The 64,882-nt window shown below is 34.0% G+C and overlaps 1 non-coding gene and 1 pseudogene across 1 annotated transcript; both read left to right on the plus strand.

The window, feature by feature from the left end:
• The first annotated feature begins 22,254 nt into the window (after positions 1–22,254).
• Positions 22,255–22,328, plus strand: TRNAI-UAU. Its single transcript has one exon. It is a non-coding gene; the product is annotated as a tRNA-Ile (tRNA).
• Positions 22,329–28,000: 5,672 nt separating this feature from the next.
• On the plus strand, positions 28,001–45,314 carry LOC114078029 (annotated as a pseudogene).
• The last annotated feature ends 19,568 nt before the right edge of the window (positions 45,315–64,882 follow it).

Below are 64,882 nucleotides of genomic sequence, written 5' to 3' on the forward strand. Positions count from 1 at the left end.
AGAGACGACTTAGTGTGTGTCTAACTCTCAAATGGTACCACTAGTGACTAGAATAAGTCTTACTAATATATGAGATTTACCCCAACTAATAGAGGTGTACAAAATTGAATCGAAAATTGAATCAAATTATAAATCGAGTCAAATTGAAAAAAAATTCGACTAGTAATTTGGTTTGACTTGATTTGGTGTTGAAAAAAAATCCGACTATATTTTGGTTGGTTTGGTTTCAACTGAAAAAAATCATCCCGAGACCAAACCAACCCGACATTATATATATAATTTTGAAATTTTATTTTGTACGAAAAAATGCTTACTTTGATATAATTTTTAAATATCTCTTATACTATTTCATAGTTTTTGTCTTTTAATATATTTATTTCATGTTTGGAAGTTAAAATTCTTACTGATCTAATAAAGATTATAGTTCATACATGTTGGTAATTATAATAAAGTTTAAATAAAAATCAAATTAATACAAATGCAAAAAGAAAATCAATTCAACACTAATAATGACAATAATATTGAATATTGTTTTTTAGTTACATAGATTTAGACAATTAAAATACATGATCTAATTTTACTTTCTTTTAATATTTAGTCTTGTAACTAATACTTACTAAACTTATTTTAGGATCAATTTCATTATGACTTACTACTTTGCAAAATTTGTTTTACACAATTTTATTATTTATTATTTTGTTGGATATTTTAGTGTCATTAGTCATATCATATTTTGTGTTATTTTCTTGAGAAATAACTTAGATAGTTGCATTTTGGTAGCATTTTGGTAGGAGTAAAGAAATATTTGAAGTACAAGTAAATTATATGTTTGTAAGAATACTTTACCGAAAAAACCCAAAAAACTCGAAGAAACCCGAAAAACCCGAAGTTGAAAAACCCGAGTTTTATTGGTTTGGTGTGGTTTGTAAATACAAAAATCCGACACAAATGGTTTGGTTTGATATTTGAAAAACCCAAACCAGTCCGGTCATGTACACCCCTACCAACTAATGTTAATTGGCATAATCCATAATATGTCTTTTAATTTGGCCTAAACTCACATTTATTTTTTTTAGTTCTGGGTGTGTATAAGTAGACACTTAAACTTATATAAAGTTGAACAAGAGAAACATGCGTCCTACGTGACATCCTAGATAATAATTTTCATCCTATACGTGGTATCCTATGTGTATTATGTCATGCATAACTCATGTGTCTACTTGTTCAACTTTATACAAGTTAAAGTGCCTATTGTGCATGACCAAAGTTGGAAGACATAAATATAAAATGAAGTCAAGTTAAAAAGGCGACTCTGCACTCAAGGAAACCCAAACTTGAGATATCTGATTAACGATAAAAAAGTACTTACCACTTTACGACAACCCTAATTGATTGATCTTAATTTTAATTAACGTGCGTGCATGCTAACATAACCATAACTGAAATATTCTTTATTCCTTAATCCTTGTCTTTCTCTTTTCACTTTTGACTATTGAGTTTATCCGTTTTGCCGATTGATTGCTGGCCAGAACTAGCTAGTACAACAGCCAAATATACTCTAAAATGAGAGAATTAATTAGTTAGTTGATTCATTTTTCTCTCTCATATAACAATTGACACTGTAAAACTTCATATTATACCAACAAATATATAATATATCTAATGTAATGTCATGAGTAGAGTCGGATGGAGTGGGGAATTATATACGGATCTAACTGGTACCTCATAGAGCTAGACAATCTCACCTCAAGTAACATATATTAACATAATATATGATTTATCTACCTCAAATATATCCCAATATGTTACACTAGTGATTCAATTCATGGGCGAAGGTACCCTTGATATCCCTTTGTTGGAAAATTACATTATATAATTTTGATTTTATTGATATGTATATTGCAGTTGACACTCTTTAATACATAATGAAGAGTTAGCCCGCAAAATTTCCCCTTAATATTTGGCCTAAACATATCATGGGTTCGAACCTGTCTGGGTTTTATTCCTTTTTAGCTTTTTTAATTAAAACTTAGACTTCAAGAAGCTCTTCTGCATTTAAATTTTAGAAAACTGAAGCGTTTTCTTTTCACCAATTTTTAAGTGATTAACTTAAATAAAGTCTACCTTAATATTTTATTTTAAAAAGAACAAAAATGTAGTTTAGGTATTAATCAAATCCCTAATTTTAAAATTAAAGGGTTTGAGAAGGAAGAGCCCAAAAAAGTCATTTTTGTTTGACGTTGAGTCGTTGCCTCCGCTGTGACTCTTCCTCGGGTGTTGCCAAATCATTGTGATAATAAGATTTAATTTTTGCTTTTATTAGTAAAGTTTATTTTGTTGATTTTTATGTATACTTACTATTTTGTATTTTAACATCCCTCAATGTAAATTTTAACTCCGTCAAATTTGTGTATCAAATCATTTATATATGTTGGAGCTAGTGTCCTCACAACCCCTCTAATCTCCCCTTAATTCATGAGGAAATTAAGGTCACGGTGAAATGCATGTACATTACCACCTTGATCATATATACAATTAGGAGAGAGTAAACAAGGTTTAAAACACGATAAAGAGCTTTTCAATATTGATATACAAATTACTCCTCCTTTCACTTACTTGTTCACTGTATTATAAATAAATATTCACTTTTATTTGTTCAATTTTATCACGATTCAACCCATCGGGGCGCAAGGACATCTATCCTAATGTCTAAATAGGAGAACCCTCATATCCCAATAGTTAAAACATGAGGAAAATTAACAAAAAGTGGAGATAAATAAAATCTTACTGTTTTTATACATGAAAACCTTCTTCAACAATTTCAGGTTAAAACTTGTAAAGTAATTAACACCCCAAAGATCTAGTCTAAACAGGTACAAGAGCTACTAAGAGTTAAAACATGACATAATAAATTAAAAACACATCTCCCACCATGCGGATAGAAAAATAGAAGTTGTTGGAGATTTCTTCGTCTTCGCTAAATGAAACATCACTAACCTGCATCCAGGCTATGACAAAAAGGCATAGCAAGAGTAATATCATTACAAAACCACACATACTGATAGGAATCATCGGTCAACCCGATGCCCAACGCATAACATAAGAAATCATCTATCAAGAACATACAATAAACCACTCGTTTTTCCACCTTTAACCTCTCTGGAATACTTCATAATTAAACTAGTACCCTTATTACTAACCACCTTCTCATCAACCTAGTTACTAGGTTCTTGATCATAGCCTAACCCTCCAAACGCATAGAAGATTCCACGTATAAAACTACAAGCATTCCAACTAACCACCACAACATACCCTTACTTTCTCTTCACCATACCGAGCCTTTGCCACATGGTACATTACATCAAGTTTTTTAACTACTATCCACAAATCCCTTTTTCCAAGGTGAAATCCACCTAAGCATTTACATCACGTGCACTACCCCCACTTCTCTCTCTTGCCACACACGTACAATCCTTTCTCTCAACTACTACGATCCTTGAACCCTTGGCCTTCCCGATTTGTTCAACAACGAGATACGTAACATGATTACTCAACATAGAAGAAAATATTTGGATATATGTCATCATAACCATTAAACAATTCCGGGGGATACAATATCAAATATCACTTACGAATAACGTACAACTTCACAATCTGAAATACACAATTATAACAAGTCATTGGTTTTCTCATGCAATCCAAACCCAAAATATCAGCATATCAGAACGTGGTACTTGATCCAATATTTACGTCGAAACGTGGCAACCAATCCCATATTTATATCAAAATGTAGCAACAGATTCAAGTTAGTGTGTCCAAATGCAACACCCGATCCATTCAACAAGCCACAATCACATTAACAGTATATGTTCAAATCATACAATCAAGTCATGGCATTTATCCTTCATCTATCTCTTTCACAACTAGATTGATCACTTATGCAACATTTGCATACATACACGTATTACAATGAAGCAAGAACAACCATATATCACACAATCATGAAATCACAATCATCATCTAGCCCTAGTTCATCGTCTAAGGCTTCATCCTAGGATTTACTTATCTCTTATTCGGCGCACGAAGGCCTACAAATAAATCCTACCATTGATTTGCATTATATTACACAGTGAGCACAAATTTATAGCTACACAATTAATCAAACTTAGCTTACCTGGGCGCCAAGCAGTTGTACGGGGTTTTGGCTTGATTCTTGTTTCCGGACATCGTGACAGCGATCTTGACCTAAAATCCACAATCCATCGATCTTCTTAAGCTAGAAATCTTCTTCTCCTTCCTTCCCAAGCTTAGAGCAGCTTTTGAGGTTTTCCAGGGTGGTTTACACCTATAGTAGGTATTTTAGGAAGAAGGAGAAAATAAGAATTCGCGTTATTTACATTCCGTCTCTCTTATTCCGCTTTGGTGTCAACTTACCCCATCATGCCCCCCTTTGCGACATTGCCATTGCCCATAAATTTTCTGAATTTTCGCTTTTCTTAAATAACGATGATTAGCGTCGTTATAAATTTAAAAATTAATCCATAATTTATCTCTTAATTAGATCATTATCTATCCTTTGTTATATACTCATTATCAAAATGTTGAATTTATAATATTCAAAAGGTGATAAATAAGGGAAAATTACGTGTATAAACAAACATATACTAGTTAATTACTTAATATAGCTATAGTTTGTCTTAATTACAATTTGCGACCTACTTTTAGCTATAATTACGCGGCTCAGCTTGTCCAATTCACATGTTCGTATAATTTAGAATTTGTATAATATAATTTGTACAACTTTTGTATAATTCAGAATTTGTATGATTGTTTACACTTCTGATGTTTGTAATTGTATACAATTCGCAAATTATACAATGAGACAACTTAAACTGTAGCTACAACCCGTAAACTATAACTACGAAGCATAATTAAGTTTATTATAGTGACTATTGTGAAAGTTACTCGTATATAATAAAGTTGTCATTTATTTGTTGCTCTTTAAATGGTACATAAAATCGATATTGAGCAAGTAATAAGAAACGGAGGGGCCAATATTAAACTAACTTGCTATTAATACGTACTAGACAAGGCCATATTTCTATTAGCTCTTTATTTCTTCCAAGGAAAATCACACCCTTTCTCAACATATTAAGCGCTCATGCATGCATATATTCTATTAAATTTTGGTAACAAAACTAGTAATAATGTCAATGAGGTAACCACCACACCTAAACTAAATTATAAGATCAATTTCTCAGTATTTGCTAACTATTACATACACCATGAATTTGAATCACTTGTCAAGTAGAAATTTTTTTTTTAAAAAAAAAATAAATTAAACTATACATAAAATATTTTTCCCCTCCATACCGAAAATACCCTTCTTTATTTATCCTTTAACTTGTTAATTCCCCTATGGCTCATCCCAACAACAGGAGTATATTGGAAGATGTTTACATTATAGTTATTTAACTTGTGATTGAAAGCTTGTGATAGAACAGTGGGTTTGAGAGTAAAATGTCAATCTTCATATGTGATGAATATTTGTGTGAATTAGTGAACAAGCTAAACCAGAATCCAATTTTATCATAGAATAAGAGAACTTTCAACCGTGATATATTCCAATTTCGAGCCACTCATCAAAGTGATGGCAGAGGAATATCATTGCCTAGGAACCGTCTGATTTTTATCTTTTGATGGTGTCTGTACAACCTATTGCATCAAGATAAATTTCGATATTAAACACCCAAAAGGTAGCCCTTTTGTGTTACATATCGGGGCAACAAATTCACGTTTAGAAAAAAATATCATAATTGAGTATATATATATATATATATACTTAAATGAATTGACTTTCTATTTATTAAAGAAAAAGAAGTTGCTATACAAACTTGCAAATTTATCTGATTAATTGGTGTTAGGTTGACAATTTAATTAGTAATTGTTTGTTGTCTTTCTCGTTTTCACATTTCAATGTTCACAAGAGCCATCAATCATCAATAACCTATAAATATGTCTCTCTTCAACACAATAAATATGCCATGATGTTCTATCTCTTTAGTATGTTTCTATATACCAAATTAAAGATAGTGACCACAATGCAAGAAAGTGAAATAGAGCTCTTGTTTATGTCTATTCTCCTTCTACTAACTCTCTTTCTCTTTGCACCTACTCTCTCCTACCACTAAAACATCCAATGGACGAACAAATACTCGTTGATCGATTATGATTTAAATACCAAATAACGATCGAACAAAAATTCGGTTGAATAATTTCATGTTTTTGTGAGCGACAAGTGCTCACATACCGAATAAAAACGAAAAAGAGAGCATGTGAGAAATGAATTATGTATGTTATTTTCATTTGAAGAGTTCCATCATGCATGTGTATTGACATTGGATTGAAATCTTATTACTAAAATGAATGTGTTTAGTTGTCGTGTATATATATATATGAGAAAATTCTATATAATAGCAAATTATTAATTCAAATTAAATATTATAATCATCGTTTGATTTAATTGTAATCCGTAGCAATCAGTTGTCATTTGCCTCTCTCCCTTGGTTTCTCACTCGCCACTCTCTCCATCGCCTCTCTCGCTTTTATACAAACACAAATGTATAAAATGTGTTTATTTTGTATAAAGCGAGAAAAAATTGTATATACAAATACGAATACATATATTTTCATCTTATACACTTATAATTGTACAAATAAGAACCTTTTCCTGTCCAATTTTCTTTTGTTTTTCCCTCTTTCTCTCTTTATACAAAAACAAATTATACAAATTGCAATGTATAATTTGTTCTCTATAAAGCGAGAGAGATTTGATATACAAATATTTTATTTCGATTCAATTGTATACAAATTTAAATTTTATTCAGATATACAAACTTATAAAATTGTGTTAAGAGGTTCTCAACTATTTATACAAACGAGAGGCTGCCCACGATTTATATAAATGGTCTGCCAGCAAAATTATACAAATCTTAAGCTGCAAGTGAGTTATTCAATCTGATGCTCTATAGACAGCATAAAGTTTGCGATGGAGCACAATTATACAAACTAGAGTTATAANTTGATATATATGTATATTTATATATATATATATATATATATATATATATATATATATATAATAACTTTCACATATAGCAAACATAAAATATCAGAAAGTAATGCTCGTGCGATGCACGGGCCCTAAGCACAACAATTTGATATAAAAAGTATTCAAATTATGCAACTTTTATTATTAAAAAAAAAATAGACCAAAAGATATATATTACCTTAAATTTTTCGTCATTAAAGATTATATTAGCATCAAATTAATAATGCATTACTACCATAATAAGATATAGTTGGTGCATAATTACGTTCATATGTCAACCAAAATAACTACATCAAAATGTTTCAACAATTGATACAACACATTAATTTAATAAAAAATTACCACATGGGAAGGAATCATCAACAATTGTAATTTTGAGAATCAACCAAAAGAAAAATCTTTGCCATCAGACAAGATTGTAATTTCACACAATTTTTAGTTGAGAATTACATTACTAACAATGGTAAGAATATTAATGATAGATTAGAAAAAGTTTATCTTGATCTGCAACTGTTGACAACAATCTAGCTTTCATTTTTTCAAGCAGATTTTTTCTCAATTAGATGTTGATGCTTCTTCAGCGGTACATTTGTACCTTTCAGAAAAAGTAAAATAAAATAGGATTCATGAGAAAAGTTTTCGTCTAAACCCATTAAAAGAAAGTGACTCTGATGTAATAATTAAATGGGAAACTTTCACATATAGCCACTTAAAAAATAATTAATTACTCTTCATAGCTATAGTTTGATTATTACAATTTGTAGCTTCATGTTATATGGAGGAGAGAGGCGAGCGAGACTGGGAGAGAGAGGAGAGAGGCGAGAGAGAGGGGGAAAAGAGTGGGAGAAAGGTGAATTGAATGTGTATATTGGTTAGATAATTGTATATTATACATATGTATTTGTATATATTGCAAGAGCGATTGGGAGAGGGAGGAGAGAGGCGAGCAAGAGAGGGCAGAGAGTGGGAGAGAGGTGAATTGTATATGTATATAAGTGTATATAACCGTATATTATACATATAAATTCGTATAAATGACAAGCGGGATTGGGAGAGGGAGGAGAGAGACGAGCGAGATCGAGAGAGGGAGGAGAAAGGCGAGCGAGAGAGGGCAGAGAGTGAGAGAGAGGCGAATTGTATATGTATATAGGTTAAAAAAATTATATATTATACATATGTATTTGTATATCCTGGTGAATTATACATATACAAACATAACTAATTATACAAACTCGAAGTCAGCCTACGTAATTAATGTATAATGTCAGTCGCGAGTGGTAATTATAGTAAACTATAACTATAATAAGTAATTAAATAGTATAAGTTTGCTTAGCCGCGTAATTTTCCCTAATTAAATTTCACTCTAGCTTTTTCAATTTTCTTTCTCCACTTATATTTGATTTTAAACATATTAACCTGAAGAATGAACTAACGTAAGTTTGATTTAAATTTAAAGTTGATGGGGTCAAAATTTGATATTCTTCTATTATATAAAAATATGAAGTTGTAGACAATCAAGGATAATATGGTCATTTCATATATATTTCATTTTAAAATTCTATAAATTCTATTTTTAAATTTGTCAAAATATTTTTTCAAGTGGCTAAATTTCCTACATAAGTTACATGATGATTCTAGAAATTATAAATTATAAGATTTTTCTAGAACTAAGTTCATGACTCAAGTAAATAGACACTAACACATTCTTCATTTCATTCACTCCTCAATTCTCTCCCCTCTCATGTCATATACCACTAAATTTGTCACCCTTTATTTGTACATGATGACCCTACTTTTGTAAAACAATTATAAGACAAGTAAAATTCACTATTTCTTAGTGTGAACATTTTTTAGACTTGTCCAAATAACAAATTTTGAACAAAATTCATTTGATCCACATTTTTCAAACATTTTTGTGAATATGATAATGAACCAGTTAACATGTTAAATCCAATATCAATCAAAATTGCAATTCTCAAAAGGCCTAATTCATAAGGAATGTATCCAGTGAGCAAGCTCTTCAAAAATAAAATTTTTCAAAATTTTCAGAGCAGGTTATGACCTTTCCTTTTGTTCTCTTTAGACTTTTAAATTTCATGCCGTCCCTTTTGTTTTTGGATTGTAAAATTAATTTTTGAAGTATCTAACTTATTTGATGTCTCTTTTTATGTATAATTCCAAAACTTATATGTCATTATCTAATTAATTGAGAAACATGTATTTATTTTTTACTATTATTTTATCATCAGTTAAAATCATTTTAAGCAAGTTATATAAATTATTAGTTTAACTATCTAATGTTAAATTATTGCAGTATATATGATAACTTTTGTTAATATTTTTAAATTCTCACTATTTGAGATAAAACATTCATTCATCAAGTATATAAATTAGTTTTAGAAAAATCCTTTTCTTACTATACTAAATTGTTCTCCTAATTTTAATGAATATAAAGACAAAATGTAAAGTCGTAATTTTTTCTTAATCTTTTTACCATTTTGAAAAGAATGAGATGATTCATTCTAATTTTAATCAAGTAGGTCATTGTTTCTGTTTGTTAAAAACCTATCAAACAAATTTATAAGTGTACTCAAAATTAATCTACAGATGGATCATTTCTAAAATTTTTAATATATTGAGACTCATAATTTTAATCTATTTTCTTGAATGATTTTCAAATAAAATAGAAAAAGAATATCATTAAATTAATTATTTTATTTGAATATATATGTTTGACATGATGTAAAATAATCACTAGACATCTGATATTTTATTGTTATTACATTTATTTGAATATGTCAAAAATAATTTTATATTTGATTTTTTGAGAAAAAATTAAATTTTTGTTGTATCCTTAGATTGTAGAAACAACTTTTGGCCTTTATTAACTTTGTGCCCTCCTTGACCCCTCTCTAAAGGAGTATAACTTGAAGAGTTGAAGTCTTGACTATTGAGTATAGTACTCATAAGTAGTTTTTTCTTACTATTCCTTGATTTAATCGAATACGTTGTCTTGCTTTCTCTCTCACACACATGTTCTCTATAGTAATTTATTAAATGTGGCTATGGATTTTTATTGGTGTAGCTCTTTATATTTCAAAATGTTTAATCTCTTTTTTCTTTTTGGAATAGGAAGCAACTCATTGAAAAGTATAAAACAGCGAAATATTTTGGCCATGAACAACATTTTTCATATTTTTATGTAAAAATATGTGTTCATGGTGCAAACTTCGAAGTACCAACACCGGTAGAAAAGTGATACTTGTGTTAATAATTTAGCATAGGATGGTGGATAGTGTAATGAGCCAATGACACACACTTGGATTTGATTTAGCAAGTGTATTAAAGGAAGTAATAGGTAAGTGTGATATATATGATAGTATGTAGGGGTGTAAAAAGAATATCAAAGATCTCCCGAACCAATCGAATAGAATAGTATTGAATTGTTATATTATTATTAAATAAATATTTATTAAATTGTGGGTTATTGTTTAAGTGTATACCATGCCAAAAAAGTAGGATGACTTTTTCATTTTGTATAAGAAAATCAAAAAAATTCCGAATCGAACAATCTTATCTTACATGTGTGCCAATATATTTATATATAAATATAAACAATTATATTTTAATATATATATTTTCTAACATTTTTCAAATATAAATACAACTTAGTTCTTAGATCACTGATGACAATTCAAATTAGACATCATAATTTACGTTGTTGGGCCCGTGAGTATCTTACATCGTGATTGACACCCACACTAACCCTACGATGGGAGAACTGTTACTACAACCCAACTAACCAAATTAATGAAAAATAAAGCATTTAAAGATATAGAAGCAGGTTTAAATGCCTAAAGAAAAAATAAGGAGTTCCCATAAACTCTGAATGTCTAACAAACAACTGCGAAAGTAATGCCTAGAAATTGAAATTTAATGTACCAAAACTTCTACTAATGACAATTTTAAGAAAATGGGTGCAACCCCAAAGTAAACATAAGAATATTTAAATACTAGTTAAGCCCGAATAGAAATGGACTAAACATAGTGAGAACTCATGACAGCCTACCTCACCCTTAAATTCGATCTCGATCACTGGTTTCCTAAACGAGGTTTGCCAATAGCCGTCTTAAGATGTCTTGTACTCAACAATGAAAGAGCAAGTGCAATATCAGCACACAACTGCAGTGTACTGGTAGTATCACACGTCTATTTCAGTAAGTGAAACATAAATAAGTAATCATAACATAATAAAATAGGCATATACCGAACATATACAATATCAATCATCATTTCAAGATCAATGTACAATTTCACATTCTCAATAATAAATCTATATCACAAGTCAATGGTCCTCTCATGGAACTCATATCCAAACTGTTAAAATGCCGTATCATGACACCCATTCCAAGTTATTGTGTTGGATCATGACACTCATTCCAATATGTATGTCGATACGTGACTTTCTATTCCAATTAGTGTGGTTGGAACGTAATACCTGATCCTTTCAACAAGTCACAATCACAATCACAATGTACATTCTCAAAATCATACAATCAAGTATTAATTCAAGACATACAATCACTCATTCATACTCATTTGCCTTAGGTGTGATTAGTAGTGCAACATTCATATACATACATACATTACAATAAAGCAATTTCTATCATACATCACACAAAACAAGAATCACAACCATCACCTACCTCGAACAAAGCTTGAAACCTCCTACGAAACTTAATTCTTCCCTTTACGGATTCTTTTCGCTTGTTCTAGGTCTACAAACAAATAATTCAATACGGGGATCAATAATTAAGATCTAATTTATCCAGATTATGACAAATCCAATAACCCAAGACCCATATTATGATCCTAAGAAGCAGTTAGGGCTTTTTTATACTATCCAATTCAGTCAAAAACCCTTCCCCAACAATATTTAACCAAGAATCTAAGTTCTACGGATCAAAAAATGAATTAGAGAATAAATCGTTATATTTAACACCTAATTTAGTGGAAAATTTTGGCTCTAAATAGTTGATATTGATGGAATGGTCTTAAAGATGATCTCACTTACACAGATGAACATTGACTGGTAGGCCAAACATAGACTTTTGGCTACGTTGGTTATTCTTTTTTCTTCTTCCTTATGTTTGAGGATGAACATGATTTTTAGTGGTGGATAATGTAATGATCCAAAAAAATTATTTTTGAAAACTTCTATGAAATTATCGTTTCACCCCTCTCGATAGTTATCTAAGTTATTTCTAATTAGGGGGAAATTGGTTTGAATATTTTAAAACTATTTGATAACTTTAGATATTTTTTAGTGGTATTTATTAAATAATAATTTTTTTAGTAGATGTTTAATGTCTCAAGTCCTAATTTATTTAATACCCTAAGTTTAAATTTTTTTATTAGAATAAGTTAATAAGGTTTAATATTTTAGTCCACAATTTGAGAGAGAGGTAGAGAGGCATAACTTGGCGCCACAAGAAAAGAACTTCACGCTTCAGGTACAAACCTTTTGATTCTGCATATATAATAGTAGTTATTAGGATGTGCAATACACATGATTATATTAATAAGTTAGGAAACAATGAAAAGTGGTTCCCTAAAAACCTAGGGAAGAGAATAGTAGTGGGTAATTTTAACATAATTGTTGACAAGGAAATTGAAAGTTAATGATTATGTAATAATGACAAGACTTTGGATAAATCAGATGATGAAGCGTTATGAATTATAAATGTCTAGTGATACATATTCTTAAGTTTTTTTCTTCTTTTCCTCCTGCGCTATGATTTCTGGTGGCAGACCAATGACTTTCAGTTTGAATATTATAATTTTTTTTATCATATTCTGAATTAAGTGTTTATATATTGAGATAAGTAATTAAATATTAGATTGTAATTTTTGGATAAACTATAATTTAACTCTAGACTTGAAATTTAGGAAATATGAGATTTGACCTATTGGTTTTAATCAATATTTCGAAACTTAATTATAACCTGAGTGAGTTTTTTGGTATAGGCTAGACCTATAGTAATATGAGTGTTGTTAATTTCAAAATCTTATTGTGATTATTGATGTGTGAAGGAATATTGATTGTATTGAAGTGTTAACCTAATAAGGGAATACATGAGAGATATATATAGGAGATATAGGAAGGAGTACTAATCCTAATAGGACTAGGATTAAGGAGTACTAATCCTAATAGGACTAGGATTAGTACACAGTAAATACTAATATTATTTAATACTATTTATTTAATACTATCTGTTATTATCCCCCCTCAAGCTGAGCTGAGCGGAAGCGAACGGAAGCTTGGAACTGAGGTAATCGTGCTGTCGGCTCGGGAGAGGCTTGGTGAGAATATCAGCCGGTTGTTCTTCAGTGGGTACATACTGCACAGTCATGGTGCCGGCCTGAACTTCATCGCGAACAAAGAGACAATCGGTATCAACATGCTTCATTCTGGTGTGTAGGACGGAATTCTTGGCCACACAGATGGTTGATTTGTTGTCACAATAGAGAGCAGGAACAGTGTGAGTGGCGCGGAGTTCGCGAAGAATATATGTGACCCACATGGTCTCAGCAGCAAGAAGAGCAAGGGCGCGGTATTCAGCTTCAGTCGAGGACCGAGAGACCTTGGGTTGTTTTTTTGTACACCAGGAGATCAGGTTCGGTCCCAAAAAAACGAGAAACCCCGATGTAGATTTTCTGTCATTTTTATCATTCGCCCAATCTGAATCTGAGAAACCCCGAAGCTCCAAGTCCCCGGGTCGAATGAGTAAACCACGACCAAGAGTGCCAAAAATGTACCTGAGAATGCGTTTTAGACAATGGTAATCATGTTCACTTGGTTGATGCATGCGCTGAGCAACTCGGTTGACAGCAAACTGGATGTCAGGACGGGTAATGGCCAGATACTGTAGAGCCCCAATGAGGCTGCGGAAGTGGGTGATATCGGCAAAGGGGGTGTCGGCTCCATTCGTAGACGAAGAGACTGCCATCGGTGTTGGTTGACTGGTGCATTTTTCCAGTCCAGCTTTCTGCAACAGATCTCGAGCATATTTTGACTGATGAAGAAACAAGCCGCTGCCTGTCCGAGAAACCTCCATTCCCAGAAAATAATGTAACGGGCCAAGGTCCTTCATTTTGAAGGTAGTATGCATAGCTCGAGTGACATCCTGAATGAGAGCTGCAGTAGAGCCTGTAATAATGATATCATCTACATAGACAAGAAGAATGACTGTACCGTGTGCTGAATGTCGAGTAAACAGACTCGTGTCGTGTACGCAACACGTGAAGCCGAGTCCCTGGAGGAACGTTTTCAGACGTGTGTACCAAGCACGGGGGGCTTGCTTGAGCCCATACAGAGACTTCTGGAGTTTGCAAACATGTTGAGGGAAGCGGGGATCAACATAGCCCGGTGGTTGCGTCATGTAGATAGTTTCATCAAGCATGCCATGAAGAAAAGCATTGGAAACATCCAACTGATTGATGAGCCAATTGTTGCGCACGGCGAGTGACAGTACCAGGCGAATGGTTTCCTGCCGAATAACAGGACTGAATGTCTCGGAGTAATCAAGCCCATACTCCTGATTGTAGCCTTTAGCAACCAAACGAGCCTTGTACCTGGAAATACTGCCATCCGCATTGTGTTTAATTTTGTACACCCATTTACAGCCCACTGGGTGCCGCCCATGGGGCTTAGGTACAAGAACCCAAGTTTTCTGATCAGTCAAAGCCTTAAACTCGTCATCCATAGCATGACGCCAATAAGCATTTTTTGAGGCAACAGAGTAGGTTGTTGGTTCACTATCGGGAAGGGGTGTATTTGGTAGTATGGTAGCCTGAAAGGTTTTGGGTTTAAAGATACCGGCTTTGCCACGGGTTAACATGGGATGAGTATTGGGGGGTGGCACGGGCGGTGGTGATTCGGGGGTGGCCGGGAAGGACCCAAAACGGATCGGGCTGGAGATGTTGTGGGTATGGGGTGGTTCGGGTTGGTTGTGAGTGTGGGTGGTGGTTGCGGGTGTATTGTGGGTGACGGTCGAAGGGGTGATGAGGGGTGGTTGGGTAGTGGGTGGAGGTGTGGGGGAAGGTGGTGAGGGACCCTGTGAGTATGTTGGAAAAAGGGGAAGGACGCCAATGAATGATGTATTTGTGGAGGAGGAAATAGACTCGTAGGGAAACTCATTTTCGACAAATTTGACATGACGAGATATGTAGACTTTATGAGTTTGTGGGTCAAGACAGCGATAACCCTTGGAGGTAGGATGATAGCCCAAAAAAATACAAGGACGGGATCGGGGTTGTAATTTGTGAGTAATATGAGGGCGTAGCCAAGGGTAGGCAAGACACCCAAAGACGCGGAGGTTGGTATAATTGGGAAGTTCTTGGTAAAGGAGTTGATAGGGTGATTTGTTGGAGAGAGTGTGACTGGGCATTCTGTTAATGAGGTAGTTTGCGGTGGCTAGAGCTTCTACCCAAAAGGAGACAGGGAGATGAGATTGATGTAGAAGAGTAACCACCGTTTCAATGAGATGGCGATGCTTACGCTCAGCCACCCCATTCTGTTCGGGAGTGTATGGACAGGAGGTTTGATGTATAATTCCCAGGGATTGCAGAAACTGGCCAAAGATGTTATTGACATATTCCTTTCCATTGTCACTTCGAAAAAGTTTAACATGAGAATTGAATTGTGTTTTGACCATTTTTTCAAAAGTGACAAAGGTGGTGTATGCCTGTGATTTGTGTTTTAGTGGGTACAACCAAGTGTATTTTGTAAAATCATCCACAAAACAAATATAATAGCGAAAACCAGCAAATGAAGGAACAGCAGTAGGACCCCATAGGTCAGAATGAATAAGTTGAAAAGGTGCAGTTGTACGCTTCTCAGATAAAGTAAAAGGTAATTTATGAGATTTAGCAATTGAACAGGAGTCACAATTGTTTACATGAATGGAAGAAAAACCTAATTGAGACATTAAAGAATTTATTATTTGAGTAGACGGGTGACCCAGACGACTGTGCCACAACAGACTGTGGCCATCAGCCGAAAGAGCCACCGGAGCCACAGGAACGCTTTCTGAAACTGGGTGGGCAGACGAACTTGTGCCAGGAAGAACGTACAGACCATGCTCACAGGGGCCCTGAAAAATCACCCTCTTGGTAGTATTGTCTAGGATCTGAAAATCATTAGAGGTGAACAAGAGTGAGCAATTATTGTCTTTTGTGAATTGGTGAACTGAAAGGAGATTGGATTTAATAGAAGGGACGTGGGTAAGGTTACCTAGGTGAAAGATAGCGGTGGGGGTTTTAATGGTACCCGTGCCAGTGTGAGAAATATTAAGGGACTCACCGTTGCCAACAGTAATACCATTGGAGCCATGATATGGATTTGGAGCGTTAAGCTTGGATAGATCAGAAGTAACGTGCATGTTGGCCCCAGTATCCAACAGCCATTCAGAGGAAGGGCCGGCTTGAGATGCATAATTGGCACGGTTATCACTATTTCGGCTCTCCTCATACCGAAACCAGCAACGAACAGCGGTGTGTCCTGTTTTCTGACAGATTTGACAAGTTGGACGATCCCGCTCGTAAGTGCCCTGCCCGCCGCTGGAAGATGACTGCCCGCCGCTGCCGAAGGAGTGCAGGCTGTTGTTGCTGCCGTGCTGCTGACCGTCGTACGGCGGACGACTGCCCTGCCGACCGCCGCGCCCGCGGCCTCCGCTGTTTCTGCCGTAGCCATGGCGGCTCCCCTGCCGGCCGCCACCACGCCCCCCGCGATAGTTCTGGCTTGCGGTGAGGGCGGTGGCCGGCTCCATAACAGCGGCTTCTCGGAGAAGAAGTTTGCTCTCCAGATCCACGTTGATTTCTTCACTTTTTAGCCACGAGGAGAGAGTAGCCAGGTCAACGGGCGTTGGACTGATGCGAACCGCCTGTTTAATGGAGGAGTAAGCTGATGGGAGCCCCCGAACGACGCACATGACGAGATCTTTTTCGGGAATGATTTCGTTCACGGTGTCGAGGGCTGTGATGATGGTGGAGACCTCGTCTAAATACTCCGCCATAGTTTTCGTGCCTTTGGTAATTGTGTGGAGACGATCACGCAATTGAAAAATATGAGAGTGGGAAATTGATGCATAGCGTGTTGCGAGGGCCGTCCACAGGGCTGAAGCAGTTGTGTAGGATCGGACGTGTTTCTGTAATGTAGGAGAGATGACCGCAATCAAACATGATCGGATCTGGCCATCCACGACTTTCCAGGCGGCATGGGCCGGATTGGTTTTTTCTGATTTGTCCGTGGCGGTGATGACTGCCGGCGGCGGTTCTGTGCTTCCATCGACGCATTTGAGAAGGTAATTGGCCTCAAGGGCTGTAAGAACGGTGATTTTCCATGTAGGGTAATTTATGTCTGATAATTTTTCGGGAATTAGGGCATGAAGATGCCTGAGAAGGAGTTTAACGCCAGAAGGAAGTGAATCGAGAGGATCCACCTCGGTTGTCATGGCTGCCGCCGCCCAAGAGAAGAGAGGGAACGATCGGTTCCCTAAAGAGAGAAAAAAAACCTAGAGAAAAGAAGATCTAGGTTTTCTGGCTCCTGATACCATAAAGGAATATTGATTGTATTGAAGTGTTAACCTAATAAGGGAATACATGGGAGATATATATAGGAGATATAGGAAGGAGTACTAATCCTAATAGGACTAGGATTAAGGAGTACTAATCCTAATAGGACTAGGATTAGTACACAGTAAATACTAATATTATTTAATACTATTTATTTAATACTATCTGTTATTAATGTGAATAGATTGCTTTGAGTTGGAACTACCACGAAAAGAAAAGGATCAAGTCCCAGAGTAATTATTCGACTATTTGAGGCAAGTGAATCTCTAAACCCTTGTTAAGTGTATGAAATTCGTGTATTTATGAGTCTTGGTCATGGGTTGAATTTTTCATGTTGATTAATTCTAATGATGAAAAAGGGGTAGTAAAAAGATTGGGGTGTGATGCGTTGAGATGGTTTGAAAAGCTAGTTGAATCATTGTGTTGTTGTGAATTGTGCGTTATTATGAAAATGGTCATCTCCTCATTATTTATGTGAACATTTCTTTTGTATTGTTCTTAGACATGGTTGTGACAATTTTTATGTCCATTGAGAGAGAATAAGAAATTAATGAGTATGTATTATTTCAATGGACGTATCGCACGCTGCGATGGATACTATATTTTGAGAGATGTTTTACGCGCCATATGGTTACTATTATCCAGGGTCATATCGCTCGCGATGGATGCATGGACATATATGTCCCTCATGGGTCCCGGACTGAGGACAGTGAGTGTGTATCACTAGGTCATACATGCATCACTATACTTGACATTGTATTACAAATATTTATGAAGTTGATATTGTGTTTTATTGATCTTGTGAGTACCTTTCTGTGAAACTTTGATTGATGAATATTGAGCTTATTGTTGAGGATAGTAATTATTAAAGTGTTGTTGTTGACCTGTGTGCTATGTGAATTGTGAACTGTTAGGTTGGACGGATTTTATGAAGGTTGTAGTTATGGATGTTGTGATTGATGGATATTGAGCTTGTTGTTGAGAATATCTGATTGTTAGAATGCTATTCTTGAGACATGTGCTTGTAAATTGTGAAATGTTATGTTGGACGGGCTTTATGAAGGTTATAGTTGTGGAGCTTACGATTAATGAATATGGAGCTTGTTTTTGAGAATATGTGATTGTTAGAATATTGTTGTTGAGACATGTGCTTGTAAATTTTGAAAATGTTAGGTTGGTTGGTTTTATGCAAGTTGTAGTTGTGGAAGTTCGGTTGGGGTTTTAACGAGTATCCGTATTCTATCTCCCATTAGGCCAGGCGAGTCCAACGGGCCTAGCCCATATTGACAGCTCTAGGTATAGGGTATTAACTAAATATTTGGACTTGCCCCATTAACCACCAACTAAATTAATAATTTAAAATTACTTATTAATTAAAGGGAAAAGGGTCTGATATACCCCTCAACTTTGTCATTTGGAGCTGATATATCCCTCGTTATAAAAGTGGCTTATATATGCCCTTACCGTTATACAAACGGCTCACATATACCCCTGTCGTTACAAAATGGCTCACATATACCCTTCATTTAATGAAAATTAAAAAATTACTTTTAAATTTATATTTATTACTTCTAATTTTTTTTTAAAAATTATTTAGGGGTATATATGATTCTTCTATCAAAGTTCAAGGTATATTTTAATTCTTTTCATACATAAATTATTTTTTGACTTCTTTTATTATAATTATTTGAATTTCTTATTCTTATTTTGTTTTTTTCTTTCATTCCTTAGTCTAAAGAATAAAAAATTAAACTATTTTTTTTGTGTGTATTGTAATTTAATTTCGTATTCGAAGAACAAATTTGGTCATCTACAATAAGTTTTACAAGAATATTAGTGAAACATAAATAAATTTGATTATCAAAATAATAATTATAAATTGGTCATTTAAACAAAAAAAAGTAAAAAAAAAAATATGTTTGACGAGGATTAAATTTACTCATATGAGATTATATTTTTTAGAAAAAAATAATAAAAATTTAGATTACATTTTTTTTTCATTTCCGTTAGAGGAAAAGGGTATATGTGAGCCATTTGTTTACAAGTGGGGGTACATATGAACCACTTTCATAACAAGGGGTATATCAGCTCTAAATGACAAAGTTGAGGGGTATCAGACCCTTTTCCCTTAATTAAATAAGCGTAGTTAATGAATAGTTTAAAGAATTCCAAAAATGACCTCCGAGTCATTACGGTAAGTGTGAGAAAACCCTCTATTTATAGCAACCAAATAGTAGTGTGAATAGATGTAATTATGTCTTATCCGAATAGTCACAACCTTTTGAAAACGTCATTGCTTGATTATTGGAAAAGTCATAACCCTTTGAAAAAGGCACAACTCATTAGAATAGGCACACCCCTTTATAAAAGTCACAACCCTTTGAAAAGTTCAAAAAAGTCACACCTCATTGAAAAAGTCATAACCCTTTGTAAAAGTCGCAACTCATTGAAAAAGTCACAACCCTTTGAAAAAGTCGCAACTCATTGAAAAAGTCACAATCCTTTAATTTGAAAGTTATCTACTTTCAATATAATAAAATTAATTTAATTTATAAATAAAATAAGTTGACTATTTTTGAAAGAGATATTATAATAATTAAATATTCAAGTTGAAAGCTCATGCTTTTAAAATAGTGAATATATATATATATATATATATATATAGTAATAACAGATAGTATTAAATAAATAGTATTAAATAATATTAGTATTTACTGTGTACTAATCCTAGTCCTATTAGGATTAGTACTCCTTAATCCTAGTCCTATTAGGATTAGTACTCCTTCCTATATCTCCTATATATATCTCCCATGTATTCCCTTATTAGGTTAACACTTCAATACAATCAATATTCCTTCATGGTATCAAGAGCCAGAAAACCTAGATCTTCTTTTCTCTAGGTTTTTTTTTTCTCTCTTTAGGGCACCGATCGTTCCCTCTCTTCTCTTGGGCGGCGGCAGCCATGACAACCGAGGTGGATCCTCTCGATTCACTTCCTTCTGGCGTTAAACTCCTTCTCAGGCATCTTCATGCCCTGATTCCCGAAAAATTATCAGACATAAATTACCCTACATGGAAAATCACCGTTCTTACAGCCCTTGAGGCCAATTACCTTCTCAAATACGTCGATGGAAGCACAGAACCGCCGCCGGCAGTCATCACCGCCACGGACAAATCAGAAAAAACCAATCCGGCCCATGCCGCCTGGAAAGCCGTGGATGGCCAGATCCGATCATGTTTGATTGCGGTCATCTCTCCCACGGTTCAGAAACACGTCCGATCCTACACAACTGCTTCAGCCCTGTGGACGGCCCTCGCAACACGCTATGCATCAATTTCCCACTCTCATATTTTTCAATTGCGTGATCGTCTCCACACAATTACCAAAGGCACGAAAACTATGGCGGAGTATTTAGACGAGGTCTCCACCATCATCACAGCCCTCGACACCGTGAACGAAATCATTCCCGAAAAAGATCTCGTCATGTGCGTCGTTCGGGGGCTCCCATCAGCTTACTCCTCCATTAAACAGGCGGTTCGCATCAGTCCAACGCCCGTTGACCTGGCTACTCTCTCCTCGTGGCTAAAAAGTGAAGAAATCAACGTGGATTTGGAGAGCAAACTTCTTCTCCGAGAAGCCGCTGTTATGGAGCCGGCCACCGCCCTCACCGCAAGCCAGAACTATCGCGGGGGGCGTGGTGGCGGCCGGCAGGGGAGCCGCGGCGGCTACGGCAGAAACAGCGGAGGCCGCGGGCGCGGCGGTCGGCAGGGCAGTCGTCCGCCGTACGACGGTCAGCAGCACGGCAGCAACAACAGCCTGCATTCCTTCGGCTGCGGCGGGCAGTCATCTTCCAGCGGCGGGCAGGGAACTTATGAGCGGGATCGTCCAACTTGTCAAATCTGTCAGAAAACAGGACACACCGCTGTTCGTTGCTGGTTTCGGTATGAGGAGAGCCGAAATAGTGATAACCGTGCCAATTATGTTGAATATCTAGGTAAGAACCCTAGAGAATTCATAGAGAGACGTAAAGAAGATGATGAAACCAAATTGTAAAGTTTTCAATCTTTGTAGTAAAGGTGTATAATGGGATAGCTTGGTAGCTGATTAGAGTTATGTAAAGTTATGTAACTATTAGTAGCATCTAACGTTTAGTTATGAGTGAATATATGTATCATTTTATGAAGGTATTAGTCATGTAGAGATTAAATAATTTTATTCTTATGAAAACAGATCGAGAAACAAAATACAAATTATAAGTACAAAGATATAACAATAACTCTAGAAATCTTAATAGCTTAATTCATTTATTGTTTGAACTTTCACCATATTGGTGTGGTTTAGTTCCCACTTTGTAATTCCCTTCTCATTTATCCCCTATCATATAATAATATTTTAAAAGAAAGAAAAAACAAATATAAATCACAGAAAAAAAAAATGAAAAAGGCACGCAGAAGGAGTATACGAAGAATGTAATTATTTTTGTAATTACATCAAAATATAAACAGATGGTCCCGTAGCTCAGTTGGTTAGAGCGTTGGTCTTATGAGCCGAAGGTCGCGGGTTCGAGCCCCGCCGGGACCAATTTCCTTTGCTTAATTCTAAGTTGCCTTTAATTTTTCCACTTCCTTACGGTGGCGGTTTGTAAGGAAGAGGTATTGTCAACTTATTTAATTTGTGTTTCACTACTTTATATTTATTTCCATCATTTTTTTTAAAAAAATATCCGTTAGTTTTTTCCACTTTCGTAGGATGGCGGGTCAGTAGGTTTGTTTAATTTAAAAAAAATAGCTATTCAAAATTTGTTTAAGTTTTCAAAGATCATATTAATTGTAGGGATAAAATAAGCAAAAATAATTAATTCTCTCTTGATTAATTTAGTAAGTGATGAAGTACTCCCTCCTTTCCGATTTGCATATCAGATGTTCCTTTATATTTGTCATTTCACAAAATCAATGCATGAATAACATAACTCTTTCTATTTTACTCTTTGAAAATTATTAGTCTTGGTAGTATACATACATTTTGATCAATATAGAAAAACTAAGTAATCCTTTTATATATATATATATATAGGTCAAATTAGTTAACCAAATTAGTAAATTAATTCATATTCATTTATTGAAAACTTGACTTCACGAGAACATTAAATAAGGATACAATAATATACTTATTTAGTTTTTTAAGAAACGTGAAATCTAAAATGGTGACAACTAAGTAGGAACCACTACAAGAAAAATGTGAATTACATGGGGATTTTTTTGGGATTAGTATGAAAATTGTTTCCTGCGAATTTTCATAATAATCCCCAGAAAAATCCCCATATAATTTACACTTTTTTTTCCCAGTAATAATACAGGACAAACAAGTTTAGTAAAATGCCATCTAATATGGGATAGAGGGAGTAGTCAATTTTTTTAATTAAAGAAACTGAACTTCACACGCTAGCTAGAATAATGTTATGTAAATTATTTAATGTGTGAATTAATAATATAATGCAGCTATATTGGAACTCAAATACAACTTACAGAAATCCAGAATATTTTCGAGAGCCTCTAAATTTTGATCCATCAAGATTTGAAGGATCAGGACCAGCCCCATACACATTTGTGCCATTTGGAGGAGGTCCTAGGATGTGTCCTGGAAAAGAGTACGCAAGATTAGAACTACTTGTATTCATGCACCATCTTGTCAAAAGGTTCAAGTGGAACAAACTTATTCATGATGAGAACATTGTTATTGATCCAATGCCTGTTCCTGCCAAGGGTCTTCCAATTAAACTCTACCCTAATCAACTACATTAATAATTATGACCTAGTCATTGTGTGATATTATTGATGGTTACACATATGGATGTTGCTTCAATTTAATGTCATTTTCCCCTTTGTATTATTATTATTTTTTCAATAGCAACCTAAGTTTGTGTGATACTGATAGCCCCTTATTTGTTTTGTGTGTTGAAAGTCTTTACCGACATTAGTTAAGTGTCATTAGATCCAATATCGCTAAAGCTTTTAGTGACACATACAAAAAATGCTAATTGCCACTAAAAATACATGTTTAGCATCACAGTTTCACCCATGATGAAGTGAAAACCATCGACAACTGCTCTTTTTGTGTATGTACATTAGTATTTTTTATGAATTCTCCTATAAAATTTCACCTTTTTTTATTTACATTGCGCTTGACATTAGATATATTACTGAAATGCTTCTTAAATTGTCTATATGCGTATTTTATATCTGGTGTCTGTCTTCCAATCTTAAGTTGTCAAAAAATCATTGTTTATGTAGGGGTACAATGCATAATTATTAAATAGAGCAACTTTCACATATAACAAATACAAAATTCATATTTGTATGCTGTAGCAAAGTTTGCATAATTGCGCTCCATAGCAAATATAAATATGTATAATGCGCTATACATATACAAAGAAACCAATTGTATAATTCGTTATACATATATAAAAGAAAGCAGTTGTATATAAATCAATTGTATAATTTGTGTATGTATAAAACGAGAAAGAGAGAAAGACAAAAAAAATTGGGCAGGGAAAATATTTGTATTATATAATTATAAGTGTATAGGACGAACATATATGTATTTGCAAGTGTATATACAATTTTCTTTCACTTTATACAACACAGAAAAATAATTTATACATTTCGTTTCTGTTTGTATAAGCGATAGAGGCGAGGTGGGGAGCGAGATCTGGAAGAGTGGCGAGGGAGAGGGGAGAGAGGGGAACGAAAATATATGTATATATACAATTTTTTCTCGTTTTATACAAACAAAAACACATTTTATACACTTGCTTTTGTATAAAAGTGAGAGGAAGCGAGCGAGAGATGGAGCGAGAGAGGGAGAGTGGCTAGCGAGAGTTTGAGGGAGAGATGTACTAGATACTTTCTCTGGTGGAACAAAGTAAGTTAATAGTTAGTAATATACATGATCATATTGCTGATATAGTAAAGTTGAAATATCTTCTTCTTTTTTTCTAGTACTATTGTTGGACACACGTGTTGCACGTGTATCCCATGCTAATTTATATAAAATCATTAGAATTAATGATAAATGTATTTTCTGATAGAACAAAGTTTTATTATAATAATTAATATAAATGATAACATTTTTCTAGCCTGAAGTTTTAGTTAGAGAACTGATCGGTTAAAGGCTAAAGGTGACAAAAAAAATTAGAAATAAAATATGCTAAGAAATCATGTGAAGATCCAACGAAATACATGTAACAAGGAACAAAAGTAGCAAAATATAAAGATAATAAAAGTGTCCTTCATACTTGTTAACAATCCATATGTTCTTTGTAGAAAAAAAAAGATAAAATAAAAAATTAGAAATAATTGAGTTAGTCAAAATTCTTACTGCTACAACAATCTCTTCTTCTGGTATCCAAATATCCACCTTAAAAAATTAATTAATACACGTTGAGTTTTGGATTGAAACCCCATCACAAATCCATATATATGAGTTCTTTTCATGAGTTTGCGTTAATAGTATACAATAAATATATCAAGTCAGTTTAATTGGACTAGCTTTTCAGTTTCTCAAAAAAATGTTACACATCCAAAAAAATGTTCATGTGCACAAGTATTTACGATAAATCATTTAATGAAGATAAATTAAATATTGTAAAATAGCAAGGAATGTGGAAGGTTGTGAAAACAATTAATAGGTGAGAAGAAGAAAAATTTAAAATAATTAGTAGTAATAATTGAGGTAATTCATATCGTTATTTTAGAGGCAACACATATGTGTAAGTTACATTACATATGCTCATAATAGGTGACAATGTACAACTTCTCATTTGTGTAAGAAATTACTTACAAAATTACGTAATGGGCAAATAAATTAGTTTCACCCATTTAGGGAGAATTGTATGTGGAGGGTTAAATTTGATTGTTGAGTTTTCTGGTTACTCACTATTTATGTTATTTAAACATTACTATTTAATTTGATTTTAATTCAATGAAGGGCCACAATTTTTGTGAACTTGCATTCAACCTTCAAATAATTAAAATATGCTTGTATGATATATAATTAAATGTTTTATGATATTTTGATTTATCGCAATGGTGAACTTGTAATTTCGATGTTGATGGTGTTTTTGAAGCACATAATTTTCAAAAAATTATTGCTAAAACGTAACAAAAAAGAAAGAGTTGCTGATCTTGTGCCCTCAAAAAAGATGTAAGTTCTGTATTGCACTAGTTCTGTGTGCTTCAATTCGAAAAAGGTATCTTCTTACTTGTTACTTCTTTTCAGGTTCAAGTTACAAGGAGGAGAGACTCTTTGGATATTGGTGAATATGAAACCTACAAGACATTGTTCCGTAGATGTCGAGAACAATTGGATAGGTATGCTATCTCTCTATGATATTTCATTCTTTTTCTTCACATAAAATTCTCATTAATTTGTGTCATTACCAAGTGGAAAAAGTAAGAAGAAAGCAAGGATATTTTTATTACAAACTGTATCCTCATTTCGTAATTGGTGTAGTGTCCAGGATGGAACTCTGCTGAAAAACTATTTTTGCATATTTCCTATGAGGAGAATGGCATGCCCTTCATGTACCGAAGGCCCTCACATTTGACTTCACTGCAAATAATGATAACGGAGATTCTAATTCTGAACCTACTGTCAAGGGGTTTAGATCCTCCAGCATATTGAACAAAATTCATCGAAATGAATTCGAGTCGAGCACTAAATTAGAAGCTTTGGTATGCAATTGCATTCTACAACTCTGTCAGTGTGTGTGCTGAATCTTTTTATCAATGATATATAAATTCACCCACGTAACTATAACCAGCTATGTACCAAACGACTTGCAAACAAAACAATACTAATCGAGCTTTCAGCTCATTTGCCATGTCAGCAAGTACGTGAAGTTAGATCAGTACATGTCATTATAATATCAACGGAAAAGGGTCAAAATTGTCCCTTAATTATGCGAAATAAACTACTTATACCCTCCATTGCATTTTGGGATCAAAAATATCCCCGCCGTTATCTCAAATTTTTAGTGACGTGGCAAGCCACATGGGACTAATCCCTCCACCTAAGCGTTACTAACTAAGATTTACTACAAATGAACTTGACCTTAAGTGTCAACAAAGTCGCCACAAAATCATAAAATATTGTCACTAAAGGTTATGAGTGATTTTTAGTGGCGACTAAAAGTTCCAACAACCATTCGCTAGCAAAACCTATTTTTTCAACAAAAAAATATGATAATTAATTTTCGATTGCAACCTAATTTTCTGAAATAAATAACTTGCAATATCAATATTAAAAATATCCAATATTATTAGGAAAAATCATCAAAATTACTTTTCGATTCAAATATCCTACTATATAATGCATCATTGAACATTTTATAATTTATATATGACATAAAAATAAAGCATACAACGTCTTCAAATCCCTACTTAATCGATATAATTTTTGTTTTTTAAAAAACAATGAAGAAAAAAACACAGTTAGAATTTAAATGTTAAAATATTTTAGTGACAATTTTTTGGGCTTTTGTGGCAACTATTGTCGCCACTAAAGGTCTAGTTCTTTTGTAGTGAATCCTAGTTGGCAACACTTAGGTGGAAGGATTAGTCCGACGTGGATTGTCACGGCAATAAAAAATTTGGGGTGTTAACTCTTGAGGGCATTTGTGGTCTGTTAGGATAACAACAGGGACATCTTTGATCTCAAAATATAATGAAGGATATAAGTGGTCTATTTTACATAGTTTAGGGACAATTTTGACCCTTTTCCGTAACATCAAAATAGTTTTGTTAGTTGAGATTTTATGGCGGTAAACTGTAATATGTAGGTTGGCAAACAACTTTTCCATGTGAATGTTTAGTTGAAAATAACATAAACTGATTTTCTTTGTGAGGAAATGAACACTAACTGATTTTTTTAAAAACTAAATTTCAAAATTATATTTTAAAGAAAATGACTATAAAAAGGTATTATAATTTTTTTTTTAAAAATCAAGGTTCTTTGTAGTTTCATTTAAGTTAGCTCTTAATTTCATTTGTGCGTAAAGCCCTGATTTCTCTCTGTTTTCTGGGAAAATGAATCCTTCAGGATCTTCTTTTTCTTCTCTTTCAAAAATCTTGAATTTCTTGAATCATTTTGAAAGTTTACATTTTCTAATTTGTTTGTAATTTGATAATTGTTTTCATGTATCTCAAGTTGCATTCAACTCAGACAAAAGAAATTATCATCGATTGAAGAAAAGGATGGATAGAAGGAAATTCTATTCAAAGAGGAAACAAAAGGAAAGAAGAAATATTTTGATATGGAGTTAGTGGAACAAACAATGGATGAACTCTTCTTAACAAATATTCACAAGATCTAGACTTGGATAATCAGAACGCGGAATCACCTTCTGAAACTGTTGAGCCACCATCAAATTTTATCTTGCCGTTATTGAGGTACCAAAAAGAGTGGTTAGCTTGGTCAACTAAAAAAACAAAAGTCTCGAATCAAAGGGGGTATTCTTGCTGATGAAATTGAAAGAGTTTAATCCCCTTCCTATTTCATTAATATCAAATGGTTTATATACAGTCAATACAAGACTATAATTAAGGAAACTAAATATACACCTAGCTATAAGTAGGAACTAAATATATGCTTAACAAAGGTAATAAATCAGAATATATTCATCATTTATCCTAACACACCCCCTCAGTCAAAGAAGGAGGTCGCCGAATGTTAAGACTGTCCCGAAAGTCCTCAAATAACACCAAAGGAAGACCCTTGGTGAATATGTCTGCAATCTGATAACCCGAGGGGACATGTAACACGCGAACTTGGCCGCGAGCCACCTTTTCCTGGACAAAATGTATATCCATTTCAATGTGCTTAGTACGTTGATGCTAAACCGGATAACCTGCAAGATATATGGCACTCACATTATCACAATACACCAATGTAGCCTGTTGTATAGGACAATGAAGTTTCAACAACAAATTTCGCAACCAACATGATTCTGAAACCACATTGGCTACCCTTCAATATTCTTCCTCTACAATAGAACGGGATAAGGTAGCCTGACGTTTAGCGGACCAAGAGATCAAGTTATCACCCAAAAAGACACAGTAACCCAACGTTGAACATCGTGTGTCCGGGCATCCACCCCAATCAACATCAGTATACGAAATAAGGGTTGAGGTGGAGGACGGAAACATGTGAAGACTAAAATCCATAGTACCCTGTATGTAGCGCAAAATGCGCTTAAGTGCGTGCATGTGTTCCTTCCTCGGGTCATGCATGAATAAGCATACTTGTTGTACGGCATTAGTAATATCGGGTCTTGTGAACATAAGGTACTGAAGTTCGCTGGCAAGACTTCTATAAAGAGAGGGATTCTCAAATGATTTGCTCGTAGTAGTACTGAGCTTCGGATTTGTATCCACCGGAGTAGAAGATGCCTTACACGATGACATTCCTGCTCGTTCAATGATCTCTGTAGCATATTTCTTTTGTGAAAAAAATAAACCACCGGCATGACGAGTAACTGCAATGCCAAGAAAATAGCTCAAATGTCCCAAGTCTTTCATAGCAAATTCCGAGCTAAGACGAGAGATGATCAACTGACGTAGCTTATCCGAGGATACAGTCAAGATTATATCATCGACATACAATAAGAGGTACGCCATAAAATCACCTCGACGATTAATAAACAACGAATGATCCGAAGTACTTTGATAAAAACAAAGAGTACGGACAAAGTCAGCAAACCTCTTATACCCAGCCCTTGGAGCCTGTTTGAGCCCATATAGAGATTTCTTCAGCAAACACATATGATTAGGATGATTCGGATCCCGATACCCCAAAGGTTGATACATGTAAACTGTCTCCTTGAGTTCCCCATGTAGGAAGGCATTTTTGACATCAACTTGATGGATCTGCCAGGCCTTAGAGAGAGCCAAACTGAGAACCGTGTGAATAGTCGCTGGTTTGGCGACCGGACTAAACGTCTCACCACAATCCACAGCAACCTGTTGAGTTTTACCATCACCTACATGACGGGCTTTATGCCTCTCAAATGAACCATCAGATCTTTCTTTATGAGCAAAAATCCACATAGACCAAATTACATTAACATTTGAAGGATGGGGCACTAACTCCCACGTCTTATTTTCAATAAGAGCATTATATTCTTCATCCATAGCCATTTTTTAATTCAGGTCATGAAGAGCAGATACAGGGGTACGAGGTAGGGGGGATTTAGATGTTGATGTAAGAAGGTTAACGGACTTCTTAGTCTTTGAAATCCCATGTTGGCTCCGAGTAACAGGACCCGTGGGGTGACGTGAGGGAGAGATCGGAGTGGGGCTAGGAAGAGAGTTGGATGGAGAGTGGAAGGAGTAGATGGAATCGGTACAGTCGACTGGGGAAGACCAGGAGTCGACTGGGGATGGGTGTGCCGGTCATCTGGAACGTCGGAATCACTTTCTGGAATAGGTGTAACTTGTGGGTTAGGAGAGGTAGTGAAATGATGTACCAGGTAAGAAGATGGTCCATTGTCTCGAAACTCATAAGATTGAGTTTGAGGAGTACTAGTTTTTGCAACGGGAAAGTGTGTCTCATCAAATATTACGGAATGGCTAATGATGATTTTTCTAGATGACAACTCAAAGCATTTATACCCATGCTGATTTGAAAGATACCCTAAAAACACACAAGGAGTCGACCGGGGTTGAAGTTTGTTTATGGTTGTAGAGGGAATAAGAGGATAACATAAACATCCAAAACACCCTAAGATGAGAATAACACGGATCTTTTTGATACAAAACTCGAATAGAAGATTGATAATTTAAAAGCTTATGAGGAAGAATGTTGAGAAGAAAAGTCGTCTTTTGCAAAGCATGATGCCAAAGGGAAGGAGGAACGGAAGCATGGGCCAATAATGTACGATAATGTTGTTGATCATACAAATTTAACTTCGGCTTTCCCATTTTGAGGGGATGTAGAGGACTAGAAAGACGAAACGAGAGACCATTTGTTTTACAAAAATCTCAAAAGGGGCCATTATCAAATTCCCTGCCATTATTGCATTGTATATTTTTTATGTCTCGCTCAAATTAGGTTCCTATAAATTTCTTGAAACTCAAAAATGTGGAAAATGTTTGTGATTTGTGTGATAAAGGAAATGTCCACAAAAATTTAGAATAATCATCCACAAGCAAGACATAATATCGATGAGCTCCAAATACGCGATGTCCAAAGATCACTATGGATAATATCAAATGGCATATAAGTGTGAGAACTGGATTGATAAAAACGCAACTTAACATGTTTTCCCAGAGGACAAGAATGACAAATATGAGAGTTTTAACTTGATTACATTTAATCAATTTATTTTTCCTAAGAGAGTTCAAAACAGATGTGTTAACATTCCAGAAAATTACATGCCTAGTGAAGAGTCCAATAGGTCTTTAGAATGCGTATCGGAGGTACATAGGCATCCCAATGCCTAATATTGAGAAATATTGGGCATGGTATATAAAATTGGCTAAGGGGTATTAGCCAATTTCTATATAATACCCAAATAAGCAAAATATTGAGCATATTAGAAAATATTGGCTTAAAGGGTGTTAGCTAATTTTCTAACATTAATGAGCTTGTTTAAGAAATGTACCTGCAATGAAGACCCTAAGCTAAAAACATATATTTTCTAGTATTTGCACACAAAGTACTAGGCATCCAAATGTCAAGCCTAGTACCATAGCACATGATCATTTAAAATGATTATGTAGATTAAACAGTGCCCAAGGACATAATGAGGATCCTTGGGACAATAAGTAAACATTCCCAAATAAACCATAAACAATAGTTAGTTAGGAAAGTTCAACCAACCCATGTGCAAGCACATGAGTAAGACATGTGAAGAAGCTGCCAAAGGACGGGACCACCCTAACTGAATTCGGTTAGGGTAGTTAGGGGGAAAAACGTGCACACGGAACTACTCCATGTGGGTCCTAACCTCCCTACCAATTCTAGACTCTAAATTACTGCCCTAAATAACTAAATAAACTAGGACTGACCAAATTGGATCCATTAGTTCACCCGACAACCTAAGATCAAATTTGGGTTGACACTAACCTAGTACTAGTTAAAGAGACAACCCAGTACCTAACCTAGGATGGTTCAAAGGATTAGCTATGGTTATAACGACTTAAGGGTAATTCACTAATTACCCTAGTTCACTTAATTAATTAAATTATCCACTCAATTAATTAAATTAAAGGGGTCAAACCGATATTTTTACACTAACCTAGTACAACTTAAGAAACATCCTAGTACTTAACCTAGGATGGTCCAAAAGGGTTAATTTTTGTTCCAATGATTTAGGGGAACTTTAATAGTTACCCTAGGTACATTAATTAATTAATTATCCATTTAATTAATTAATTTAAATGGACAAAACGAAATTCTTAGGAAAAATTTCAGATTTGACCATGTATTGTGTTTTTCTAGTTCTAGTCAATATAGGAGGGGCTTTTTAGTAATTAGTTAATTACTTTATTTAATTAACTTATTAAAACCTAATTTGAATGAGTCAATATCAGTTATTAAACCCAAAAATCACGTTCAAACTCGTAGACAAAAAGGACGCAAAAACAGTAAGCAACGAACGCAAGAAAAAGGCAAAAAATTTATCGATTTCTGTAGGGCGATTTCAAGGTTTCGTTCAAGGTGGTCTTCATAGATTAAGTTCTACATAAGGCATGGGTTTATCTCCTGGACTTATTTCTCCAAGAGAACTTTCTTTCAACGATTCAAAGATCTTGAAAACTAGGGTTGTTCCCGTGTTCTCGTCGAACTCCTTTGTCCCTAGTATCCTTTTCAATTCCATGTTGAATAGGTTAGAGATCATGTTGTGGGTATGTGGTGCTGGATGATCTTATGTGTAATGTTCTTGAATTATTAATGTTGATTAAACTATGAGGTTATGATCATATAAAGTTAAGTGCTTAAAACGTGAATCATGAATCGACGATGTGTTAGTTACACCTATAATTGTTTTAAGTGTTGATGTGTTTGTCCGAATGTTGCATTGCTGTTATTGTGACGTTATGAAGGTGTTAAATTCATCAAATATTAATATTATGCTGTCTAATATGTCTTAAAAACGTTACACTAAAGTCATGAACCAAGATTGATTAAGAGAATGATACTATGTTAAGATGTGTCCGAAACTGTTATGTATGAAGATGATACGATTTGTTGTGCATACCTACTGTAAATGTGACTTGTTGATGATGTTGTGTTCGTTAAATTATCATATTGTGCTGTTCAAGATGTTTAAAAAAGTTATGCCTATGGTTATGTTATAAGGTTGGCTAAAAAGATCTCCAATGAAATCATAATTTGAGTGATTGTTTGGCTTACGCCAATAAAATGGCTAACAATACATTGTTCAAAAGGGATGCATGCAAATGGCTATAACATTATGTTAAATAATTAAAAGATTGGCTAATGAACAATATACATATCCAACCAAGCATGAAAAAATGTAAAATTGGCCTATGCCAGCAAAGATGGTTATGTAATCTATACCCAAATGTTTATGCCAATACTAATCATATACCAATATTGTATAGTAAGAGTATCAAATATATTATAAGCACTTCTAAACTAATTCAATGAATCCATAACCAAGGGCATGCCATCCATTGGGACAACTCCCAACATGCTCTAAAAGAATGACCTATGAACATATGTAACTCATTGAAAGAAGTGCTCATTGTCCATAAATGATGAAATAAAGCTACTACACTAAAGTAAAGAAGTAACGTGAGTTATAACATAATTAAAGGGGTCTAAATTAAGTAAGTGACCAGAATGGGGTGTTAAAGGAAGTGAGACAAGTCTTACTTACACCTAAGCTACTATGTTAAAAGAATACTCACGAATGGAGGTGTTAGAATGTGTGAGACTAGTCACATTAACACCTAAGGATGATATGTAAGGACAATTCACATTTCATCAATGTAAAGTAAGGATGTTATGTAAGGACAATTCACATTTCACCAATGTAAAGTAAGGATGGCAAGTCATCAAAAGAGTAAGTAAATCTCAATCAAGAAGCAAGCCTCCATAATGCTTGAGTCAACACTAGAAGATAAAGAATAAATGAACATTCACGTAATGAGGTGAGTAATTATGTTAATCTATGATGATAATGAAAAATGATAAGAGGCTAATGTGAAAGATGAGAGCAATCTCAAATGAGCCTAAGTAAATATTACCAAAACGTACTCACTATGAGAGTGTAAAGTTAATGAAGAGACCAGTCTCTATGAACACTTAATGAAAGTATTGAAGTTAATGCACACTTAATACTAATGATGAGATAAGAAATCATCTAATGAGCTATGATGTCCTCATACTAGAAGCTAGCTTCCATGATGCTAAGTTGAATGTAATGGAACTTTATACTGAGCACCGATAGGCTAGCTATGAGCACTGATGCCTTCTTTCGGGAAGGGCGGAGGTTCACGTAACTCTCATGAGATGAGACTGTCCGGCATGACGAGTATGTGTCTCCTTATATATCCTAGTCTTTGAACCTATACTGCTAATATAGGGATATAGCAGGGTTCGACTCCCTATATACGCTAGCATGTTCGGGTCACTTTGGCCGGTGATTCCACCTCTTTTCTGTGTGGAAAAGACACTGGATATGATGCTCACATGATCTATGTCAGTTAAGGTTAAAGTTCCCAAATAAAGAATGAGGCCAGCCTCAAAGTATGAAAGATAATGAAATGAACGATACCGAAGGTGTTTGTGCAAGACAATCAGGAGGTGAAATCGAATTCAAGTAATGACATTAGGTCATTCTTGGTCATTGCACTTCATGATCCCTATGAGAGTCTTAAACTTATCCTAGGTATAGCTGTTGTTTACATCAGCCTACGAATGAATGAAATGAATAATGTGAAGTACGACTGAACGAATGAAACAAACTCTATGTTTGCTAAAGAAGGCCCTCGGGGCCCTCACTTGAGATGTATTATGCTACATCAACGATTCCAAAGTCTCGTCTATATGAAATGCATAATATATAAAACATAAAAGTAATGAAATCAATGGCATGATCAATAGATAATTGCTTATGAAAGGTAATGAATATATAATGTAAAGAATGACTCACTATAAGGTAGGGAAATCATTCCATAGTCCTTGTATTACTTACATCGATTCATTGTGGGTATGGGACTACAATGAATCATTGCACTTGTAAATAAAACATACGATCAAAAGAATTATTGAACTACACAATAAGAAGAAGAAAAAGACTGAAAAATAATATAAGTGCACAAAGAGGAGCTCTCGGCCTAAGAGAATCAAAAATCTCAAATCTTAGCCCGAGTTGTTCTAAAATTATGTTGATGATACTAATGTATTGTAATATAGAAAATGAGTTGTGCGCTTTGAATGAATTAAAATACATCATATTCATACCACAATTCACAACTAACGATTTTGGGAAGTCTATTGACTAGGCTTTCCAGAAACAGCATGTTGTTTAGGAAGAGCTTTCTTTGATCATGCATAGCCTTATGTGTATGTGTGCATACTCCCATAATTAGTACAAGTGGTGTACTAACCCCTACTAGTTACTATTTTTATAGGTGTAGGTCAGAGGACAGGTTGATGAAACTTGCAGCGGTTTAGACTTCAGCGTTTCTCTAAACCATTTGGTAGGTCCTCATGATTTCGAGGATGCTACAGATTTAGTCTAGCCTTAGTTTTAGAAAAATCTAGTGGATGTTGTCCCTACCGTTTCTTTCGTACTTTCATTTCGAAGCTTTTGTAATAAGGTCGTGTTTGGCAAACGTATTTATGATTATTCTTATTCTATTTCAAATCGATTCTTATGATAGATGGTTGTTATATTTATGTTGAGCTTAGTATATGATGAATTCATGAAATAACTATGAAGTCTATGTATATATCATATGTTTAAAAGTTTTCAATTTTTCGCTAAAAATAACCATATGAATGTGATGAATGCAAGAGGAGGCTTGTCTGTGACCTCTGAGAGGTCAACGACGCCAGTTGCGATCCGCATTCCATAATCCAGGTCGTGACAAGATGCTCCTGGGTGACCCAAATGATCATGCCCAAGGGATGGTGCCAATACGACAAAAGCAGATGAAGAAGTGACTGAAGAAGTGATGTGATAAAGCTCTCCCCGACTTTCACACCTCATTACCGGTCTCCCCGTCCGAAAATCCTTCACAGTAAATCCACACGGATCAAATTTAACAGACAGAGTTATCGTTTGTAAATTTTCTAACCGACACCAAATTTTTAACAAGGTGGCTATAAGTAGGAAATAAATATACACTTAATAAAGGTAATAAATTGGAATATATTCGTCATATATTCTAATAGAAATGGGGATCGGGAAGACTATTCAAGGCATCGCTCTTGTGCTTGTTCAACGCGAATTACAAAAAAATTCCTTGTCATCTTCACTTGAGAAACTACTCCCAGCAGTAAAAGGAACTCTTGTTGTATGTCCTGTAATTGCAGAAATTTAATGGTTTCGTGAGATTGAACGCTACACCACTAGAGGAAGCAATAAAACTTTTGTTTATCATGGTGCCGGAATGGAGAAATGTATGTACAAACTGGAGGAATATAATTTTGTCATTACTACGTACCCCACTATCGAGGAAGACTATATTCCAAAACAGTCAAAGAAGGGCAGCAAGAACTCATAAAATCGCAGTAGGAACTCAAAACCTGCTGCTCATATTGTGTCCACGTTGAAGTCAGTTCTGCATTCGGTGAAGTGGAATCGTATAATATTGGATGAGGCAAGTCATATGTTATGTCGTTGTATTCTTCAATTGGCGTTCTCTATCTGTACTTGGTGTTCAATTTCTTGTTTATGCAATTTTTTTCTTTAATTCTTCACATTGATCATGTGATTGGAGTCGTAAATATGAAGATTAGTATGGTGATTATGAAGAAACCTATACCGTTAACTGCTGAATGATATGCTATTAGACTGTGAAGAATCTTATAAAACATGTACTGTTAAATGCTGAATAATCTTTAGTGGTAACACATGAACTCCTAAAGTTCGTATGCAACGAGATATGTTAGCTGCAATTTTCTTAACTGATTGAACTTCTGTGGCATAGGCGCATTATATCCAATCTGTAGACAGCAACGCCGCAAAAGCGGTTCTTGCTTTAGAATCTAAATATAATGTAAGAATTAGTGTTTCAATTAATTTTGAAACAAAATTCATCCGTTAAAAGTTTTGAAAATAACGAAATAATGAATGTGAGTTGTAACATTCTTCTTTGTTTTAATTCTACGTTATAGGATTTTGTAAGAGGCTCTACGTTATGAATTTTGAAAGATAACTTTTATTTTAAATTCATGAACCTATAATAAATTCTATTAATTAAAAGTCTTTTTCTTGTAAAACCTTTATCCTATAAATTGAGTTTCTTTTGGTTGAAAAACATAAGCCTTCAAACAAAAGTACTTTCCCTTGAAAACACTTGTGAGGCATTAATCAAAAGGTGAAATCACCAATTCAAGAATAGAAGAGCAACATTCTTGAATGCTACTTGTTTTGTGGCTTAGTTGAATCCCGAAGATAGAGTTGTTATTTATTCTTCCGATTGCTCGTGGGAGAGACTCCAACTATCTTCAAGAAACGTATTAACGTGTCTCCAAGCCAAGCAAGTTTTATTTTGTATTCCTTGTAATTTTTATCATTCTTGTTCATTTGTTCTAACAATTTTAAGATAGTTGTCTCTATGGCATCCACATCAATAACGAAAAGTGTTCCATCTTTGCCTAATCCTAATTTTTAAATATTTGATGGCAAAGACTTTCCTAGATGGCGTGGAAAGATGAAATTCTTTTTAAAAACGATTAAAGTTTGCATATGTTCTTGAGAAACCTTGTCCTGAGGCTCCTAGTTCTGAGGTAGCAACGGAGGAGGCTACTTTAATTAAAGAACAAGTTGCCAAATGGCAAGATGATAATTACTTATGCAAGAATTATATTCTTGGAGGAGTGTCCAACAAATATTATGATTGATATTATATTAAATGCAAATTTTCTAAGGAGATTTGGGATACTCTTAAAGCTATCCATTTAGCAAAAGCGGCGAGTTCAAAGAAATTTCTTGTTTCAAATTATATGGAGTTCAAAATGGTTGATGACAAGTCAATCACTGAACAAGTACAAGAATTTCAACTTATATCTAATAAAATTGTTATATCTAGAATTGCTCTTGATGAAAACTTTCATGTTGGTGCTATTGTCTCAAAACTTCTTCCATCTTGGAAAGAGTACAGAATCAAACTCTTACACAAGAAGGAAGATTTGACTCTTGAACAATTATTGCAGCACTTGCAAATTGAACAAGAGACGATACTGTGACAATAACCTCTTGAAGGAGCCCATCATGAAAGCTCATGTTGTTGAAGAAAAGATCAAGAAGGAACCTGCAAATAATAAATTTTTGAAGGAAAAGACGAGTAAAAATTTCAAGCGTACTAATTGTGGCAATGGTCACAAAAGCATTTGTAGCGGGAGATCAAGTAGAATGGTGGATAGACACTAATGCAACTCGTCATATATCAAGTAATCGAAATTCTTTCACAACCTATGAATTAGTGGGGGCAATAAAGTTTTGCATATGGAAAATTCATCCTCTTCTAAGGTTGTGGGAAAAGGAACTGTTGAACTAAAATTTACTGCTGGAAAGATGGTCACATTGATAGACGTATTGCATGTTCCTGATATTCGAAAGAACTTGGTGTAAGGTACGCTTCTTTCAAAGCATGGCTTTAAAATGATTTTGAGGCAAATAAATTTATTTTATCTAAACAAGGCATGTTTGTTGGAAAAGGTTATGCTACAAATGACATGTTCAAACTCAATATTGAAAATGAAAATATTTCTGCTTATGTTATGGAGTCTTTAGATTTATAGCATGAACGTCTTGGTCATGTGAATTTTAGATCCATCAACTTGTGATGAAAAATGGATTAATTAAAGACTGTAGAATGGATCATGTTGCTAAGTGTATTACTTGTAGTAAATGTAAAATAACAAAGAAACCTTTTAAGTATGTTGAAAGGATATCCACACTTTTGGAAATAATCCACACAGATATTTGTGAGATGGATTGTTTATCACGTTACGGAATGAGATATTTTATCACTTTCATTGATGATTACTCAAGGTATACATATGTCTTTCCATTAAAAACAAAAGATAAGACATTTGAGACTTTTAAAACATATAAAGCAGAAGTTAAAAATAAATTGAGTTTGAAGATTAAATCAATTAGATCTGATAGAGGTGGAGAATATTTAAAATCAGATTTTATTGATTTTTGTGAAAAAGAAGGCATTGAGTAACAATTGACTATGTCGTATACACCACAACAAAATGGTGTAGCAGAAAGGAAAAATAGAACTCTTATTGAAATGGTTAACTCTATGCTTTATGGATCTGGTATCAATGCAAATTTGTGGACTGAAACCTTATTTTCTGCATGTCATATTTTGAATCGAATTCATTCCAAGAAACATGATTCATCTCCGTATGAACTTTGGAAGAATCAAAATCCAAATATAAATTATTTTAAAGTATGGGGTTGTTTGGCTCATATTAGATTACCAGATCAACAATTGACTAAGATTGGTATAAAGGAGTAGATTGTGTATTTATTGGTTATTCACAAACCAATAGGCTCATAGATTTTGAATCTTGAGACTCCAAGCCCTCACACCATTATTGAATCGTTGCATGATAACTTTTTTGAGCATATATTTCCTAAGATAAAAGAGTCTTTGGAACAAAATACAACTTCTTCTATATATACTCTTAAAAGAAAAATAGTTGAACCTTTGGAAGAAAGTCAACCAAGACGTAGTGCAAGATCAGCCAAACCAAGAGACTTTGGACCAAATTTTCAAGTCTATTTAGTTGAAAGGAATCCTGAAAATTGTGTTGATGCAATGACTTCACATGATGCTACATTCTGGCATGAAGCTATTGATGATGAAATGCACTCTAGTATGTCAAACAATACATGGATTTTATCAGACCTCCCTCCTGGATGTAAGTCTATTGGTTGTAGATGCATCTTTAGAAAGAAATTAAAATCTGATGAAACCTTAGATAAGTACAAAGATTGCTTGGTGGCAAAAGATTTTACTCAATTGAAAGATATTGATTAATTTGATACTTTTGCACCTGTAGCTCGAATGACTTCTATTCGACTCTTGATTGCTTTAGCCGCAATTAATAGTCTGGTAATACATCAAATGGATGTGAAGACTGCATTTCTAAATGGAGACCTAGATGAAGAGGTTTACATGAAACAACCAGAATGATTTGTTGTTCCTGGTCAAGAACACAAAGTTTATAAGCTTCTTAAATCTCTTTATGGATTAAAACAAGCTCCAAAACAATGGAATGAGAAATTTAGAAGAGTAATGATTTCTAATTTCTACTCAATCAATGGTGGTAATATTTGTATATTTAGAAATTTTCAAAAAAAATCTGTTGTTATAATATCTCTTTATGTAGATGATATGTTGTTCTTTTGGAACTGATATTGAAAGAGTCAAAGAAACAAAATCTTTTCTAGCTTCTCAAGTTGAAATGAAAGATCTTGGAGAAGCTGATGTAATTTTAGGTATTATAATTATAAGATCAGCGAATGGCTTGACTCTTACTGAATCAAGTTATATTGAGAAAGTTCTAAAGAGGTTTGGTCACTTTGACGACAAACCTGCTCGTACACCATTTGATCCTAGCATCAAACTATTGCGGAACTCTAGTGATGTTCTCAATCAGCTGGCATATTCTCAAATTGTTGGGAGTCTTATGTATGCCATGCATTGTACCAGGCCGGATATTGGTTACGCAGTAGGAACTTTGAGCAAGTTTACTCGTAATCCCGGAGTTGAACATTGGAATGCCTTAATTCGTGTTTTAAGATACCTGAAGGGTACGATAAATGTTGGCCTACATTATTCTATATTTCCAGCTATTCTTGAAGGCTATAATGATGCTACTTGGAATTCTGATCCGCATGACTCTAAATCTATTACTGCTTGGATTTTCATTTTGGTTGGAGGAGTGATCTCTTGGAAATCAAAAAAGCAGACACGTATTACTCATTCAACCATGGAATCAGAATTTATAGCTATGTCTTCTGCCAGAGAGGAAGTTGATTGGCTTCGATCTATGTTGATAGATATTCCTTTGTGGAGTAAGCCAGTACCACCTTTAACTATCTATTGTGATAATCAAGCTGCTATATTCCGGGCTTCAAGTGATTGCTACAATCGCAAGTCAAGACAAGTTCATCTCAAACATAATCATGTGAGGAGATTATTGGAGGAAGGCGTGATATCGCTTCAATATGTGAAGTCTAGATTTAATTTAGCGGATCCTTTGTCTAAAGGGTTAGGCAAAGAGTTAGTGGTGGAAACCTGTAATGGTATGGGAATAAAGCATGTTGTAAATTAATTGTACTTTATGGTAACCCTACCTAATGATGTAATCTTGGTTCAAAGGGAAAAACAAATAAGTTACAATTGTGAAGCACATCAATAAAATTTCCATTTTCAAAATAAAATGAAATAAGTAGATGTGCATGATTGAGATTCTTTTCTCTTAATAAATTTATAAGACCGATCTCGGTTGGGTTAGTAAGAAAACTTTTGATAAATTTTAATGATATTTCTACTGAAGAGAAGGATGAAATTATATTCTCTTAGTAAGTCTATAAATCGATTTCAATTGGAGTGTGTAGGAATACTTTGATAGATTTACCGATACTTTGTTGTAAAGGAGGATGCGATTAATTTTCTCTTAATGAAGTTCATAGACTATTTGGTCGGAGTATGCAAAGTTACTCTTGATGAATTCACCGCACTAAGTGTGAAGTGCAGGCCTCTTCAATAAGATTTTTAACAGGAAAATCTTAAAGCACTTGGCTAAAAGGATTCTGGACACATGGCCGTAAGGTGTCAAAGGATTTCAATTTTCACCGGAACGTAGTGATATGCGTGGAGTATTTTTTTTTCTAACTTCATTCAGTGAACCACTTAGTTCATGATTTGTTCACTAAGTAGTCAATGATTTAGAAAACCTTCAATAGCTAATGGTTCAAGTCCAAAAGACACCATTATTGATGCATGTCACTAGATTAATGTCTAAAAATATTTTTTAGATTTTTCAAAGATAAAATTTCTTGAAACCAGTGGGGGATTGTAAGAATTAGTATTTCAATTAAATTTGAAACAAAATCCATCCGTTGAAAGTTTTGAAAATAACAAAATAATGAATGTGGGTTGTAACATTATTTTTTGTTTTAATTCTATGTTATAGGATTTTGTAAGACGCTCTACGTTATGAATTTTGAAAGATAAATTTTATTTTAAATGCATGAACCTATAATAAATTCTATTAATTAAAAATCTTTTTCTTGCAAAACCTTTATCCTATAAATTGAGTTTCTTTTGGTTGAAAAAGATAAGCATTCAAACAAAAGCACTTTCCCTTGGAAACACTTGTGAGACATTAATCAAAAGGTGAAATCACCAATTCAAGAATAGAAGAGCAACATTCTTGAATGCTACTTGTTTTGTGGCTTAGTTTAATCCCGAAGATAGAGTTGTTATCTATTCTTCCGATTGCTCGTGGGAGAGACTCCAACTATCTTCAAGAAACGTATTAACGTGCCTCTAAGCCAAGCAAGTTTTATTTTTTATTCCTTGTAATGTTATCATTCTTGTTCATTTGTTCTAACATATTTGTGGGCCTTAACTGGTGCACACCTGCAAATCGAAGTATTGTACTCATTAGTAAGTTAACTTCTGCAAGTTTAACTACATTTTCTTTACTTCCTATATTTGTGAGGTTAATCAAATTTTTTACTTCTATACAGGTCCGTTTCTTAAGAGTTGATCCTTATGCTTATTACTTTTGCGAAGTTTGTGATGGAAAAGGACTTGATTTTAGATAGACATAAAGTTTATATTGTTATCCTTTTGCTTCTCAAACAATGTTACATCTGAAATATCTTGTGTTGTCTGTTCTTTCATAAATTCTCTACTGATTATTGCCCTTACGGATGTGCTAAATACTTTCACTGGTAGAAAAAAGTAAGTTAACATACATGAGCTTCAACATCATATTGCTGATATAGTAAAATTGAAGCATCTTTTTCTTTTTTTTCTAGTATATTGAAATACCTGTAAAGCCGATATATGATGAGAAGCGTAGAGATGCAATGGTGTTGTTGAATCACAAAATTCTGAAAAATATAATGCTAGAACGTACCAAAGAAGAAAAAGTTGTTGATCTTGCACTTCCAACAAAGACTATAAGTTCTGTATTGCAGTAATGTTGTGTGCTTGAATTTGAAAAAAATCTTCTTACTGGTTACCTTTTTGGGGTTTAGGTTAAGACAATGAAAGTTTCTTTGGATACTGATGAATACATAACCTACAAGTCATTGCTTCGTAGAAGACGACAACAATTCTATAAGTATACATTTCATTTTCAAATTCGTCCGCTTCATCCTTCAAGTCAACTTTACTTGTCTCTGATAAAAGTCTATTTTCATATTTGGTGCAGTGTCCATACTAGAACTCTGATGAAAAACTATTTTCCCATGTTTGCTACAACTGTACGCCTGCGGCAAGTACCAAGCTAATGCTTCATAAATGCTTGTCAAATTATTTTTTCATGTCAAAGCTACTATTTTGTGCTAGTCTTTTTTTCATAAACTTAATTTTTAAGTGACTGCTTTTAGTTAATATGAACTCAAATACAGACACCGACTTTTCTTTGCTTTTGTCTGAACATGCCTCTCATAAATGTATTTGTCTTACTACAGGTCATTAACAAAATTTAACCAATGTCTTTCTTTAATCGGTAGTTAGTTGATCATCATTACTACGGGTCATTAACAGAATTGGCCAGTGGCAATAAAGAGGCTGGAGATGTTGAACAAGCATGTAACTTATGTCACGATGCAGTGGAAGATCCAGTAGTGAGTTTGTGCACCTCTACCCACTGCCGATTAGTCATTCAGCTGAAGTTAAATTTGAAAGCTCTCTTCTTTTGGCAATTACTAAATTATGTTGTCCATTCAAGGTACCATTCAATTTCTCATTGTCAGCCTATATATTGTATGTTGAACTTTCAAATGCCATTTACTTGTATTAAACGGTTTTAAATACTTGTAGTACAAAGTCTTTATCTTTTTTGAACTGTTAATCTCTTTTGATTGTTTCAGGTTACATCTTGCAGACACGTATTTTTGCAAGGCATGTTTGATAGATTTTGTTGAAAGTAAGGAGAAGATGGCATGCCCTTTATGTACCAAACCCCTTACATTTGCGTTCACTGTGAATAATGATAAGGGGGATTCTACTTCTGAACCTACTGGCAAAGGGTTTAGCTCCTCAAGTATATGGGGAAAAAATCAGCTAAGTAATTCAAGACAAGTACTAAATTAGACGATTTGGTATGCAATTGCATTCTCTTCACTTTGTTTATCTGGTATTGCTATATATTTCTATTTTATAGTATGAAACTCCATCTTCAATTTCAAAGTGAGGGGGTCTGCTAAGTACATGCTTGATGCTCATTTTTTACTTTTATTGAATGTAGAAGAGATAAATTAGCATCATGGTTGAAAGGGACGTTTCTGCAAAAGGAGTAGTTTTTAGCCAGTTCACATCATTTTTGAATCTAATACAACGTTCTCTTGATGTAAGACATAATGTTACTTTCTCCCTTCCTACTTCCCCTTTCAGACTAACAATTAAGGGAACTTGCATTGTCTGTATTCAGCTACTGGGCGTCAATTGTGTTCAATTAGTTGGATCCATGTCTATTACTGCAAGAGATGGTGCAGTTGACAAATTCACTAAGGATTCAGATTGCAGGATACTGCTTATGAGCTTGAAAGATGGAGGCATTGCCCTCGATATTAAAGTTTCATCACATGTGAGGATTCATTTTATTACTTGTATTTATCTGTTGAATAAGCACATCATGCATGTCATATTAGGTGGCTCATCTCTTCATCTTTACTAGATTTTCATAATGGATACTTGGTGGAATCCTGTGGTGGAGCAGCAAGCCCTAGATAGAATTCGTCGAATAGATCTACATAAACCAGTCAAGTATGTTTCGTATTTCATGCACTTTAGATGCCGTTGAATGGAGCGAGCTTATTGGTGTTCCCAAATTTGCAGCATTGTGAGATTTGTGACTAAAAATACAATTGAAGAGAAAATCTTAGAGTTACAAGAGGAGAAGAAATTACGTTTTGAAAGGTAAGTGTCTTTTTTTTTTTACAGTTGTCTAGATATATAGTTACATATGTGTTCGTACAGAAAGATAGTTACCATACTGAACGTCAAAGTTTCTGATTGCAGGACAGTTGGTGGTTCTTCAAAGGCCTTAGTAAAGCTAAAAAGGAAGGACTTGAAAGCCCTGCTTTATCATCACTTTTGATATGTTCTATCTCTTCAATTTGACAAACTAATTTTGTACAAAGTGTTGCGACATTTGCTCTTAGGCTGTATGTATTTCGATCTGTCGAAAGACTTTTTATGTTGCTTCTGCATCACCTTTAACACTCATTTGCTTCTTCAATAGTTAAATTGTTCGTATTGTTCCCTTTTCATTTAACTTCAATAAACTTCACCAAATGACCAGAAGTGAATGTCATTGTCGATTAGTTGTCATTGAACAAGGCATAAATTGTACTATATATGGGTAAGCTTGAAGATTGTCGTATCATAAACTATGGCTTCTATGATTCAGCGTTTGCATCAAGTCGAGTCATTGCTAGGTAGAAGATTCAAGTCTGATGAGTCTTTATGATGGTGAAATTTTGTATTTGTTAGCATAGAAATAAGTATTTATAAGTATTTCCTACTTAGAATAGGAATATGAATCCTAGTTAGAAAAGGATTCCAATGTAGTGTCTATAAATAGGGTCTCAATGTAACAATTAATATACACAATTCAATAATATTCTTCCAATATATTTCTCACATGGTATCAGAGCATTGATTAGAATTTCAAGTCACCGGTGTCAAATTTCGGTGAAGATAGTAGGGCTGACTTATGTCATCTTTCATTCTGAAAGTGTTGTGCAAAAGACAACACCGTCACGAGGCTTGAGAAGCTTAGGCGACCAAACCCCAGCCAAACCCACCGGAAAATACCCTCGCCCCCACGCGCCGATCGGACGTGGGAATTTTTCGGCGAGATCTGCTAACGCGCCGTCGCGTGAATGCTGCTCCGGTCATTTTTTTTCGAGCAATTTTCTTCCGTTGGGTCGCCGAGTATTTCCAACAAAATCCTGGGCAGTTTTCTCCATATCCAATCATCGGAGTTAGGGTTCCAGTGATTTTCAGGCAGTTTTCGACGAAATTAGAACTTTTAGGCTACTGTATGTAGATTCCGGCAGTTTTCAGCAAGTTTCTTACTCTTTTCAAGCAAAAAAGATATGTCTTTATGGTGTGATGCTTTTAGCTCCAAAAATACGGGGATTGGAAGTTCAAGCCTTTTTATCACTTCAGAACCATTAATATGAAGTTCAAACTATTTAGTTTGGGCTTCTTCAATTGAGTTGTGGTGCAAGGGTCAAGGTGTTCAAGATCACTTAACAAACAATGCTTGTGTTGTATATGAAACGACAAAGTCTAGTGACGATAGTGCAAAAGCTAAAGCACAATGGGAGAAAGTGGATGCCCAATTATGTGGTCTCCTTTGGCGCTCTAGTGATTCTAAGTTGATGTCCATGTTTCGCCCATTCCAGACATGTTATTTAGTTTGGGAAAAGACGCGTGCTTTATACACTAATGACATATCTCGATTCTATGATGTAATATCTCGGATGACCAACTTAAAGAAACAAGAATCTGATATGTCCACTAACTTGGGACAAGTACAGGCAATCATGGAGGAATTTGAAACATTGATGTCTATCACTACAAAGGTGTAAAAGCAACAAGAGCAAAGGTAGACATTGTTTCTAGTTCTTACACTTGCTGGACCTCCTACTGACCATAACTAAGTACATGACCAGATTCTAGCTAGTCCTACTGTTCCCTCAATTGATGAATTATTCTATAGTCTGCTTCATCTTGCTGCACCTCCCAGTAACAAAGAAGTTTCATCACCCATTGTTGACTCCTCTATTCTCGCATCTCAAACCACTGGAAAAGGGTACATACCAGTCTATGGATAATCATCGAGGGGGAGGGCATTTTGGGAAACCTTGATCCAAGTGTAGTCATTGTCATAAACCTGGACACACTCGTGACATATGTTATATTTTGCATGGTCCACCACCCAATTATGATCCTATTGTTCTAAAGGAATATAATGAGTTCCTTTGAAATCCGCAAGTAAACAGACATCTTCACCAGTAGCATATGGTGCTCAACCTAATCGACCATCCAATAATGCTCATATTGCTCAGGAAGAATATGATGAGTTCCTTCAGTATCGTGCAAATAAGCAAACGTCTCCACAAGTAGTTTCGGTTGCATAACCTGATGTGTCTGTTTTGGGTAATTCTTTTGCTTGTGTGTCGCAATCTAGTACTCTTGGAACATGGGTCATGGACTCTGGGGCTTCTGATCATATCTCTGGTAATAAATCACTTTTACCTAATATTGTTTATTCACAATCTCTTCCATCTATTACTTTAGCCAATGGGATCCAGACAAAACCAAAAGGGGTTGGAAAATCCACACCCCTATATTCTGTCACCCTAGACTCTGTTCTTTATGTCCATCGTTCTCCTTTTAATATAGCATCTGTTAGTCGTTTGACGAAAGCCTTAAATTGTAGCATAACCTTTTTCGATGATTCTTTTCTCATGCAGGACCGCAGTACGGGACGGATGATTGGAACAAGACATGAATCACAAGGCCTTTACTATCTTACCTCTTTAAATTCCTTAACAGCATGCTCCGTTACAGATCCCCCAGATCTAATTCACAAATGTTTGGGACATCCGAGTCTATCCAAGCTGCAAAAGATGGTGCCTAGTTTGTCTAGTTTATCTACATTAGATTGTGAGTCATGTCAACTTGGGAAACACACTGATGCTACATTTTCTCTTAGTATTGAGGGTCGTTCAGGGTCTATTTTTTCATTAGTTCATTCTAATATTTGGGTACCTAGTAGAGTTAGTTCCACCTTAGGATTTCGTTATTTTATTAGTTTCATTGATGATAATTCAAGATGTACTTGGGTATTTTTAGTGAAAGATCGTTCTGAGTTATTTTCTATTTTCAAAAGTTTCTTTGCTGAAATACAAAATCAATTTGGGGTTTCTATTTGTACTTTTCATAGTGATAATGCCTTAGAATACTTATCCTCTCAGTTTCGGGAGTTTATGACTCACTAAGGTGTTATTCACCAAACTACTTTCCCATACACCCCTTAACAAAATGGTTTAGGTGAAAGAAAAAATCGGCATCTTATTGAGAACGCTCATACTCTTCTCCTTGAATCCAATGTTCCGCTGCATTTTTTGGGAGATGCAGTTTTTACGTCTTGTTATTTATAAATAGAATGCCTTCTTCTTTTATTTAGATCAGGTTTCACATTCCATACTGTTTCCTCAGTCACATCTCTATCCTATCCTCCCTCGTGTCTTTGGAAGCACATGTTTTGTTCATAACATAGCCCCAGGAAAAGATAAATTAGCTCCTCGTTCCCTCAAATGTGTATTTCTTGGTTACTCTCTAGTCCGAAAAGGGTATCAATGTTATTGACATGATCTTCATCGATACCTTATGTCCACTAATGTTACATTTTTTGAGTCTGTATCTATGGTCTTACCCATAACTCAAGTTTTACCTATGCCAACCTTTGAGTAATCTACAGTTACTTCTACATCTTCACTTGTTGCACCGTCCACGTCCAACCCTAGTCCCAGATGATTCATGTTATGCGCCAGACCTTGCTCCTACTGCGGACTTGCCTGCACTTAGCCCACAGCTTGCACTTCAAAAAGGTATACGATCCACTCAATATACTAACCAACATTATACATTTTAAGTTATCATCGTCTATCATCACCCCGTTAAGCCTTTGTGTCGTCGTTGTCCTCTATTTCCATTCCTAGGACTACAAATGAAATACTTTCTCATTCTGGATGGAGGCAGGCTATGGTTGATGAGATACCTTCTTTACATAAGAGTGGTACTTAGGAGCTTGTCCCCCTTTCTGCAGGTAAATCTACTGTTGGTTGTCGTTGGGTTTATGCAGTCAAAATTGGTCCTGACAGTCAGGTTGATCGACTTAAGGCTCGCCTTTTTTCCAAAGGGTATACTCAGATATTTGGGCTAGATTATAGTGAAACTTTTGCTCCTGTGGCTAAAAGAGCATTTGTTCGTCTTTTTCTATCTATGGTTGTCGTTCATTATTGGCTTCTTTATCAGTTAGACATTAAGAATGCTTTTCTGCATAATGATCTTGAAGAAGAAGTCTATATGGAGCAACCACCTGGTTTTGTTGTTATGGGGGAGTCTAGCAGTCTTGTATGTCGATTGAGTAGGTCACTCTATGGTCTGAAACAGTCTCCTCGAGCTTGGTTTGGGACGTTCAACACAGTAATTCAAGAGTTTGGCATGACTCATAGTGGAGCTGATCACTCTATGTTTTATCGACATTCTGTACCAAGTCGATGTATCTATTTGGTTGTTTACGTTGATGATACTGTTATCACTGGTAATGATCAAGATGGTATCACCGATTTAAAGCAACATCTTTTTAAGCGCTTTCAGACTAAAGACATTGGCAGATTGAAGTATTTTCTAGGTATTGAGGTTGCTCGGTCTATATCAGGTATTGTTATTTCTCAATGCAAGTATGCCTTAGACATTCTTGAGGAGACAAGATTGATGGGATGTAGACCTATTGACACTCCTATGGATCCGAATGTTAAACTTCTTCCGGGACAAGGGAGCCACTTAATAATTTTGAAAGGTATAGACGGCTTGTTGGAAAGTTGAATTATCTCACAGTGACTAGACCTGCATCTCTTTTCCCGTGTGTTGTAAGTCATTTTATGACTTCTCCTTGTGATAGTCATTGGGAAGCAGTTGTTCGTATTCTGCGATATATAAAGTCAGCTTCCGATAAAGGACTACTCTTTGAGGATCAAGGCCATGAACATATCATCGGATATACAGACACTACGCTGATTGGGCAGTATCACCCTGTGACAGACATTCGACATCCAGATATTGTGTTTTAGTTGGAGGTAATTTGGTGTTGTGGAAGAGTAAAAACAGAATGTGTTTGCTCGATCTAATGCAAAATCACAATATCGAGCAATGGCGACAGCAACTTGTGAGGTAGTTTGGCTCAAAGAGTTGCTGGGAGAACTAAAATTTAGCAAAATTGATCAGATGGAACTTGTGTGTGATAATCAAGCGGCTTTTCATATCGCATTAAATCCAGTATTTCATGAAAGGACTAAGCACATTGAGATTGACTGTCACTTTGTCAGAGAAAAGATACACTCGGGAGATATTGTTACAAAAATTTTGAAGTCAAATGATCAACTTGCATATATGTTCACCAAGTCTCTCACATGTCCTCGTATTAATTACATCTGTTACAAGCTAGGTACATATGATTTGTATGCACCAGTTTGAGGGGGAGTGTTAGAATAGAAATTAGTATTTATAAGTATTTTCTACTTAGAATATGAATAGGAATAGGAATCCTAGTCGGAAAAGGGTTCCAATGTAGTGTCTATAAATAGGGTCTCAATGTAACAATTAATATACACAATTCAATAATATATTTCTCACAGTATTGTTTGAGAACAAACAATAGTTTAAGTTAGGGGGTTTTGATAAGTCTCTGATTTACCTACTTATCTGATTACTCTATAGTCTATTATGCATATAATGTGAACCCTCTTTCCTATATGCTCCGTCATGAACTCAACATTTAATCAGCATAATCTGATAAAATTGCTGTTGAGATTTTTTCTTATGCAGTCTGGTTGAGTGTATTAAAAACAACATATATTGTATAATTTTAAATTAAAAATTATTTGTTTATAAAAATACCTTCCACAAATATAGTAAAAAGGATGTGAAAAAAGATTTGAGAATTGTTGTGTCTTTAATCATACAAATACAGGCGTTAAAACGTTGTGCATTAATAATAATATTATGAATTTCAATGTATTAGTTACACATACTCTCTCTGCTTCAGCATTGCTTCTTCCTTTTCAGACACGATCTTCACTCCCTCTTTGAAAATTGAGGATCTTTCCATAAGTTGGTGAATTTTCAATATCACCATGTAGATTGAGAGGATACATTATTGAGTATGGATTTGACAGCCTCAAAAGATAATCGCACTATAAGCATGTATGATTTAAAGAGTATCATAAGACAGTCATTGGCTTCATATAAGAGTTTGGACACCACGTAGGATATAAATGGCATGTAGGATGTCGCATAAAATATGTGCGTATATTTGTTCAGTTTTATTCAAATTTAGATGTCTACATGTGTGCACTCAAAGTTGGAAGGCATGAATGCAATATGAGGTCAAATTAAATGGCACATTTATGTATCTTGTCATTTTAAAAATTATTAAAATTACTCCAATCTTTAATACAATCTTACTAAAATAAGTAAAAGTTCACAAAAGTATAATAGAATATTACAAAGTAATTTAAAAAAACACAATTTTAGTAACTTTAAAGAAACTATTTTAGATAATGCTCAGTTAACCTTGTAACATGTAAAAAGTTAAAATTAAGTTTGAAGCCGCATAAAATCGCAATGACCTGCAACCCGCCCTAACCCGCACTATTTTGTTAAAAAACCACTTCAACCCTTTCTGCACAAACCCGCCTCGCATAGCGTTAAATATGCTACACCTGCATCTGTCCCGCATCAGCTCTACCCCATTGTTATCCCTAGGGGAGAGGAATGTTTATGTCTAATATAAATGATTTAAAGGTTGGTAAGAGTAATCATACAAACTATTGACTTCATTTCTATTTATATGTCATCATTTTAGATTTCATATCCCTTAAGAAATTAGATAAGAGCACCGTTGTACCCTTATTTAGTGTGCCCCTGAAGCCAATTTTAATAAATGAACATAAATTATTTTATTTTGATTAGCTAAATCAACCAAGGAACATGAATTAATCATTTCGTTTTTCTACGTTGGTCAAATTAATACTTTCATGACTAGTAACTTTTAGGGTAAAATAGGAATAATAATGTTATTTCTGTGTTGATTTTATAAAATGATAAGTATTAATGAACATTTATTTTTAGTAAGGACGACATACATAGGAATAGAGTCAATATAAATTATGTTTTACATATCAAATAAATGATATATATATTAGACATTTTTCTCAATAATTTGCATAATCCCTAAGTCAAATATCACTACCCTTTTATGTGGAACCGTTTCATGCCCACTACTAAACCCGGATACCGAATTAACCTGGCCTTATTGCTCGTTCTCGGTCTTATAGCTCTTGGCAACCTAATAACAACTTGTATGACATTAGTATATACATTGGATTGTACTTGGTTCATATTATATATATATATATATACACACACACACTAGGGCTTAGTCGACTCTTTCTCCTTCAGTGTTCTATTTTTTCGACGTTTTTGGGGAATGATTTGCTTAAGATAGATTCTAGTTATGTTACTAGGCTAAAATTAACCATTTAGGGGTTAATAGACGTAGTTTAGGGGTTAAACAACTTAGTTTAGGGGTCCAACGCATAAGAAAATGACCAAACGACCTCTGACTTAACTAATGTCGGGACGGGACGTGGCTAGACCAACGGTCCGTGCTAGTAAACCGTTTATGGGGTCTTGGGAGGTTAAAATTGGGGTCTGATCTATGGACCACGGTCCATAATATAACCTACGGTTTGTGGGTCCGGCCGTGGGTCACCCTATGGTTTGTGAGTGGCAACCAAGAGTCGCACCTGAAACTCTAAAATCTACATTTTGGTTTGTTGTAGTATACAAGGTGTTACAAGTATCAATTGACATTGTGCATAATAGTATTGATATTTATATTCGGCAAACTTAACTATTTTTGAGATGATGAACTTGATACCTGTAAATGGTCTAGTTGATAATTGTGATTGGCCTATTTGACACTAGTGACTGGCATACTTGATAGTTATGATTGTCGAATTTGTGACTGCTGGACAATTATTTTCAAGTCTTGTGAATTGTGCATCGTAAATCTATTAGGTTATGGTGATTTTATGCAGTTTGTAGTTTGAGGAGGTTTGGTTGGGATGAAATGAGTACTTCTATTCTAGCTAGTTTTGCCTACTTATTTGGTTACTTGTTGAGCATCATAATGTTTGGTACTTACTCCTTGCTTCTACACTTGTATAGGTTTAGAGGCTAGATATGTGTGATTTCCTTTCTCATAGTTACACTTGAGGCTTCTTAAGGATACATTGAGAGCAAGATGTTTGTCATTCCAGCGGGCTCTATTGTTCCTTATTTTATGTCTTGTTACATTTGAGAAACAAAGACATTGAGACTTCCAATTATGTTTTAATTCTGCACTTTATACATTAGTGTTTTGTATACATGTCGAATTTTGGGGTTTCATTAGAATGAATAAGTGTTCGATTCTTATGTTATTATTGTTTACTTTCCACTTTTCTTTCATGTTTTTGGATTAAGGTTCACTTGTCTTGGTGAGAAAAGACAAGCATGTCTAATTTTTGAGTCGTGATAAGTTACTACCAATTTCATGCAAGCCCCTTATCATTCCACTTGCTTATCTATTCGAGGAAGTTTGTGGAGTAAAGTAAATCTCAAACTAATTTCTTTTGATCCTGCACTGTCTTTTGAAAGGCTAGATATTAAGACAAATGATACTACGCACATCTTGATTTATCATACTTTAGTGTTACTACAATGTCTACCCTCCACTCAACTACCATAATAGATATCCAGAACAAGATGACTAGATGCAATTATGTAAATATATATGCATAAACAGTTCAAAAATGTATGTAAATATATCCTGTGGATATTCTAATTTACATTCCAACAAAAATATTTCACACACACAGACATAATGTTGGACCTATGCTCACACACACGACATAAATCTCGTAGAATAGAAACATGTGAACTTTTAGGAATGAATTTTTTTATTTCATAAAATATCAACTAATACCACAATTACAATCCATAGAAGTCATTTGACTAAATATGTCTTGTTAGATTATTATAGAGTTGATGTTATATATAGTAGTTGATGGGTAGCAACACTGTATAAAAAAGAGCTAATATTTGGGATTTGTCTGACAAAAGAAGTGAGTAACTTCCATGCACAAAAATCTCAAATTTATCATAAGACCTATTAGCGGGGTGGATTAGAGAGAATTTGTTTAATCATTTTATCATTTAAATGGAGATATTAGTTATGCAGAGATTGTAACTCATAAAATTTTATGAGTGGGTTGTTATATCGTCAGTAATAATTATAAAATTATTATGCAAGAATTACTTTTGTTAGAGGAGTAATTTTACTTTCAAATAATTAATACCTAAATTGTTAGTTTAGTAATCGAGGTTGCACAAAATTGGAGCCAGAAAAGAATTAAGTTGAATTTGGAAAAGTACTCTCTAAGGCTAATGTACTTGAGTAAAATTTATTTCTACATACACACAAAGAATCTTGTTTGTATATGCGCTTGTGATTAAAAAATTAGATACTTTAATTCAATATATACTTGTATCATATTAAAAATAAGAACCTACTTCTCTTGTAATCTTGTATATGCCAATAGAGTCAATTGATATTTGAAAAGTTCCTATATAAGTTGTCGAATCCTAAAAAAAAGATTTTCTAGGGACACGTTCTTCAAATCGGGTTTTTCTTATTATCCCTTCCAATACGACCCTTCTAACTTCCCGATTTCCAGACGAAGATACATCCATAATAGAAAGGTTCCACCATCTCACAGAGAGCTAGCCTAGATGTAAAATATAAATACACTAATTTTGTTGAAGATGAAAACATAAAAGAAAATTAATGAGTGTATGAGAGTTTTATTTGATTTATCACTTTCACAATATTCACTAGTTACCAAAAAAAATTCAATTAATTTATCAATTTAGGCAATACAAAGCATCATTAAAGACCGATGATGAAAAAACTGACTTAATAACATAAGAAATCCATGACCTTTTATTTTTTTAATCTAAAACCTCATATAGATGGATAATTCATTGTTAACAAAAAGTGACTTCATCAAAAAGACAATAATTGTCAAGATAGAAGACTCAATCTCTAGTTAAATCTTCTCTAAGCGTATCTTCAATTTTATAACTCCAATTATAAACTCCATGATACTCCTGACTTCAATATTCCTCCTCATCTTCTGGCTCAGGGGCAACATTTAAATCAAATTTTAGATGCTCCATCAAAATAGAATTTTGTATTTCTTTTTTCATCGTCTCTACCCGCAACTTCAATGTCAACTTCTGCTCCTCCATATGTTCATCTTGAGGTATTTTTGAGTCAGGGTGCAGAATCTTATGCATTAGTATTCGTTTTTTTCTTTCTCGTTACATGTTTGCAATATTTTATGGAGATTTTTCAATTCCTCAAAACCATTTGATTCACCCTCAGCATAATGACATCGGGGGTCCTCTACTTTCTTTTTAAAGAAAATTTTCAATTATATCTTCTACGCTTGTGAAACCACAGGAATATGGTTTTCCACCTGGTTTAAAGAGCATAACACCAACATCTGCCCCAGTCTGAGTTGCAAACTTCTTTGCATCCTCAAACAAAGTTTTTTTCTTTTTTAGAAACTCACATCACATGCTCTCTCAGACTCAATGATCTTCATTTCAATTTTTTGCTTGCCTTTTTTAGTCTCATTTTCCATTGCAAAAGAAAATGATATGAAGAAGACAATAATATATTTTTATTGAATAAGGCTGAGCAATTTCAAGAGAAACACTTGTACAATTTATAACAGGTGTGTGAGTGTACTTCTCACGAGTATTGTAATGCTTTCTTGTTAGGATTCTAGCTATCACGTATATTGTCATGTTTACTTAATATTTTTATATGCGTGTATATCTATTTATTTATTGCTTTCACATTATATGGGTCTTTCTATTACGTGTGCTTCCAAATTTGTTTAATGCATTCATATTATGGGTCGACTTTCACATTCATATTATGAGTCTATATTTTCATATTATGTGATACCTTGTAACTCAATAAAAATTATAAAGTTGCCAGGTAATAATGTCTAATTGAATTTAAAGACAAATAAAAAGGAAATAAATCTTGTATATATATGTTAGATATATATATATATATAAACACTTTATATTTCGAGTAGTTGATATTTTACATATCATTTGGTGAAGGATAAGCTTATATGCTAGTATCATTCACACAAGCATAAGATATATATACAAAATGATAAACTTATCATAAAATACATTTCAAATATGTGTATTGGCAGAATTAGATGCACAGATCAAAGTAATTTGTGTTGCTTGTACATACCGTTGGATCTTATCCCATAGATTGTATATCGTCTTCTCAATGTTTTTGGCTCAATCAATTTTTATTTCTTAAAACGATTAGCGACTGACATTACTAATTTTTTCCTTGTTCGTACAATTATTTGCTATACCACAAAGCCCACTTTTTACTATTTGTCATTTTAGAACAACTATATGATGTGATTCACATATTTCCTCTTTGAAAAATAATTAATGGTAAAATTTAAATACGAAGAAATTTAATAATGTCAAAAATAATTTGTAATGCATAAAATGAAAGGGTTGTTATATAGTTAGTAATAATTTTAAAATTATTATGCAAGAATAACTTTTTTTGAAGTGGTAATTTTTCATTCAAATAATTAATACCAAAATTGTCAGTTTAGTAATCGAGGTTGCACAAAATTGGAGCCACAAAAGAATTAAGCTGAATTTGGAAAAATACTCTCTAAGGCTAATGTACTTGAGTAAAATATATTTTGTATCATACACGAAAGGAACCTTATTTATGTATGTGCTTGTGATAACAAAAATTTTATACTTTATTTTAAATTACATGTGTATCATGTTAAAATAAGAACCAACTTCTCTTCTAATCTTGAATATGCCAATAGAGTCAAATGATAATTGAAAAGTTCCTATATAAGTTGTCGGATTCTATAAAAAAAATCTAGTGATACGTTGTTCAAATCGGATTTCTTATTGTCCAGTCCAATACATCCCTTCCAACTTTCTGATTTCCAGACGAAGATACATCCATAATAGAGAGATTACACCATCTCACAGAGAGCTAGCCTAGATGTAAAATATAAATGCACTAATTTTTTTGAAGATGAAAACATAAAAGAAAATTAATGAGTGTATGAGATTTTTCTTTGATTTGTCACCTTCACAATATTCACTAGTTACTAAAAAAAGTTCAATTAATTTATCAATTTAGGCAACACAAATCATCATTAAAGACTGACGATGAAAAAACTGATTTAATAACATAAGAAATTCATGACCTTAAATTTTTTTAATCTAAAACCTCATATAGATGGATTATTCATTATTAACAAAAAGTGACTTCATCAAAAAGACAATAATTGTTCATGATAGAAGACTTAATCTCTAGTTAAATCTTTTCTTAGCATATCTTCAATTTTAATGACTCTAATTATAAACTCCATGATACTCCTGACTTCAATATTCCTCCTCATCTTCTGGATCAGGGGCAACATTTAAATCAAATTTTAGATGCTCCATCAAAATAGAATTTTGTATTTCTTTTTTCATCGTCTCTACCCGCAACTTCAATGCCAACTTCTGCTCCTCCATATGTTTATCTTGAGGTATTTTTGAGTCAGGGTGCAGAATCTTATGCATTAGTATTCGTTTTTTTCTTTCTCATTACATGTTTGCAATATTTTATGGAGATTTTTCAATTCCTCAAAACCATTTGATTCACCCTCAGCATAATGACATCGGGGGTCCTCTACTTTCTTTTTAAAGAAAATTTTCAATTATATCTTCTACGCTTGTGAAACCACAGGAATATGGTTTTCCACCTGGTGTAAAGAGCATAACACCAACATCTGCCCCAGTCTGAGTTGCAAACTTCTTTGCATCCTCAAACAAAGTTTTTTTTTTCTTTTTGATAAACTCAGAGCACGTACTCTCTCAGACTCGATGAACTTCATTTCAATTTTTTAATTGCCTTTTTTAGTCTAATTTTCCATTACAAAAGAAAATGATATGAAGAAGACAATAATATATTTGTTGAATAAGGCTGAGCAATTTCAAGAGAAACACTTGTACAATTTATAATAGATGTGTGAGTGTTCCTTTCACGAGTATTGTAATGCTTTCTTGTTAGGATTCTAGATATCATGCGTATTGTCATGTTTACTTAATACTTTAATATTGCGAGTTTATCTGTTTATTTATTGATTTCATATTATATGGGTCTTTCTATCACGTGTGCTTTCAGATTTGTTTAATGCTTTCATATTATGGGTCTACTATCACATTCATATTATGAGTCTATATTTTCATATTATGTGATACCTTATATCTCAATAAAAATTATAAAGCTGCAGGTAAATGTCGAAATGAATTTAAAGACAAATAAAAAATAAATAATGCTTCTTTTTTTTTGTATATATACATATATATATATATATATACATATATATATATATATATATATATATATATATATAAAAACACTTCATATTTTAAAGTTGTCGAAATTTTTCATTGTCATTTGATGATGAATGATAAGCTTATATGCTAGTATCATTCACACAAGCATAAGATATATATACAAAAATGATAAAGTTATGATAGAAAATATTTCAAATATGTGTATTGGCAGAATCGTATGCACAGACCAAAGTAATATGTGTTGCTTGTACTTACCCTTAGATCTTATCCCATAGATTGTATATCGTCTTCTCAATGCTTTTGGCTCAATCAATTTTTATTTCATAAAACGATTAGCGTCTGACGTTCCTAATTTTTTCCTTGATCGTACAATTATTTGCTATACCACAAAGCTCACTTTTACTATTTGTCATTTAGAACAACTATATGATGTTGTTCACATATTTTTCCTCTGTGAAAAATAATTAACGGTAAAATTTAAATATGAAGAAATTTAATAATGTCAAAAATAATTTGTAACACATAAAATGAATGGGTTGTTATATAGTTAGTAATAATTTTAAAATTATTATGCAAGAATTACTTTTTTTGAAGTGGTAATTTTACATTCAAATAATTAATACCTAAATTGCTAGTTTAGTAATCAAGGTTGCACAAAATTGGAGCCAGAAAAGAATTAAGTTGAATTTGGAAAAGTACTCTCTAAGGCTAATGTACTTGAGTAAAATTTATTTTGTAATATACACGAAAGGAATCTTGTTTATATATGTGCTTGTGATAAAAAAAATTAGATATTTTATTTCAATATATATGTGTATCATGTTAAAAATAAGAACCACCTTCTTTTGTAATCTTGAATATGCCAATAGAGTCAATTGATATTTGAAAAGTTCCTATATAAGTTGTCGGATCCTAAAAAAATGTTTTTCTTGGTACACGTTGTTCAAATCAGATTTTCTTATTGTCCCTTCTAATACATCCCTTCTAACTTCTCGATTTCCAGACGAAGATACATCCATAACAGAGAGATTCCACCTTCTCACATAGAGCTAGCCTAGATGTAAAATATAAATGCACTAATTTTGTTGAAGATGAAAACATAATAGAAAATTAATGAGTGTCTGAGAGTTTTCGTTGATTCATCACTTTCACAATATTCACTAATTACTAAAAAAATTCAATTAATTTATCAATTTAGGCAACACAAAGCTTCATCAAAGACTGAAGATGAAAAAAACTGACTTAATAACATAAGAAATCCATGACCTTTTATTTTTTTAATCTAAAGCCTCATATAGATGGATAATTCATTACTAACAACAAGTGACTTCATAAAAAAAAATTGTTCATGATAGAAGACTCAATCTCTGTTAAATCTTCTCTAAGCATATCTTGAATTTCAATAACTCCAATTGTAAACTCCATGATACTCCTGACTTCAATATTTCTCCTTATCTTTTGGCTCAGGGGCAACATTTAAATCAAATTTTAGATGCTCATAAAAATAGAATTTTGTATTTCTTTTTTAATCTTCTCTACCCGCAACTTCAATGCCAACTTCTTCTCCTCCATATGTTTATCTTGAGGTATATCTGAACCAAGAAGCAGAATCTTATGCATTAGTATTTGTTTTTTTCTTTCTCGTTACATGTTTGAAATTGTTTATGGAGATCTTTTAATTCCTCAAAACCATTTAATTCACCCACAGCATAATGACGTCGGGGGTCCTCTACTTTCATTTTGAGAAAATTTTCAATTATATCTTCTACTCTTGTGGAACCACAGGAATACGGTTTTCCACCTGGTGAAAAGAGCATAACACCAACATCTTCCCCAGTCTGAGTTGCAAACTTCTTTGCATCCTCAAACAAAGTTTTTTTCTTTTTTAGAAACTCACAGCACGTGCTCTCTCAGACTCGATGAGATTCATTTCAATTTTTTGATTGCCTTTTTTTGTCTCATTTTTCATTACAAAAGAAAATGATATGAAGAAGACAGTAATATATTTCTGTTGAATACGGCTGAGCAATTTCAAGAAAACCACTTGTACAATTTATAATAGGTGTATGAGTGTACTTCCCACGAGTATTGCCATGCTTTCTTGTTAGGATTCTAGCTATCACATGTATTGTTATATTTACTTAATACTTTCATATTGCGAGTATATCTATCTATTTATTGCTTTCATATTATATGGGTCTTTCTATCGCGTGTGCTTTCACGTCTGTTTTCAGATTTGTTTAATGCATTTATATTATGGATATACTATCACATTCATATTACGAGTCTATATTTTCATATTATGTGATACCTTGTAACTCAATAAAAATTATAAAGTTGCAAGGTAATAATATGAATTGAATTTAAAGACAAATGAAAAAAAAAATAATGTTTGTGCGTATATATTCTAGGATAGAGTCCTCTTTGACCGTCCTGTAAAGGGAACATCATATCATTTGATTGAGATCTCCTCAACTGAGGAAAAATCTTTGACCTTGGGACTGTTGTGACGATCCACAAGAACCACTGTAAGTGTCTCGTCTTGCAAACCACTAGTGTGAACTATGAGAACCATGGTCTGACCTTTAGAACCCACAAGATGGCTAACCAACCTTAGATACCAGCATAGCTTCTTGAACACGTCCTTGACGCTGAAAGAAACCACTCCCTTAATGGATCCACTGCCTCTAGAAAGTTTTAGTTGAAGTGTGAGCCTTATTAGAGTTTCCCGCTCTTATGAGTCACTATACTACTTGTTTGACCATATATACTTGTGTGTACGTTTGGACGCGACAAGTTTTTGCGTTGTTGCCGGAGACTTTATAATGACTATATATTTAATTTTTTCTTGGTAATATATACTACTTATATAAGTGTTGAAAATTTTATCTTTGCTGTTAATTTTTAGAAGTAACTCACATTAGTATTCTAAAGACAAACGAAGACCTTGTAGAGCCATTGATTGAGCCTGGAATATTCTTACTCTACTAGAGAAGTCAAGCAGCTTTGCAATACCTCATACCTCAAATTGATATTTAATGAGAGGACACTATAGAAATGGAAGCTAAGATAGTACACGATGTGGAAATCCCACTCACATTCGTTGTTACTTCTAGCATCCCGAAATCAAGAGCTGGGGTAGATTTGAACTTAAGCACAACATGATTCAACTCTTGCACACCAATGAACAATTCACTAAATCCCTTATGAAGATCTCCAAGTGCATCTTCAAAACTTTTTGAAAAAGTGATATTTACACACTAATAAGGTATCTCCTAATTATGTGAGGCTCACTTTGTTTCCCTTCTCTTTTCTAGGGAAAGCAAAATGGTCGTTGAAGTTTAAGCCAGCAAATTCCATTACCTAAAGGGAAGTGGAAATTCTTGATTAGATTATTTCCATCCAGGAAAACAACAAAATTAAGGAGTGAGATCTTGAGATAGAAGCAATGATGGGGAGAAAATTTATACCAATCCCAAGATAGATTCAAATATTTGTTGATAAGATACCCACATACGACCAAGCTAATGAGGTGTTGGTTCATAACTTCATTCAGGAACTTTAACTCACAAAAATGTTCTTCACTCTAATACAGGGGGACATGCCCTAGAAAAGACTTATAAAGAGTTGTTTACACATTTGAATTAATTTAACAAGGGAACCTCGAGTTAAATGAGTAAGAATTAAGAATAGATTACAGACCAAGCTAAAATATGTAGGTAGCGTTAAAGTGCAAATTACCATAGGGTAAAAGATTAACGCCTGAGGCTATGTAATCTTGGAGATAACATAAACCATATGCCCTCATCCCTGTACAAAAAGTTGGGTTTTTGAATCCTAAGCCGACCACCATCATTTACAACTTGCTGACCGCTATGTTGCCAGACCAGAGGGAGTTGTGGAGGATGTTCTAGTGCAAGTGGGGTCTTCATCTTTTCGGTGGACTTCATTCTGTTAAACTTTGAGCCTGATCCTTAAGTACCATTAATATTTGGGTGACCTTTCTTGGCCACTAGATGTGCATTAATATATGTAACAGATGGACAATTGACTATGATGAATGTATTTGATGTATACTAGAAATTAAATTTGGCCGCTGTTTCATAGGAATTGTGAGCAATCATTCTCATTGATCATGCTGTGAAAATTCACTAAATCTGTAACGCCTAACTTACGATAAGAAGTTCCACATTGGCAAAACGCATGAGAGATGTTGGGTATATAAGTAAGTAGACCTTACCAACTAGTGACATATTTTAACATTGCGTGGGCCTAGGCCTAAAGTAGACAATATCACTAGCGGGTTGGGCCGTTACAAGTAGTATCAAAGTAATTCTTATTATAGCCTTGTCAATGTGGGTCAGAGTTCAACTGAAATTAGACAAATCTCGATAAGGCAAGGCAAAGCTCAGTGTGGAGTCTAGGAAAATCCCCCGTTCAGTGGGGCAAACCTCAGTGAGGAAACTGAATCCATGAGGGGGTGTATGCAACACCCCAATTTAAGATAAGAAGTCCCATATCGGCAAAACACATGAGAGACGATGCGTACATAAGTGAGTAGGGCTTACGAATTAGTGATGTGTTTTAAAGTTGTACAGGCCTAAGCCCAAAAAAGATATTATCACTAGCGGGTTGGGTGATTACAACATCTCTTCTAAAGACCCACTAGAGAGAGTATTAAGAGGGCATAGTGTTTGTTGGAGATATTAAGGTGCAAGATATAGTCCAAACTTTGGCAACCGCACATGTTATGAATAAAGGCGTTTGGGTACCATTGAATAGAGGGTTAGGGCCTCGACCATAAACATCAATTGAAGAAGCTCTTATATGATGCTTTTGAATGGCAATGGTTGAAAATGATATATAAGTACTGGTTGAAACAATAAATATAAGGTAAAACCATAACTATTTTACTTTTTAAATGAAAACAAAACTCACTCAGATGTCATAAGTTATAGAAGTCATTTTCCCTTCTAATAAATTGTTTTCTCAAAAAATACATTTAAGCAAAAAACACTATCATGAAAGTATTGCCCTCCATACTAAACAAGTAGAATAGGATTTTATTATACCTTGTCTTGATTCAAGAAAAAAAAAATTCATGTCCACTTGACAATAGAGATACTATATATAACACCTACCAAAAAGTAAATGTTTCTCTATAAATTCAGTCTTTTATGTAAGAAAAATATTTTCTTGTACCTTTTGGTTGTTATATAGTAAAAGAAAAATTCTCATACAATTGAAGAAATTTTTTTGATGGCAACTCCCTTTTTTGGCATGATAAAGGCAATTTGATGTCTTGTTGGTTGATTCGGACCAAGAGTTTACTACAAATATCATGGATTTGCTGAAGTCTTGTGATTACAATAGTAACATCTCGAAAAATTATATTTAGAACTTGAAATATTGGATTCTTTGATATCAGTGAACTCTATATGATTTCAATTTATATGACTAGTAAATTTATCCGTGTTTCGTGCGGGAATTTTGTATCACATAATTTATAAAATAATAATTTAAATCTATCAGCCATTAAAACTAAAATGATATATTATCTTATATACAAGATTACGTGATCACGAACATTAATAATGTAAAGAAAAATGAAACTTCTTACAGCTTATCATTTTTCTTGAGATAAGGGTAACTTATCTTATCATTTATCCTTAATAACATAAGTACAAATTAATGACTTTAAAAATACATACCAAGATCTGTAACATAAGCAATGGTGTCAGTGAGCCGCTCAACACGAAACAAGTACACAAATAATTAGTTGATAAAGGTAACTTATCGTATCATTTATCCTTAATAACAAAGGTAGAAATTAATGACCGTAAAAATACATACCAAAATCTTTAACATACAATGGTGTCATTGAGCCATTCAACAGGAAGCAAGTACACAAATATTTAGTTGTGTAAAAGAAGAAGAAAACAAGAAGAAAGGTTTAGAATTTTCGTTGTTTTAATAGAGAGGAAATCCCTCTATTAATAACCAACAAAGGGTGGTCTGTACAAATGTTTATTGTGCCTTATCGGAAAGGTTACAACTACTTGGAAGATTTTCAACTCTTCGTAAAGGTCACAACCTTTCATAAAATTCGCAACTTTTCACGAAAGTCGCAACTCTTTATTAAAGTCGCAACTTTTCACGAAAGTCGCAACTCTTTATTAAAGTCGCAACTTTACATAAAAGTTCCAACTTTTCATGAAAGGGGAAGGCTAGTTAAATTTAAATAGGAATTCTTGTTTGTGGGAGTGTCACATAGGCGGACCTAAGGTTTTTTTTTATATATATATACATATATATATATATATATATATA

This window comes from Solanum pennellii, chromosome 7, assembly GCF_001406875.1.
Source record: "Solanum pennellii chromosome 7, SPENNV200".
Taxonomy (NCBI): domain Eukaryota; kingdom Viridiplantae; phylum Streptophyta; class Magnoliopsida; order Solanales; family Solanaceae; genus Solanum; species Solanum pennellii.